We start from the raw sequence: 72,089 nt of genomic DNA, 5'->3' as shown, positions 1-72,089 counted from the left end.
CTACGCTCCAATACTTCAGTTATGCTCAAATTCCAGGGGGCAGGTGTGGGCTCATTTTCCTCGTGGCAAGTGCATTGCTGGAGCAGAAGAGGAGGAGATGGTAGGTCAGGGTGCACTTGAAGGCTGTGCCCATGATCTGGTCCATGACAGAGATTATGGGCTGCCTCTTGCACTGGCAACTCCTCCCTTTTTTCTTTCTAATAATATTCAACTTTGATCTGATATCAGGTAACTTGTGTGCTTCAGGGAAAGTTGGATTTTGATCACATTAAATCAATCATGGCCACTCCACTTTCCTTGTCAGAGATTAGTTTAGAAATCGGCATGTGTAGCAATTCTCAGCAATGAGACAGAGGAAGTCTAAGGGGTATTTTCCTTCTGATGAGAAAAGACTCAAGGCAGGAAATAGACCTTCTTTTGTCTACACCAAGCATGTCAAACTCACTGCCTGCAGGCCGCATGCGCCCTCAACGAATATTTTTGCGACCCAGTCAATTTAACGGTATGTAAGAAACAATTTAATAAAATGTTTGTAACTTAATTTTTACAATATCCTATTATACATAATTATTAATAACGAACTACAATGTTTGCTAATGACTGATTACTATAATCGTGTTGCATTTATTTCCCTTACCTGCTTTACGCACAGGCGCACCATTTTTCTCCACTAATACTAGCAGCGAATATTTTAGCAGCCGATTGCCATGGCATTAGTCTTGTACTGACTTGTTTGGTGTGCACAACAGGAAATATTTCGCTTTCAGAGAACAAGAAAAATAGGTTTATTTACATTACGCTTATTAATCTGTGCAGTTATTCAGTGTCTGGTAAGTTAATGTTCAAGAAAAAGTATTATTTTTTATTAAAATGTTATATTATTTTATGTTAATGATTACTCATTTATTTCAACCCTTTGTATTCAGCATGTGTCTATCGAAATAAACCTACGTTTCTATGAAAATTGAAGCTATTGTTTTTTTTGCGGCCCACATAAACTTAAACCTTGTTTATTTGGCCCGTTTATTTGGCCCGTGTTAGCCTTTGAGTTTGACATGCTTGGTCTACATTGTTGCATCTTTAAAGGGCATTCAAAACTTTGGCAACCCAGTTTGCAACCATAGAGGATAAATGTGTGGACAAAAAGTCAACCTGTAGAAGAAGGAAAAGTAGAAAATTTAAAAGAAAAAAAAAGCTCCCACAAAACCTCAAGATGTTTTAATGGTTCCATTGAACAGCGAGTTAACCAACCCTAAAAATATTCTGCCTTTGAACTTAACTGTTGCATGAGATACTACAACATTCTCCTTTTTGTTGATGATGTTCGAGGTTGGGTTTTCTGTTATTTTCAGCCTAAGGCATCCTAATGTATTATCAATTATTACTTCACTTATAATATTGAAATAGCATAGCTTTCTCCTTTAAATTAAATTATGCCATCAAAGGGTTTACTAGAAGCAGCCTATGAATTTTAATGTTGCCCGTTCTGCTCAAAGAAGAAGCCTCTGCCAGTTACAGCTGTCTCTGGGTGGAGGAACCTATTGAAAGCTTGCAGGTGTGATGGGAGGTCTCACTGGCAGCAGCCAGAGCTATCTTGGGCAACTGTGGTGGTTTGGCAGCTTGTGCCCAACACCAACACCATATCCTTAGGACACTGCCTAGAGAACCAGTCACAGTCTTAGTTGAATGCAAATGATCTAAATGATCTAAAGAGTTATGCCTAAGACTCTATGATCACTATTTGCAAGCCCATTGCAGATCCTTTGAGGCTCAGTCTACCAGATAGATCCCCAGCTCACAGTCCATCCTGCACTTATGTCTCGAGTCTTCCCAGCAGCATCTCCCAAGTCTCTCCTCTATTAAAATATTTGCTGCTATTGTGCTTTATATTTCACCCCCACCTTTGTTTTCTGCATCCTTCTCCCCTTCCCTACGGCCACAGAGGGAATAGCTGGCCGGATGGCTTTAGTGGATGTTGAAGCGGGTAGACTAGACACCAAGGTCTTATTCTTCCATTTCCTTGCTTGTGGGGCTTGGGAACACCATCATTTAGTGAGTGGATGAACTCTAATACATTCCATATTGTCTTTTTAAGAAATCTCTTCTTTTAGTTCTTGGAATTTTCGTTGCCTAATTTCTCTTTCCTCCCTGTTGACCCACAATGGGTATTTTCTCACCTTCTTAACTTTCACTTCCTCTTTGTCTCTCTTTCCCATTCTTGACTGCTCACAACTAACGCCTTTATCCCATAATATGGCTTTTCTTGTCTTTCCACCAAGGGCCTGTTATTTTTCTTCCACCCTCCCCAGAGCATCTATGTGTCCACCTGGCGTTTCCATGGTTTTCTGGCGCTCCTTTCCTGACTTAATTTTGGCAAATAGCCGTGTGTTAGTCTTTGGCATATTCTGCTTAACCACCCTGTCCCTCTGAATGGCGACCAGCTCCTCGGTTCTCACGTAGTATTATTAAATATATTAAAAGCATTTTGGTTAAAGTATTAGAGTGAAAACTTTTGTGTCCTTTTCTATGTTGAGAAATAACCTGTTTGAGAACAAGTCCCTTACCTATAGTCATGGTGTTTTGCCCATAGTTTTCCTTCATTGACCTGAATATAATAAACTAGAAGCCCGTTGCACCAAGTTTCGTGCAATAGACTTTCTTTCACCTGGCTGCCGGCACCAGTTTTCCGCCAGCACCAGTTTTCGTCTGGCCACCCGCCGATCGGAGCGCCTCCCGAAGGCTGAGGGCGGGACTCGGGAGGCGCTCGGATCTGGGGGTGGCCAGAGGAAAACTGGTGCTGGCGGAAAACTGGTGCCCTCAGCCACGCAATCGGCCACCCCGAGTTCTGCCACCGGTGTCTTCCGCCGGCCCCGTGGGTCCTCCCACAGCACCGGCCGTTTAGGTTGGCGGGAGGAGCAGGGGGCGGGGACTTGCCAGCCAATCGGCCACCCTGAGTCCTGCCCCCCCCCCACGCCTCCAGCTGGCCCAATCGTGGGTGTAGCGGAGTGATGCAATTTGCATATTACCTTTTTATTATGTAGGATGCTATCAATCACCACCAACTAAGGATGAAATAAAAGAAAAGATGAATGTAGGTAGGGAGAGAGTCCCAATAAAGGATACAGGGTGCCGTTGGTCATGACCTTCAGATTTCAATATGTCCATGAACTAAAATCTAAAATTGCTGTTTTCCAGATAGACATGCACATTTTTGGTAAAATAAGAACAGGAGGAAAACATTTAATCCATGCTGAAATTCCTAGGTATTTTTATTTTTAACATCTGTTATGGGCAATTTTGCTCTACTGAGCTAGGGCCAAAATACAGCTATTGAGGACAATATTTCTCCTTCAAGTTCCTTTTGGCATTGCATGTATTATTATCACTGCTGTGCATTGCTTTGTGCTGGGTTGGTCAAAAATCCAGTGCCCTTCAGGAGAGGACCGGTAAGATTAGGGCCTGAGAGGTGAGTGGTGGAGTACAGGCATAGCATCTATTTCCTGTCTATCCTGTTGGGAGCTGCTGGAGACCCCTGGTTAGAGGGGTGAGACCGAAAACAGAGGGATTGGCTTCATGAGACTTTGAGGTATGCCCAGCAGGAAGTGAGAGGAAGAAACTGTGAAGCCTCTATTAGGAGAGAGATTGGGAAGCTTTAGGCACAAGCAGACCCGCTCAGAACAAAGTGTGGCAGGGCTGATTGGAGGCTGATCTCACTGCCCCTGCATGGAATCTTCTCAGCTGTGGTGCCCAGTGGACCAGAGGCGCTGGGAGCGTCAGCAATCTGCACGCTTGGCATAGATCCTAGCTCTCTGCATGGGCACTGTCAGCACCAGCAGGGAGAAGGCTCTGTCCTCAAGAACTCTGAGGAAAGCAGATGCTGACGGGAGGGAGGTGTTGGAGGCGATGGCAAGGCTGAGTAGAGAAGTACACTGAACATGAATACTTGCTCAAGGAAAAACAAACCAACCAGCCTATAAATGATAGTGGGATGTTGTACTTCCTTCAGCTTTGTGGAAATGAAAGTACATAAAAGTTAAATATGTTTTCTTTTTCTTTTTTAAAAAAAATATATTTTATTGATTTTTTACAGAGAGGAAGGGAGAGGAGTAGAGAGTTAGAAACATCGATGAGAGAGAAACATCGACCAGCTGCCTCCTGCACACCCGCTACTGGGGATGTGCCCACAACCAAGGTACATGCCCTTGACCGGAATCGAACCTGGGACCCTTCAGTCCGCAGGCCGACGCTCTATCCACGGAGCCAAACCAGTCAGGGCCGTTTTCAAGGATTCTTATCCCAGAGTCGAAATTGCAATTTGAGCTCTTGCTGCTGCAGTTTCTGGGTTATCCATAGCAAGTGTGGATTCCTAAGGATGTGTTTTCATGGATTAAAATATGCCTTTAAGATGCCCCAGAGGCTTCTGGAATGGAGCGGAGAATGGGTATGAGCTGGAGGGCATGGCTGGCTGCTGCCGGCGTGGCCCAGTGTGGTATCCAGAGTAGTGATGGCTGATGTGTAGTGTTTCTCTAGCAACAGGTGGCCCTCCATCAAAGCAGTTTGGGCTCTGGATTCGAGATGCTGACTACACTTAACACACCAGGGCATCGATGACTTCATCTTCTGAGATTGGCCATTGATGGCACACGGTGACCAGAAGGGGACTTGTGGGGGTGAGGCGGGGGAGAGTCGGGCTAACTCCAAAGAGCTACTGGTATCATACACCTGTAGTTTCTCAAGCTGTTCCAGGAAAACAGAGCCTAGTTGTTCCAAGTGTGGATTGTCCAGTTCCACCTGTGGGTTCAAAGCCCAGTGTCCCTTTTTTATAACCTGGGTAGCCTTGGGCAAATTATTTAACTTCTCTTGGCTTCAGGCTGCTTGTAAATGGAGCTAGTAATAATATCTCTGTTTTAAAGTGATGGTGAAGCTTAACTGAAAAAAGTAATATTATCTATAATAATAAAAGTGTAATATGCTAATTAGACCAGATAGCCAAACGACCTTTGGACATCATTCCAGATGTCCTTCCGGACAAAGCTGTGGTGGTGGGGCCGAGGCAGAGATGGTTAGGGGCGATCAGGCAGGCAGGTGAGCAGTTGGGGCAATCAGGCAGGCAGAGTGGTTAGGGGCAATCAGGAAGGCCGGCAGGCAAGTGTCCCAATTGTGAGAGGGTGCAAGCAGGGCTGAAGGACTGCGCCCCCCCCCCCCCATGCACAAATTTTGTGCACCGGGCCTCTAGTATAAGTATATTATCTAGTATGGTAATATGAATGGCCAGGCACAAAAAAGTACCTGATAAATGTCTAATGTTCTTTTAAGTCTTAGTAGTGGTTCCAGGGATATTCCCCTGTGACTTGAAAACCTGATTCTAGTATCTTAGGCTCCACTGTTTATTACCTCCTAGAACAGCAGCTAAGGGAACAGGGTTGCAGACAAAGCAGAAAGCTTACACGGGTGACTGGCAGGGGGCTTGGGACACATAGCTGTATCCCAGGGCGCTTGTGTGGAGTCTGGCTGGGCTCCGTGGTGAGGTGCTCTGGCTAATCTGGTCCCCGGGCACCTTGCACTCATCTGTGGAGTTGGATCTGACTTGCCTGCGCTTTGCTCTTTGACATGTCTGGGACCCAGCACTTTTTTTTTTTTTTTTTTTTTTTTTTTTGCTAATTCAGGTCAACTGTCTGATTCTCACCCACGACCTCCATCGATTCCTGCCTTAGGCTGGACACTGTACTCATAATGATGACCTCTGGTTCCCAACTCAGCTACCTCCCTACTCCTCCATGGTGTGTGCAGTGACCTCCATGGAGCTCAGAAGGGATAAAAGACCCATGCCCACATAACCCCCACGCACCATTGCTTTTAGTTTGTTGTGACGATTTTTTGAAGGCACTAGGCCACTCAGTGGAGCAGTTCCCTCCCTGAATTCCAAACGGGGGAGAGGAGCACAAACCGCCCTCTACTTTCTGTTTCCCTTCAATCCATTGAGCACCAACTTCCCGAATTTAAGCCCTGAAGGCGCTGACCAGGATGCACTTTTGTCTCTTTATTCCTGTGTTCTCAGACTCAAAGGTGATAGGAACATATGGAAAATCAGAAGTAAAAGTGCCCTGCTGTCTTCAGACCAAGGGTGTGTATTGGGTGCCTGGAGGAAAAAGAATATTTGAAAAGTATGGAGATAGAAACTAGTCTCTGGAAAATTCTCCCCAATCATTAGGCGGATAAAACTGTAAAAAAAGGATTTTGTACTTCATCAGTGATGATTTAAAATATTAAGACTTCTACTGCAAAATGCAGCATATACAACTCTAAACACCCCATGCATTTTCAGGTCAAAAGGTATTTCAGATTAGCCACTGAAAAGAAAACGATGCAGCATTATTTACAATAGCCAAGATTTGAAAGCAGCTCAAGTGTCCAACGGTAGATGCGTGGATATAAAAGCTGTGGTTATAAAAGCTGTGGATATAAAAAAAAAATGGAATACTACTTGGCTGTAAAAAAAAAATAAAATAAATAAAAGGGGAAATCTTACCTTTTGTGACAGCATGGATGGACCTGAAGAGCATTATGCTAAGTGAAATAAGCCAGTCAGAGAAAGACAAGTATCACAAGATCTCACTCACATGTGGAATCTAATGAACAAAATAAACTGACAAACAGAAACAAACTAATCGATACAGAGAACAGACTGACAGCTGTTAGAAGGGAGGGAGGTTGGGAGTCTCGGTGAAACAAGTTGAAGGGACTAAGGCTTAAAAAAAAAACAAACCCCAAAATCTCAGGCACAGACAACAGTATGGTGATTGCCAGAGGGAGAGGTGGGTAGTGGAGGTAAAGAGGGTAAAGGGTGGATGAATGGAAGGATACACTTTGGGTGGTGAGCACACAATATAATATACAGATGTACACCTGAAACCTGTATAATTTTATTAACCAATGTCACCCCAATAAATTCAATTAAAAAATAACACCAACAACCAAGCAAGCAAAAAACAAAAAAAAGCAAACTTGATGTGTCCTGCAATCTGAAGTTCCTACATGAAAGAGACCTGCTGGAGATTTTCCCCAAATTTGACAGTAACCCTAAAAATTTACATGCTACGAAGCTGAAAGAGACTTTTTGAAGCTGTCAATAAATAAAAACTGTGTTAACTATGTTGGAGGGAAAAACTAAATCACCTGTCTATTTTCTCTTCAGAAAATGATATCCCCAAACGGAATAACATAGAGAGCCAAAGACGATGCAGCCAAAAAAGTCAGACACAAGGTATTAGAGAGGTATGCCATGAACTTAGTCAATAAAAATAAAATTTTTTTTCTGTATGTTTGTGGTATTAACTTTATAAAATTGTGTGACTTGGGATTTGTTTCCTCGTTCTAAATAAATATTTACTTGCACGTCCAATTTTGGTTCATAATTTGCTTGCTTAAGGAGGTTCCCCAAATTTGTACATGCGTTAGGCCCCACACCTCCTGGATCTGCTCCTGAAAGGGGCGGCGAGGCCCATGGTCTAATTTACAGTGGCCACCAGTGGACATTTGGGTGTGCCTATGGCAACACATCCTGCACCCAAATGCCATTTGCCATTTGTATGGCTTTTAAATTAAACAAAACCGCAACAACAACAAAAAGTAAGAACCCCTGCTCTTGACAGCAGAAGCGAACAAGTAACTTGGCCCGCGAGCGACAGTCACTCTCCTGAGTTCAGGGCTTGTTATTGCTCTGCGTTTGTTTACACTTTTACTCCGTGTGCATGTTTATGCATTGACATCACACCACGTGCACGCATTCTGGTTACCCATTGCTATCGTACAGCACATTACCTCAAACCAGAATGCCTTAAAACACAGTCATTTCATTATGTCTTATGACATCTCACTTTCTTGGATGGCGATCAAGACAAGCTGGAAATACAGTTCAAACAAAGGGAGAAGCTTGAAAGATAAATATTTGCCGGTCGGATCTGGTGGCAGTGGCATTACCCACCGATATCTCAGCCTTTGAGCAAAGAGCTGTTATGGGAAACAGAAAGAAGGGACTTCCATGCTAAACATTTATTTTTGAGGACAGACCCCAAGAATGTTGAGGGAGGGGAGAAGTGGCGAGGGGCTGGGGGAAGTGTTTGAGATGAGGTGCAGATTTAACTGTCAAAATATAATGATGAAACTACGCTCCTGGCAGTGAATCCAAGGATTACACAGGTTACCACAGGGACGGTTAATTCTAAGGGCATTGTCAAGGTGGAGTGTTTTGCCTGCCCACTAGCCACTCAGTTTTGGGGAGTTTGGAATTCAGCTTGGGTGTGAGAAAGAAAAGATTTGGCTGCTCTCCAGGTACAAATAAAATACCTTGATTGTAATTAGGCCAATGAGATGTTGTCTTAATCTTAAAAGAGATACACAGTTCCTCCTGTGAAACACGGATTTCCCACTGACTTCAAAGGCATTCCTGAGGGCAGGGCAGTGATGGGGGGACGTGGGGTGTGTCCAGATAGGCTGTCTGGGGTGGATATCATTCACGGCTGTTTCTCAGAGGAGATGAAAGCACACAGCAGTGTTTGCTGCAAGCGACAAGCACAGTTTCTGTTTCCTGGTGGCTACACTCACTTCTTCATGGTTATTTTTGAAACAGTGTTATAGACTATGATATAGTTCCCAAAGAGTTCCTGCCAGCATTCTTTTGTATTCTGACCTTAAGTTAAAACCCAGTCTCTACCTACATTTTGAAACACACCCAAGCAAGTCCAGTTCACAAATTTGGATTTCTGTTGCTCCCACTACAAAACTATTCTAAGTGACTGCAAGATAGATACCTGTGAATTCCATAGAAGTCGATCACTCAAGTAGGTGCTCCCATCGAGTCTTGTCACGGTGCTCATGGTGCCCTTGTCCTGGACTTCAGTGGTGTTCACCTCCACTCCAGCTCTCTGGAACAAACCCATGGACACCCAGAAGCTGTTTTTAGCTACTCAGTCATCTATGTTAATGGTTGTTATGATTATACTAGAGGCCTGGTGCACGATATTCGTGCATGGGAGGGGGTGACCCTCAGCCTGCATCCTCTCACAATCTAGGACCCCATGTGGGATGCAGGGATAGGGTCTAAACCGGCCGTCAGACATCCCTCTCGCAATCCGGAACCACTGGCTCCTAACCGCTCACCTGCCTGCCTGCCTGATCGCCCCTAACCACTTGCCTGCCTGCCTGATCGCCCCTAACCGCTCACCTGCCTGCCTGATTGCCCCTAACTGCCTCTGCTTCATCCAGAAGGACGTCCGGAATGACATCTGGAAGGTGGTTAGGCTGTCTGGTCTAATTAACACATTACGCTTTTATTATTATAGATGATTACAGAGTTTTTCAGTGCCTAGCCTCAAGACCAGCATGTTTCCCAGAGATACATGGTTGAAAACATGGACTCTGGCAGCAGATAGAATTGCATTTAAATCTCAGCTTCTTAATTTACTAATCATGTGGCCTTACCAAATTAACCTTTTAAAAATTATATATATATTTGTAGTGATTTTTTAGAGAGGAAGGGAGAGGGAGAGAGAAAGAGAAATATGGATGTGAGAATGGAACATTGATTGGCTGCCTCCAGCACAACCCCACCCCCTGGGGATTGAGCCCACAATCTGGGCTTGTGCCATGCCTGGGGATCAAACCAGCAACACAGTGTCCTCTCTTATTTGCAGTGTGCTTTCGACAGTTTCAGTTACCTGGAGTCAAAGATGGGCTGAAAATATTAAATAAAAAAATTCTGGAAATAAACAATTTATGTTTTAATTTGCATGCCCTTCTGAAGATTGTGATGGAATCTCATGACATCCTGCTAGTCACTTAGTAGTGGTTTAGGACTAGGTCATCAACTTGACTGTTGAGGTATCGCAGTACTTGTGTGCAAGTAACCCTTACTTTACTTAACAATGGCTCGAGTGCTATTTATATAACTTTTATTACAGTATATGGTTACAACTGTTCTATTTTATTATTGTTGTTGTTTATATCTTACTGTGCCTATTTTATAAGTTAAACTTTATCATAGGTATGGGTATATATACTATTAGGAAAAAAACATAGTAAATATTGGGTTCGTGACTGTCCACAGTTTCAGGCATCTGCTGGGGATCTTGGAATGTACCCCTCCTGTGGATCAGGGAGGGACTACTTACTGTAGTAGAAAGGACACCAGTGAGGACACCAATTGGCCAACACTCTGGGGAGGAGGTGTCCCTGATGGGGTGCAGTTAGTGCTAAATTGATTACTAATTCTAACTGGGAGTTAATTCTTTGTCAGTACAAATACTCATCTTTGCATCTTCCCTCATGCCCCAGATGATACCTTGCATAAAGCAGACTGTGGGCAATAAATAGATGCCGCGTGGGGAAATTATGAGAGGAAATCCATCATCAAGCAAGATTTATGGCTTGGGACTTAGGCTGTCCCAGAGGCATTGAACCAGGATGCAGGGAGTTAGAAAGTCCAGCAGGCGCTCCAAACCCCTTTCCATGAAAACAGAAAACAGGTGCATTTTGAAGCAGCCCTCCAAAATACCTGTAGAATGGCCCCCTGCAAGCTTCGAGACACCAATGCTTTTCTAGAGGTCATACCGGATGAAGGCTGTGAGTTTTAGATTTGTGAGAAAACCTGGACAAGACAGTGATTTGGACACCTGTCTACCTGTCCTTACCCGAGAAAAGGGATTTCTTTTTTAAAAATATATCTTTATTCATTTCAGAGAAGAAGGGAGAGGGAGAGAGAGATAGAAACATCAGTGATGAGAGAGAACCACTGATCAGCTGCCTCCTTCATGAGTGGGGATCGAGCCCTCAACCCGGGCCTATGCTCCGACCAGGATTCGAACCGTGACCTCCTGCTTCATAGGTCGATGCTCAACCACTGAGCTACCGCGGCTGGGCGAGAAAAGGAATTTCTTAATTTTTTTTCCTTTTATTTTATAGAGTTCTGTATTTGATTTTCCAAGTTTGTATGAAGGGCTTTTGCAGTAATTGACTGTCATAACATTGGTGTGATTGAGGGACAGAGCACATACCACATGCCCTAGCGACAGGTTGCTGTGTTTAGGTGAAAGGGTGAGGGGAAGGATGCAGATGGAGAGGTAGATGCCGATTTGAATAAGGTCAAGTCCCTTGGACAGCTTCTGAAACTGCCTTGGAGTAAGTATATTATATTCAGCTTCAAAGGCATCAGACCTCAGTCAGTATTCTCACCAACAGCAACAAGTTTCCAGGTTTCCTTTCTTCCTTAAAGTGCAGGAAGCCAGATGTTTGGAGAAATTAATGACTCATGGGAGCGGTCATTAGCTATACCTGTTATGAGTTGATGTGCAGAAATTCTAGCTTCTTCATCCCTTGGTTAGAAATAATCCTTAAAAAAAAGAAAAAGAAATAAACCTTAGGTGTACCAATTCCCAGAGTTTCCCAGCAAAATTACACTTCAGTTGACCACTAATGATGCACCCTTTATTCGTCAGCTCTGGCTTCCATAACAAAATACCACAGATGGAATGGCTTTAACAATAGACATTTTCTGTCCTGGCTGGGTTGCTCAGTTGGTTAGAGCGTAGTCCCCATACACCAAGGTTGCAGGCTTGATCCCCGGGCAGGCCACATACAAGAAGCAACCAATGAATGCACAAATGAGTGAAATGGTAGGTTGATGTTTCTCTCTCTCTCTCTCTCTCTCCCCACCAATATCTATACTAACGAAAGGGTAATATACTCATTAGATCGGACGTCTTCCAGACGACCTTCCAGACATCCTTCCTGACAAAGCAGTGCCTGGGAGAAGCCGCCTGTGGTCCCAGGAGCCTGCGGCTGGCCCGGGTGAAGCCGACCAGGGTCCCAGGTGCCTGCGGCCGGCCAGAGGGAGGGAAGCCTGGGTCCTGGGTGTGGGGGCCGAGGCAGAGGTGGTTGGAGGCGATTAGGCAGGCAGGCAGGCAGGCAGGCAGGCGAGTAGTTAGGAGCCAGTGGTCCTGGATTGCAAAGCAGATGTCCGGCAGTCGGACATCCCCTGAGGGGTCCCGGATTGGAGTGGGTACAGGCCAGGCTGAGGAACACCCCTCCCTGTGCATGAATTTTGTGCACGGGGCCTCTAGTATATATATATATATATATATATATATATATATACACACACACACACATTTTCTCACATTTCTGGAGGTAAGAAGTCCAAGATAAAAGTGCCTCAGAGTTGGTTTCTAGTGAGGCTATCTTCCTGGCTTACAAATGACCATCTCATTGTGTCTGCAAATGGCCTTTATTTGTGCATGGAGAGAGAGAGAGAGAGAGAGAGAGAGAGAGAGAGAGAGAGAGAGAGAGAGAACACTAATTTCATTTTCCATTTACTGTTTATATTCAATATTACTTTGTATTAGTTTCAGGTCTACAGCATAGTGGTTAGATAATAATATATTTTACGAAGTGTTCCCTCTGATATATCCAGTACCCATCTGGCACCATACATAGTTATTACAATATTATTGACTAGGTTCCCTATGCTGTACTTTATATCCCCATGACTATTTTGTAACTACCAATTTGTACTTCTTAATCCTTTTCATCCAGTCTCCCCCACCCCCATTCCCTCTAGCAACCATCAGAGAAAAGGAATTTCTAATGCAACTGCAGATATGGTAAAAACCCAAAAGAATAGGGACCATGTATCACAGAAGCCTCCACAGGCTATTTTAAAAATTGTTTATTTATTGATTGATGAGAGAGAGAGAGAGAGAGAGAGAAACATCTGTTTGTTGATCCGATTCATTGGTTGATTCTTGCATGTGTCCTGACCAGGGATCAAACCCACAACCTTGGCTTATTGGGGAGGATGCTCCAACCGACAGAGCTACCTGGCCAGGGTCCACAGGCTATTTTAAAAAGTGACCTGAACTTTTACAGGACGTCATTGGATCCCCTACAAGAAAGTTCATCACTAGGATCTGCTAAAATTCATTTTCTGGTTGGAGAGCTTTCTGGCTTGCCCCTGCAAGGTGCTGGTAGCTGGAGGGCCAGGGTATGCATACTTAGGAAGATAGGGGAGGGTCTTATAAGTAAATGGAGCTATTGCAAATGAACCATAGGATGGTGTGTGGAGGGGAAGCAACATCAGGGACGTGTGTGTGTGTGTGTGTGTGTGTGTGTGTGTGTGTGAATCAAAAGGGAAAGCAGGTCGCAAGCCGTAGCTGGGGGTGAGGGCGGGGTGGCGGGGAGGGAGGAAGGGAATAGCTGTGGAGGAGGAGGGGGTGATGAAAAGGGGAGAAGGAAAGGAGTTGGGGAAGCAACCTCACGTGCAGGGCTCCAGTCAAAGATTATGGAGAAAAGCTGTCAGGAGAATGGGTTTACGGAATTGGGGAGGAGGGACCTGGTCCTAAGGAGATTCCTCCTGGGTTTCTTCCAGCCCAGGGCTAAGGGTGTGTACACAGATCTCAGGGCTGTGGGGGTGTGAGACCGCGCGGTGGGGGCGCCGCCCAATTCCTCCCACGAGGGAAAGGCCAGGCAAACCCCCCGCCGGGCCAGCGGTGCCGGGGCGGAGCGAGGGCGCCGGTGGGCGTGGCGGGAGGGCGTGGGAAGGATAAGGAGGCCAGGCTGAGGGCGGCGCTAGGACCCGCCGGCGCCCGCCGGCTCCCGGGAGGTTGATAAAGCGGCGGCGCCGTTTGACGTCAGTGGGGAGTTAATTTTAAATCGGTACAAGATGGCGGAGGGGGACGAGGTGGCGCGGAGGCTGCAGCCGCCCCTGGGGCTGCGGTGCCGGCGGCGGACCAGCGACGCCGGCACCGAGGTTAACCACGTCTCGTCCACGACCTCGCTAGGTACGGGCGGCGGGAGGAGGCCGCGGGGTCCGGGTGGGGAGCGGGCGCGGGCCGCTCGGGCGCGCGGGCTCCGGCTGCAGGCGGCGGCGGGGTCGTGGCCGCGGCCGCTCGGCTCTCCTCCCGTCGCCGCGCCGGGCAGCCGGGCTGTCGGGCCTACCCCTCGCCGCGCCCCGCGCTCCCGCCGCGCGCGCGGGCCTGAAAGGGCGCCCGGCGGCCGCAGCTCCCGCAGCTGTCGGTGCTCGGGAGGCGCGCGTCTGCGCCCGGTCGGGCCCGGCCCCCTGCCCGCCCGCCGCGTGGCTGCCGCTGCGTCCGCCCCGACCCGAGGGGGCGGCCTTGAGCCGGGGCTGAGGACCCGGGCGCGGGGAGGGGGGCGGCGGCGGGGCTGGGTCCCGGAGAGGTCGGGACGCGCGGCAGGGCGACCTGTCACCCGCGGGCGCTCGCTCGCTGCTGTGTCCCTCGGGCGGCAGGGTGACCGGGCAGTGATGGGCCCCGCGGAGGAGGAGCGCGCGCGGGGAGCGGACACATCGCCGCCGGGTCGGGAAACTCTCCGGGCACCTTCCCGGAGGGAAGCGCCGCCCGCGGGGCCAGGCGGTGCCCGGCGCTCGCGTTCCCGGGCCCCTCGGCCCCTGGACCCCCTTGGCGCGGTTGCGCGTGGCCAGGGTGCGAGTCCAGACGGAGTTGTCAAACTGGGGTCCGAGTCAGTGGCTCAGACCCTCCGACTGAGCGTGTCTGGTGCGAAGTCCCCTGACCCCTCGCTCCCGGGTTTTTGCTGAATTGAGTCCCCACTCGGGGAGCACGAGGAGCGCCCCTGCGCCCTGGAGACGCGTGTGCGCTGGCCGCGGAGCGCGGTGCGGCCGTCTCGCCGATAGCACCCCTGTTTTTAGGAGTTTAGCATTGGATCTTTCCCGGTGGTGTGAATCGAACACATGGAATTCTGTCCGGGAATTTTGATGGTACTTAAAGGCATGAAGTTTGCAAAGGCTTACATAAATCATAAAAGCTCCCAGTTAGGTCAGCACGGCCATGGCATAGGTTAAGAGTTGGTTAACTACACCAACTAGGAACTTGCGATTTTTCAGAGTTCTCTCTTTCCAAAATCTGATCTAAGATTTTGTGAGATGAAATGGAAAACATTTTGATGAAATAGTGACCATGAAGGCCCACTTGAATAGAAAAGTTTATGGGAAATAATACTTCTTCATTCACGGTAGCCCTGGGACGTGTCAGAGGTGAGGTCAGATTGTAGAGATTTGGTAAGGGGAAAAGAACAGGAAATAAAGCTTGTTTTATTACTACCTGCCAACCAAAGCACATGGCAGAACTGTTTACGCAGGAAAAAAAAAGGGGGGGGGGATGTTTTGTCCTAGATCTCTTCTGGTTGGAATTCTCAAGTAATTGGCTTGGAATGCAGTTGGATTGGTTAATTTAGCTCTTTCGGACCCTAAGGGATGTGTGTGTGTGTGTGTGTGTGTGTGTGTGTGTGTGTGTCTGTCTGTCTATATATCTGTCTTTCTATGTACCCGTCTAATCAGGAGCATAAGTTTTTGACTCAGCTGTGGCCAAGAACATCGTTTTTATGCTGTGGCACACTGAGAAGAGACGGGATCCTTAAACCTGGACAGACACGGCTCACCATTTATTAAATGCTCAGTCTGCTACTCACAGATGTTAGTCTTTTTTTCTCTCCTTCTTCTAGAGTTAGCCTTCACTTGATAGTCATTCCTAGCAAATGAATGCCTAAAACAGTCCCTCTCCCTGCTAATTTGCTCTGAGTCACCTATTACTACATTAGAAACCAAATAACTTGTTAAGATTTGTGTTTAAAGGAAGAGCAAACAGGCTGTGAATGAAGAGGGACTCATCTGTTTTTGACGGTAGAAACTCTTTGTCTCCCTCTGCTTTCTGGATGAGTAAAGTTGAAGTGCTAAGTTGGGGTGAGTCAGGTGCAACTCCAGTAGTTTCGTCTTAGGTGCTTCGTGTCTCTTTTAAGAGAAATACTTCCTTTTTTAGGAAATGTAGGATCTTTATAAAGCATTAACACTCATGTTTTAATGACTTTGTAGGATGATAGGAATATGTAGATGTTTAGTCAAGTGTTGAAATCCTTTGAAATTATTTTTTGGGGGAAGGAAGAGCTGTCTTAGAGTAATTTATTATAAGGAATGAGTTTAAAATGAGATTATTCTGGCCTTAAGTAGAGTGCACCTATTTTGGAATTCCTTTTTCATTTGCTACTGTTTTATAACTTTAGGATAAAGTTTTGGAATATTCACAAGTAAAAATAATTTATTGAAATTGTTAGAATTTTTCCAAAATTGTGATTTTTCCATCTGTCTGATAGTAAGCAGCTGCCTGGAAGACTGTCATCTAGTTTGATCCTGTAGTTCAAGACATGGTTTTATTATTTTTATTATTTTAAAACATTTTTATTGATTTCAGAGAGGAAGGGAGAGGGAGAGAGAGATAGAAACATCAATGATGAGAGAGAATCATCGATTGGCTGCCTCCTGCACGCCCCACACTGGGAATCAAGCCAGAAAACTGGGCATGTGCCCTGACCGGGAATTGAACCGTGACCTCCTGGTTCATAGGTAGACACTCAATCACTGAGCCAGGCCGGCAGGGCAAAACATGTTTTAAAAATTGCAACACTTGGTAGCAATATACATCAAAAAAATTGTTTGTGCCCCCGTGGAAGACGTGCTTGACATACAATTGTAAGCAAAGCCATTTAGCAGGCAGGCTCTCAAATGTAAGAGCCAGAAATGTAAGGGATGGGAATAAAAGTTAAACTTTTGTAATGGTAATTTACAGCTTTACCAAAGGAGGTTTTCTCTGGGGTGGGTGCTGAGAAACAGCTTTTTTTCCCCTTTTCTTTTTAAACGTGTAATAGTACTGTAGTCTCTGTAGCCATTTTGGAATTTCAAAGTTCAGGTGTGTTGTTTACTTTCTTGGACATTATTTAACTTAAGGAAGATAGTTGGGAATATAGAGTAATTGAACTTGATTCCCCAGTGAATTCATTACTCATGTAAGTTTCTTCCTATCCCTTACTCTCAGCACCCATAATACAGAAGACGGTTGAGGGCTCTCTCTGATAGCTTTAAAAATGGCTAGCAGAAAAAAAACCCAACCTGAAAGTATGATGGCAATAGGATACCTGTTACTTTATAAAGTACTTTAAACATCTGGCTTTGATTGTATTTTCTTTGAAAATCTTTCTGTGAGGGAATTAAGTTTCCATATTAGAGGGAATGATTGTGACTTGTCACAGAAACTACTCAGAGGCACTCTTACTTAAAGTAGGAGGCCTTTCTTCATTGAAAATTGTCACATAATTAGAGATGAATGGGTAAAACTTTGAAGTCTGATATCATACTAATGAGAAGATAGGGTTGTTAAAAGTAATGGGTGGCTGGGTGGCTCAGTTGGTTGGAGTGTCAGCTGCTACACCAAAAGGTTGCAGATTCACTTTCCAGTCACGGCACATCCTAGGTTGCAGGTTCAAACTGATTGATGTTTCTCCTTTCTCACATCAATGTTTCTTTCTCAATATCAATAAAAACATATCCTTGGGTGGGGATTAGAAGAAAAAAAAAGTGAAGATGGGGCAAGTCACTAAGTGAAGTGGGAAATAATAAAATTTTTCTTTTTAATCCTAATCTGAGGATATGTTTATTGACTTTAGAGAGGTAGGAAGGGAGGGAGGGAGTGAGGAGGGAAGAAGGGAGAGAGAGAGAGAGAGAGAGAGAGAGAGAGAGAGAGAGAGAGAGAAAGAGAGAAAGAAACATCAATCGGACAGAATTTGCCACAACCGGGAATCAAACCCTCAACCTATGTATGTGCCCTGACTGGGAATTGAACCCACGACCTTTCGGTTTACAGGACAATGCTCCAACCAATGGAACCACACTGGCCAGGGCAGGAGTGGGAAATTTTAAAGTAGAAAGGGTAACGGTAGATATTGTAGAAAGAAGTAGAAGTAATTAAATAGAACAATTTTGCTTGTGCACATTGAGAAGCACAAAGTCTTCATAAGTGCAGAGCCAAGAGAACTATTGTATTTTAAAAATGATTTTTCCAGTTATTACTAATCACAACTCTGTGTTTGAGTACACATATTTGCTAAACTTGAGTAGAAATGTGTGTATATAGGTAGCCACCCTCAATACCCACTCTGGAGCAAATGGCTATAAAGTAGTTGATTTTATGGGCAGATGTCTATTTGAAACACTGTTACGTCATGAAAGACTAGTGTATACATCCTGTTTTTACACAGGGAGATAGTTTGTACTTCTCACTGACTTCTGGCCAGTACAAGGAGAATCTAGGGGATTCCCTTGCTAACATGCCAGCTTAACAAAATGTATTTATATAATTTGTATTTCTATGGTTGGCTTCAAAATCGCCAGTAACTCTGTTAACTTGGTGAAGAATGTAACTGATGAAAGTTGCTTATCTAGATCTCTAATACATTCATCTTTTTATTGCATAATACTCAGATTGTGGGGGTTATGTTTCTTTAACCATAAAGAAGAAAGATGGTGTATGGGAAAAGAAGGAGGAATCAAAACCTGAGTGACTTCACTTGAACTCTCTGATCCTTGAAGCCTATGAAATATGGTAGTGATAATAATCCCCTAACAGGGCTGCTATGGGAAACAAATAAGATGACAGTTTTGTAAATTGTAAAGTTGTCTGTGCTTAAGACACAGTAATAGATATGTAAGGAAATGCCAATTTGAATACTTGTGCTATTATTTATATGTGTTTATTTGAAATCAGAAAGTCTCTTGTAATTGTTTTTCTGTAATGTGGACAAAGGTTTAGTTTGGACAAGGGTAGTAGGTAAATTATTAACTTTATGTGTAAATTGGTGATAATGTGTTCAGGATGAGGGTATTGTGAGTGTTAAATATGATGAAAGTGCTTAACCCAATGGAAAACATTCTATTGATGGTAGTTATTACTATAATTTGTGGTTATCTAAGATGAGACTTTGAACGAAAAATTAATTTGTAAAATAGGTGACTTGAAAGGCCTTTGTTTAGTTTTTTATAAGATAAAGGTAAACATCCATACTTCTGTCATTTTAATAAACTTGCATTTTAGAGAATCACTTAATATGGCAAAATAGTCTTCTGAAATTGCTTTTTTCAATTACAAGATTCAATATGAATTCATTTTTTAGTTAAGGTCATGACAGTTTTCAAGTAGAGTGCATTTTAAACAGTAAACATGCAAAATCTAACTATGGTCTTTTGTGCACAAGAATGACTAAAAAATGATTGACTTAATACCACACTAATTATTATCATATATAAGAAATAGCCGATGAATGCATCAATAAGTGGAATAAACAAATCGATGTTTTTCTCCCCCCTTCCCTTCTCTCTCTTTCTCAAATCAATAAAAAAATTTTCCCCTTTATATAATAATTTATAGTAGAGTCACGAGTAGTGATTAGAACATAGTTATTTTAACCAATGACTTACTTTTGAGCTTTTGAGTTCTATAAACTTCCTGTGACCTTCAGAATGGAGGCTTGGATTACTCCGTAATAACATTTTCCTCCTCCTAGAGGTTAATATCAACTGATTGGTCTTTAAACATTTTTTTATTATTAAATAGATAATAACTTATGAAGGCACTTTGAAGCTTTAAAGCCTTCCTTAAATTCTAGTGTGAAATTGGCACACTAAGCAAGCTGTTTTTTTCTGTATTTGAATGAATGGATTTATGAGATATTAAAAGTTTGATTAAGTTCACTTGTATTAGAATGGAGGGTGATTTTTTTGAATAGGAGAGAAATTTTGGCTGGAAATAAACCTTGTTCTTAGATTTTTTAAAAAGACAGTTATTAATTAGATCTTCAGAAATTGCTGTTTTCTTTTCATCAGACTTTAATTTTAAAATAAGTTTGTCAATATGGACTGGCTACATGGAGTTTTTCTTTAGAATTTAGAGGCTTTTTACGTATTGCAAGAAAATGACAGGGCACTTGGATATTGTTTTCAAAAAATTCTAAATTTAGGCTAGAAGGTCAAGGGAAGGTCAACAATTATAGCTGATGCCAAATGTCTTACAACTGCATGTTAAGATGGAATTTTAAAAAATATTTTATTTTTTATTGTTGACATTATTACAGATGTCTCACCCTCTCCCATCTCCCCTCCTTTGCCCACCTCTATCCAGACCTTCTCCTTCCCCTCCCTCTGGCTTAAGATAGAAATTTACTGCCTTTAAGTTACAGCTAAACTTGTGATTGATGGAACAGGGTTTGTGACCACAGCTCTTTACCTAAAGGAGTGATATGATAATTCACACCTTGTTGTAAAAGTTTAATTTTCTTTTTAAATTTAAAAAGCAATAATCTTTGTAGACACTTGGAAAACACAAAATAAAAAGGAAGAAAGTAAAAATCATATCAACTAGTGGTAACCACTGCTGACATTTTAGTGTACATCTTTTAGTTTATATCCTTTTGTAATTTTTCCTAAATTGAGATCTTACTGTAATTTTGTAGTTTACTTTTTCATTGCATATTGTATTTCCCTATGTGATTAAAAAAATCTCTACAACTTGATTTCTTAAGTGGCATTGTAGTACTACTTAACTAATCTTTTTGGATGTGGGGTTATTTCTAAACATCTGTGTAGATAAATCTTGACATTTAGGATAGGTAATAAAAGTAGATTTGTGGGTCAAATGGCATGTATATTTTCAAGATTGAAGACATACATCAGTAAATCCATTCAGAAAGGTGTATCCATTCTGTCTCCCATTAGAGTTAGGTTTGTGCTTATTTACAGATACTTTTGTTTACAAGTGGGCGTAATTTAAAAATGCAACACAGATAAAAATGGAGATTTTACTGCTTTATTTACATATCTTTGGTTACAATTGATGTTGAAAATTTAATGGGGTAACTGAATGCAAATTATTAGTTGTATGTTTGTATTCTTTGACCATCTCTCAGTGTTTCTCTTATTCTTTCATAAATGACCTTTTGCATATAAGAAATTCCTTTTCATATTTGCTTTTTAATTAAAAATTTTTTTATTTATAATTTACAGTATTACAGATGTGCGCCACACTGTCTGTATCAGTTGACCATATTGGCGTGGGTCGATTTCTAAGGTCTCTGTTCTGTTCCATTGGTCTATATGCCTGTTCTTGTGCCAGCACCAGGCTGTTTTGATTACAGTGGGTTTGTAGTATAGTTTGATATCAGATACTGTGGTCCCTCCAACTTCGTTGTTAAGATTGCTGAGACTATTCAGGGCCTCTTTTGGTTCCATATAAATTTTGGGGATATTTGTTCTAGATCTATGAAATATGCTGTTGGTATTTTAATAGGGATTGTGTTGAGTCTGTGGGCATCTGCTTCAGTGTCCAGTAGTGTGGTAGAGACTCCAAAGTTTAGGAGCTGGGTTCAAATCACCACCACAACCAAGCTTCAGCTTCCTTAACTAACACACACACACACACACACACACACACACACACACACACCCCACTTTAAAAGTTTAAGATGAAAAGATAATGTCTTAAAAGCACTTGGCATGTATTGAGTGTACAAAGAAAGTTATCCCTTTTCAGGGAAAAGGAGAACCTTATGGGACTGGGATTAGTTTTCTTTTGGGAGTAAAGAGGTGGAGAAGGACAGGCCGATAGAAGACCATATTTAGACAAAGAGCTAGCTTTTTTCCCGTTGATGTTATAAGTTGACACCTACCTTATAAAAGGGCTTTGCAGTTTCTTATAATGTTGAAAAGTGCAGAACAGCCTCCAGTTCTAAGCTTTCACATAGATGGGAGATCAAATAGAACGTATGCATATTTGTGATTACAGTTTACATTAAGTTTATAATTTCAGAAGTAGAATTTACTGTGTGCTAGTGTTGTTGAGGAAGACTTCATGGAGGTGGGTGGACTTTGAAAAATGGGTTGGTCTTAGATAGCAGAGTGTAGGATATACTAGTTTGAAAGATAATAAAGATAGTAAGGAAGCTTTTGCAAAAAGTTTAAGCACTAGCCTCTCCTTTCTAATAATTTTTCTAAAAGGATTGCTTAAAAAAGTATTTAAAAACAATTAGGGAAAGGCAGTTGAAAGAACAAATGGTGTTAGAGCATCCTTCCTGCATAATATGCAAATCGATCAAATGGTGAAAGGACCGGTTGCTATGATGTGCACTGACCACCAGGGGGCAGATGCTCAATGCAGGAACTGCCCCCTGGTGGTTAGTGCACTTTCATGGGGAGCGCAGCTCAGCCAGAAGCTGGGCTCACAGCTGGCGAGCGCAGTGGCTGGCGGAGGTGGCGGCCTCTGCGGCAGCACTAAGGATGTCCTACTGAGGTCTTCCGCACTTCGAGAGGGCGCAGGCAGGGCTGAAGGACTCCCCACCCCCCTGAGTGCACAAATTTTGTGCACCGGACCTCTAGCGTTTAATAAAAGAGGAGTATGGGCTGTTTTTCTGTACCCCGGTAGAGCAAAGAATTGACTTAAATAACTGGATAATTCTTAGGAAAACTGCCTGAACAGTCTCAAATGTGACTTCTTAAAAACTATGGAGCCCTGACCGGTTTGGCTCAGTGGATGGAGCGTCGGCCTCCAGACTGAGGGGTCCCAGGTTCGATTCCGGTCAAGGGCATGTACCTTGGTTGCGGGCACATCCCCAGTGGGGAGTGTGCAGGAGGCAGCTGATCGATGTTTCTCTCTCATCGATGTTTCTAACTCTCTATCCCTCTCCCTTCCTCTCTGTAAAAAAAATCAATAAAATATATTAAAACAAAACAAAACTATGGAGATGTGTTCCTCCATCCTGTTTTTGAGCATGTATATTTTAGGAATATCTAGTTTAAAGGAATCCTGGTATGTACTTTAAAATTCCCATACTAGAGAAATGATAAAAGGAGAGTATGCTGAGAATTTTTGACTTTCTTATCCCTTTTGTTTTTTCAAGTTAGTTACATTAAATATATTATTGATTTTTTACAGAGAGGAAGGAAGAGGGGTAGAGAGTTAGAAACATCGATGAGAGAGAAATATCAATCAGCTGCCTCCTGCACACCCCCTACAGGGGATGTACCCGCAACCAAGGTACATGCCCTTGATCAGAATCGAACCTGGGACCCTTGAGTCCGCAGGCCAACGCTCTATCCACTGAGCCAAACCGACCAGGGCAAGTTAGTTACATTTTATCTAACTGGATGGACGTTTGTTTTGGGTACTTTTCCCTTCTTTTTACTGCTTACAAATTTTGCCCGTATTGAGCCAAGTTTGGGATTTGAGTGTATACTTTACCCCCACCCCACCCCCCTTTTTTTTAAACTGCTGCTTTAACAAGTCATCTGAGGTAGAGTTGTGGCAAAATGGAACTTAAGCGTCTTATTTCCAGAGTCTTGGCAGATAGATACCAATTTGAGATTTGTCATGAAAACCCTATTCTAAATTTAAGCTTGGGTCCTGTGTGCATTGTTATTATTAATTTTAGTGACTCCTTTCCTAACTGGTTATCCCAAATTTCAATAGCTCTTTTGTGGGTTTAATATCTTTTGACTTACTATGGAGTTAATTTTTGGGGGCCAAAAAGGGAATGTTTAAACTATTTGCCCGAGTCAGGGAAACCTACTCTGACTTTGGATTCCTGTTCCCTGTGTTACAAAACTTTGTAGTCACTGTATCAGAAATACTTTTGAAAAGAGAAATTTAATGCATTGTTGCTTTTTAAAGGCTTATAAGAAAGAGAATGTCTCTTATAAAAAATATGGAGTAATTTAGTGTTATTTGTTGCCTAGTCCAAAGAAGGATGTTGAACTAGCTAGGTCTTACATGCATCACTTTCTCTTTTTACTGTCACCTCCTCACTTTGTGCCTCTCACCTTATACTCAGTCTCTTCCAGTTGCCTTATATCTGTTTTCTCTGTTTTTAGACTCTCATTACACTTCTTCCTCACTCATCACTTTCACCTTATCTTTCTAACACAGCTTTGATCTTATCACTTTGCTTCAAAATTTTCCGTGGCTCTCCTCAGAATAATGCCAGCACTCTTAGCCTAAACTTTTAAGTTTAGCCTTAATCTGATTTTCAGGGTGCAGAGGGATGCAGAGGATGTCTTCATTAATAACCCCAATTTAAATAGTCCAGTATAGTATTTCCTTTATACTGTTCTTTTATGCTTGTTTGTGTTCAAACCTTGGGAGTTATTACTAGCAAATTGTACATCTCTAGTATCAAGTAGAGTGCCTTGCTCTTTAATTACTGGCTTGTGGTAAGTAGGGTGGGGACCTTTCTCACTTATTCATGACACATTGTATAGGTCATTGTGTCAGTGAATATGAACTAGTGAGTTGCACATTTATTTATATTACATATAAATATATATGCATGTCTTACCAAAGATGGGCAAATAAACTTTATTTATTTACTTACTTACTTACTTACTTACTTACTTATTTAGAGTTTATTTGAGCCAAAACTGATGACATATGCTAGAGAGCAAGATCCCAAATGCTTATGCATCTTATATTTTAAAAGTCTACAACTTAAAACTTGCCCTTTACTAAAGCTATGAATGAAAAAGAATTGTTTCCCAAATGGGTGACTGTATAAATGATGTGCTGACTATATACATGATTGTTTTGACAAGGAAATTTTTGGAGAAAGTAATGGGAAAAATAGCTGTATGCCAAAATTTGTTATAAAGGTAAGATATATACCCCTCTCCTTTTTGTTAAAAAGTTGTATTTTAAAAAAAATATTTTTAATGATTTGAGAGAGAAACATTGGTTTGTGGTTCGCTTATTTATGCACTCATTGGTTGATTCTTTTAAAAAATATATATTTTTATTGATTTTAGAGAGAGGCAGGGAGAGGGATAGAGAGATAGAAACATGGATGAGAAAGAAACATTGATTGGCTGCCTCCTGCACATCCCCTACTGGGGATCAAGCTGGCAACCTAGGCATGTGCCCTGACCGGGAATTGAACTGTGACCTCCAGGTTCATGGGCCTGGGCAACAGATTGTATTTTTGGTAACTTTTTTCAATTTTCTAGAAATTTTGAGCACATACGAATTCAGCTTTGAGTTTATTCAACAAACTTGCTTGGTTGGCACAGTTGGAAGATGATGGATTTGACTATTATAAAGACCTGGGTGTGTATCCCTATTTGATTACTTTAAAATGCTATGTCCTTGCAAATTGCTTAATCTGTGCCTCAGTATCCTTTATACAAACAAGGAAACTCATTGCTACCCCACAAAGTGATTTTATGTAGAGATACTATGCTATTACTAGAGGCCCAGTGCACGAAATTCATGCGCTCAGGAGGGTCCCTCAGCCTGGCCTGCGCCCACTTGCAGTCCAGGAGCCCTCAGGGGATGTCCAGCTGCTGGCTTAGGCCCGCTTCCCGTGGGGAGGGGGTCTAAGCCAGCAGTTGGACATCCTTAGCACTGCTGTGGAGGCGGGAGAGGCTGCCGCCACTGCCACCGCCACTGTGCTCGCCAGCCATGAGCCGGGCTTCTGGCTGAGCAGGGGGAGTGCACTGACCATGGGTCGTTCCGCCGTTTGGTCGATTTGCATATTAGTGGGTGTTCAGTGAATATTTATTGAGAGAATCAAGACTTATATACCCCCCCACTTGTATTCTTTTGTCCCCTGAATCAAAATTACCTTGGTGGTTTTCAGTGCGGTGTTGGTTATAAAGGTAGATTACTAGACCCCATATCTAATCAGCTGTCGCAACACTGGATGAGAAGTCCAAGAATTTGTATCCTAAACGAGCCACCCTGGTGGTTCTTAAGTTTAGTGTACATGGGACTCACAGTTTTATTGTGTGGCTGTACCTAATTAGATGCTGACAGTGTAACTCAGTTGTAGACCCATGTATAATTAAATTACAGATGAATTGACCGTTCTGTAGCAAAATATTTCCCTGTTGATCTGTAGGGTAGAGTTATGTGTATTTGTAGTTTTGATTATATTAGTTATTCTAGTTTTGTCCCAAAATCCAGTATGATTCAGAACTTTAAGGATCTAGACATCTGAAATACTAGATGTTTACCAATGCACTTTGCCCAAACAAAATAAAACCCTTTAAACCAGGAAAAAAAAAAAATATATTTTGTTTTTACTGACAAGAATGGATGATGCCCTGGCTGGCTTGTCTCAGTGGTTAGAGTGTTGGCCTGTGGATTGAAGGGACTCGTGTTTGTTTCCCAAACAAGGGCATGTTACTGGGTTCTTCCCCGCCCTGGGTCAGGGTGTGTTTGTTAGGCAACCAGTCAATTGATGTGTCTCAGATCTATGTTTTTCTTTCCCTCTTTCTCCCTCCCTTCCACTCTCTCTAAAAAATCAATAGAAAAAAAAAAATCCTGGTGAGGATTTAAAAAAAAAAGAATGGATGAGCTGATATCAGGGATTTAAGTGAAAAGCATAATTCAAAAGTAGGTCTGAGTTAGTCTTCTTTCTATGGCTATACCACCTGAGAACAGTGGTTGGTCCTATCACATTTAAAGGCAGTTTGGTATAGAGGAAACAGCTTGGGCTTAATGTAAAAACTTAGGAAGAAATCTTGATGCATATACTACTTTTAGCTGTGGAATCTTCAAGAAAAAGAAAATTTAAAGTTGTTTGAATATCCGCATTTCCCCCTCTCTGAAATGGGAATAATTGTTAAAACACAGGGTTGTTGAGAGGATTCCTGTCACAGTGCCTGGCATAAGTCAGAGTCATAAGAGTCTTAGTGAAAGTAAATTCTGAAGCAGTTTAAAATACTTCATTAAAACAATTGTAACATATTTCAAACTTATAAAAATGACAGGAAACTGTAATAGATGCCCAAATGCCCATTGCATAGATCTATTAATATTTGCCATGTTTGTTTAAAATCCTTTTTTTAAAAAGAAAAAGTGTTACTGTATAGTTGAAGGGTTCTCCCAACATCTCTCTCCTTCCTTTCCCCCACAGATATATGCCTCTCTTGAAGTGATATATATGTTTTCTGGTTTTAAAATAGTTGTGTAAAATGTCTATATATTTTCTCTAAATAATACATAGTATTGTGGCATGTTAAAATTTTTTTTTAGTAAGTGGCTTAAACTGTACTTGTGGCTTGACTTTTTCTCATTTTACATTGGTTTTGAGGTTTATCCATGTGTACACATTTAGATCTTATTCATAATTTTAATTATTTCATGGTTTATTCATGGATATTCAGGTTCCAATTTTTATTTTTACGGTTACAAACAATGCTTCAGGAAACAAGAGACCTTGTCTCTTTCTCCATGTGCATATGTGTAAGAATTTTTCTAGTATATGAACAAAGTTAATAAAAAATTAAATTTAAAAAGTTTCACTACTCTGTACTCTAAGTGTTTAAAAATGTGGACCAGGGAACAAAAGTATACCCCCGCTCCCCAAAGAAAGAGCAGATGTAAGAGTCTTGGGGTGACTTGGATGAGATTTTCTGCAAGACCTTCCTTTAGAAGAAAATAGAGAAGAACCTAAATGAGGACTCTTAAGTTGCAGAGCCTAAATAGAATTTTTCTGAATTTGTGTTGTTGCTCAGAGTTCCATGAGCCATTACTCATTTTAGCATCTCTTAACTAGCCAACAAAATTGCTTTATAAACTCCAGCCTCATTTAAAATACCTAATTTAAAATTCATTTCAGTTGAAAAATATTTTTTATCTCAAAGTACACTGATATCCAAATGTATTCTTTAAGAACTACTTAATATTTGATGATAAACTCTGGGAAAATACTTTTAGCTGATATGTTTGTAATCTATTTTACATTTTTCTTCATCTATTTAGATAAATGCATGAAGGAATTTTTATGATTCAGTATTCTTAAAATGGGAACAGCAGAAATTCTGTTGCATCAGTGCTGGTTACTATGGAAACAGATTTCAAGTGCAAAATAATATGTAAAATTTATAGGAAAACAACTTTTTGTTTATCTCTTGATTTGATAGTAATGAAAGGAGATGAACTATATTATATACTCTTTAAAAGCATTTTTAAAACTTGGTGATTTAGGATGGTCTTGTTGGTCAAAGGGATAAAGCTAATGGGGGACGTTATCTGAAGGGGTTCAGAACAGGCCTCCCCAAGATGTGCCAATTTGGGCTATGAATTATTTTACGCTGAATGCAGTTGAGACCCTATCCCTCCTTAACTACCTAGAACAGTGGTTCTCAACCTTTCTAATGCCGCGACCCTATAATATAGTTCCTCATGTTGTGGTGACCCCCAACCATAAAATTATTTTCGTTGCTACTTCATAACTGTAATTTTGCTAGTTATGAATCGTAATGTAAATATCTGTGTTTTCCGATGGTCTTAGGCTCTACAGCAGCGGTTCTGTTGCGACCCACAGTTTGAGAACTGCTAGCAGAGTTTCTTGGCTCAGGCTGCCATATATACTTCATTTTACTTTTCTGTCTCTGAACCTGTCAAGTTTGTGGGGGTTCCCATATCAATATATAATTAAATTTGGTTATTTTTTTTTTTTTTTTGGTCTCAAATCAGTTTAAATAGACCAGCTGTAAGACTCTAGAAAGAAGGGTAGTGTAAAATTTCTTTCTCCCCCATATAACTAATATCCGACATTGTAAAGTTTTTATTTTGGCAATTTGCATTGTAGTTACAGTTTCATATGAGAGAAGTTTAACTTTATAAGTTTTTTAATAACATTTTACAGGAGCAAATAGTTAAAACCTTCTTTCTTTCTTTTTTTTTTTTTGTAGTAACTGATTGGCTAATAGCTTCTTCTCTCTTTCAAAAACATAGTTTATTGAAGTCCATGTTTGTGTCTTTGTCATTCTTACTCCAGGCAGTACCTATTTGGGGCAGAGGGAGGGAAGTTGAGCACTACTAGAAAAGCTCACCCAGGTGACTGATGATGATTCCTTACTAGTAGTTTTCAACTCTAGCTATATATCATGTCAACATATTAAAATATTTTTTACATTCACATTTTTAAAGTAGTAGCCAGGATGGAGTGGTTAGTTGTGTCATAGCATTAGCGGTCTTCCAGGAAGAATGGATGATTATAGTTGAGCTTAAACTTTTTTCTTCTGTGGGAACTTTAACATCACTTGAAACTACATGAAATGAAATAAAATGATGTTTACATACTAAACACCTGTAAATATTGTGATCCTGGGTACTCTGTTATTTCCTGAGGACCAGCAGTGTTGGTATCATGTTGGAGTTTGAAGTGTACTGTTTCAGGCTCCACCCTGGATTTACTGAATCAGAACATGGATCCCCAGGTCATTCATGTGCATGTTAAAAGTTTGTGAAGCACTGTTATAGAGGAAATAATACTAAATTAATAAGACCTGGCCCTTTAGTGATCTAGGCATGTGTTTTCCTTATCTTTAAAATGGGTGAGTTTGGCTGCATAATGTCCAAAACCCCTGTGAGTGATATGTTAGACTTAATTTTAAGTACAGCAAGTTCTTACTTAATTTTGATGGGTTATTATAAGTTCAGTGAAATTACATATAGCATAACCAAGTTTACCATAAGCTAATTGATAAAAACAAGAGTTAAATTCCTGTAGCACATTTCTGGTCATAAAACATCACTAAACTTATAAAGAAAGACCCCAAACACTTCTAATATTATACATTGAAATAAATATGAGCTATATATACATTCAAAAAGAGTAGAAACAAGATTATTATTTTCCAACGCACTTATTTCAGTTCACGGTAGCAGGTACCTGAACCCTTCCCTATAGCTCAGGGCACAAGGCGTGAACCAGCCCTGGACAGGACACTCTTCCATTGCAGGGTGCATTCACATCCACACCCACATTCACTCAGACTGGGACAATGTAGACAAGCCAGTTCACATAATGTGCACACCTTTGGGATGTGGGAGGAAACCACAATACCTGGAGAAAATCCACGCAGACATGGGGAGGACATGCAAACTCCACACAGTGGCCTCGACCTGGAATTGCTATTTTTTTCTCTCATCAGTGTTACAATGAAACAATGTTAAATGAAATGATGTTGTTTGAGGACCTGCTATACTTGAAAGCCCTCATGTGTCTTGACATTTGTATTCTAGGGAGGATATGCATGTTCTGTTGATGCTTAGATTTAAAACACTGTGGGAGTAAACAAGTCCCTCCCATAATAAAAAGCTGTCTATTGAGTTCTTTAAGAAAAAAAGTGTTAATAACTTCATAATTCCTTTTCTATTTTTTAACCACAATATTTTGGCATGATGAAGTCCTGGATTCACAGGAATTCATTCATAAAGGAGTAAATTTGTCACCTTGGAGACCCTCATAATTATGTTTTACAGGTCCTGAATTCAGGTCAAGAGAAACATTTTAAATTGAATCTGCACAGTGTCAGAATTGATGGATAGCCCCAGTTTTTCATCACATTGGAGTGTAATATTCGTTGGCAGTTATCCTTGAAGGGGGCAATACTAATTAGAATGTTTTTTCTAGAAAATGATATTCTTTTTTTCTTTTCTTTAATCATCACCTGAGGATATTTTTCTATTGATTTTTAGAGAGAGTGAAAGACAGACAGAAATATCGATGTGAGAGAAACACATCGATTGGTTGCCTCCTGCACAAGCCTGACCAGGGCCGGGGCCAGGGAGGAACCTGCAACTGAGGTATGTGCCCTGACCAGAATTGAACCCTGGACTGTTCGGTCCACTGGCTGACACACTGTCCACTGAGCCAAACCGGCTAGGTCTATCCTTCTAATTTAATAAATGAAAGTGCTAAGGGGAATAAGTTGGATTTGATTTTTTCAAAATGCCTTACTGAAGTAACATATAAAATCCATTGATTTTTGAGTATAGTTTGAGGAGTTTTCTCAATTGTATAGTTTTGTAACCATCACACTCATGATGTAGAGCATTTCCATCTCAAAAAGTTTCCTTGTATTCTGTTTTAGTTGGCTTAGCTTGGGCTGCTATAACAAATTACCATAGACTGGGTGACTTTAAGGGACATTTACTGCTCACTTATGGAGACTGGGAAGTTCAGAATCAAAGTGCCAGCAGATTCTGGTGAGAGCCCTCTTTCTGGTTTTGGAGATGCCTATCTTCTTGCTGTATCCCCATATGGTGGAGAGAGAGATCATGTCTCCCAAGTCTCTTATTAATCTCATACATTAGCGTTTCACCCTCGTTATCCCCCAAAGGTACTACCTCCAAGTACCATCACATTGGAGATTAGGGCTTCAACATACGAATTTGGGGAGGAGGGTACACAAATGTTCAGTCCATAGTAATAGTCAGTTCTCTTCCTTTACCTTCTGTTCCTGGCAATCACTAATCTGCTTTGTTAACTTGTAGATTTGCTGTTTCTAAATTGAATCAGACACTACAATATTTTACACGTGACTTCTTTCATATAGTATATATAATGCTTTTTAGATTTATTTGTGTCATTGTTTATTTCAGTAATTCATTTCATTGCCAAGTAGTAATCAATTGTATGGCTTTAACACACAATTTATTCATTTTCCAATAAATGAACATTTGAGTTATTTCCAGTTTATGGACGTTATGAATAAAGCTGCTATGAACATTTGTGTTCAAGCCTTTTGTTGTCATATCTTTAATTTCTCTTTTAAGTACATAGGAGTGTGATTGCTGGTTGTATGGTGAGTCTTTGTTTAACTGTATATAGGGTATTGCCAGAAAGTTTTTCAAAGTGGTTGTATCATTTTATACCCTCACCAGAAATATATGTGAGTGCCAAATACTCACATAAACTCTTGTCAATCTTACTATACATTTAGCTATTTTAGTGAGGGTGTAGTGGTATCTCAATGTTTTATCGATTGACATTTTCTTAACATTTAATGGCTTTGAATATATTTTCATGAACTTACTGGCCATTCATGTATCTTCTTTGAAGTGTCTGTTAAAATCTCTTATCCATTTAAAAATGGAATTGTACTTATTGAGTTGTAGAAGTTCTTTATATATTCTGAATACTGGATTTTGATGACTGATTTTATGTCTTATGAGGGATATTTATCTATAGTTTTGCTTCCTTGTAATATCTTTGTCTGATTTTGGTATTAGGATAATAATAATACTGGTTTTATAAAATGAATTGGAAAATGGTCCCTTCTCTTATTTTTTTCTGTAAGAGTCTGTGTAGAATTGGTATACTTTCACTTGATCTTGTCTTATATATAGACAAGTTTGTCTTATATATATTGAAAAACTTTTTTTTAATTTTTATTCTCCATGCACCCTCCTGCCTCCTCTGCCCCCATCACCAAAATGCAATGCAGTGGAAGTAGAAGATAGGCTGAGAAAGTATTTTAGAGACTTTCTTTCGCTTCTAATAGCATTGGCTTGTATCTCTATCTTTCAAAAATATTTAGGTCTGCTTCATGTCCTAATAAAGTCTTTATTAGACTCCCTACTTAACAAAAACACCATTCTTTTAATAGAAATCTTCAAATACGTACAGAAATGAATAACATAAGGAAACTGTAGACACATCTCCCAGATTCAACTATTGTCAGTATAATGGCCACTTTATTTTATCTAGTCTCTCATAGCCATCCTCCCACTAGATTATTTTGAAGCAAATAGCATATTGTATGAATATTTTGTGTCTTTAAAAGATTAAAGATGTTAAAAAACATAGTATATATCACACTAGAAAAATAATTTCTTAATAGCAAATATTCCGAGTTCATATTTTCCTGTTTCAAATTTTTTATGTTTGCTTTGCTTAAACACTGCATTTGGTTGATAAGCCTCTTAAGTCTCTCTTCTGTAGGTCCTCTTCCCTCTTCTCCCCTCTTTGCTTTGCAATTTATTTGTTCAGGTTTGTTTGTTCATGGAATTTCCCATGTTCTTGAGTTTTCTGACTACATCTCTGGTTGTGGTGAATGTGTCTCCTATATTTTCTTCCCTGTAGTTAGATCTAGAGCAGTGATTTTCAACCTTTTCATCTTATGGCACACATATACTACTGCAATTCTGCAGCACACCAAAAAAATATTTTTTGCCAATCTGACAAAAAAATAGGCACACTTTTGATTGATTTACCAAAAAAAAAAAAGAGTAATAATTACCTACCCTTTTTGCTCCAAAGTGACTTTTTAAATAATTAGGTGCCTATAATTGTATATAAGGCAGTGATTTACAACTGGTGTGCCGCAGGAAATTGTAAAACATGTAATACCTGACTATGACCTCTTTTCTCTTAGATTGTCAAATAAAAGATGACAACAGCCAATAATAATAGCTATCTGGTGTGAATGAATCAAAAGTATACCCTTTTTTTGGTCAGATCAGGAAAAATATATTTTTGGTGTGCTGCACATATCTTGTAATTAGTTTATGTGTGCCATGAGATGAAAAAAGATGAAAATCGCTGATCTATCCCATCAGTTTTCCACCTAGTAGTCTTAAATCATGGTGCACTCCTGCCTTTTTGTAGTCCCCATTTCTAGAGTGAAGACTCCCTGGATTCTATTTATGTCGGACTTTAGACACTATTTAATTGGTTCCCAGTTAAACAGTCTAAGTCAGACAAATCTTTAGTTCCTGTGTGTGTTATTTCTCATTGGGAATTTGATATAGGAAATCTGTTTCATTCTGTATCATACTTGAACTTGAAAATACGTGAATATTGGACAATCTTTTAAGAACATTTATTAGGAATATAAACTAGATGTCCAATATAAACATATTATCTAGTAATGATTATATACATAATACTTATACGTTATTTTAATAAAGACCTTAGCATTATATCCAGAGTTACTATCTAGTTAATATTTTTCTTGTTGATGCTCTAAAACTGTGAATAACGAATGCTAGGGAAGAATTTTTCTTCAATGATTTCTTGCTTTTCCACTTGAAAGTGCTTTGTTGGTGAACTATTTTGAGTGAAATTCTAACAGATCAAGTTTGCTTTGAAATTCTGCATTGCTCTTTCTTTCTTGGCTTTACTAATGCATTCACTTTCTGAGAAATTCTGTTTTGTTGACAGTGATCTCAAATAGCAAGTTCTTCTCTTCCAGGTAACAGTGCATTTGTAATGGCACTTAATACTTTCCACCGAATTTCAGAGCCAGTCAGTTATCTTCTAAACTTCTCAAATAATATTTTCAGCTAAAAACTTACTCCTTTACTAGCTCACCTGTCCAGTTTTTAAGCATTTTGAAGACTGTAGATTGTGCCTTTATAAGAAAATGGCCTCTGATTCAGTTTTATGGATTTGCTGATATGCATTCTATCAAGTGGTCCCACATCGTTAGTCAGTTTGTCACATTTAACAAGATTACTGGTAATTGTACTGACCTAGAGGTCTGTGCTTCCTTCAGTTATAGTTCCTTGTCCTTCACAATTGTGCTTTGTTGGACATGATAGTTTGAACGTGGGAGATCATTTGTATTCTTCTATCCCTCACTTCTGTAGACTTTAAAGTGCCTTGCTTTATTTCTAGAGTGACAATATTTTTACTTAAAAAATTTTGACATTATGGTGATTTACTTTTTTTGAGATTATAGTGAAAGCAAAAGTGTCAAAATTTAAGAAAATTTACCCCAATAAAAGGAGAGCAGAGTGCATATATTTGTGCTAAGCACAACTCCAGGTTTTTAACTGGATGATTAGCATCAACTGATTGCCAACAATCCTTGGTTTTGAGTTGGTCATAGTGTTTATAGTTATAAATTTGAATTTTGATCCTTATTGTGGAATCCTAATTATAATAAAGGTTACAAAAGCAATTTCAGTTTGAGGCTTTGCCAGTTTATGCTTATAGAGTGGTAGCAATGGGGCTTTAACCAGTTTTGCTGTTTGTCATCTGTGTTTACAGCCTGTCTCGGCTTTTTACTCCCATTCAGTTGAGAGAGACATTGTTCAGAAAAGTTCTTCTGCAAGAGTTACATTCTTCAGGTGTGCTGGGTGAACAAGGAAGAGTTTATGTAGCTGTTTTTGGGAGCTATGTAATTTTAAAGGTGGTGGCTGTGGTATTTGGTGAAAAAGAACACCAGAGGTAGCTGAAACTAAGTTGTAACTGCACCTCACTGACCATTTTTCTTGTGTCTTCCACTAAACATTAATCCTGTGCACCATTGGGTTACTCTTATTAAATTAGGGACTCATTAGCTTTATCATAGTCTCATTTTTGGAGATTTCTGAGGACCTTAACATAGCCCTTTAAAGTTTCAGAATGAAAAGTATTTACATTTCATACATATTTTAATCTTTGTAACTTGGAGTAATTTTTAGGCAATACCTACAAGGAAAATTGAATTGTGAATTATTAGGCGAAATTGATCCTCCCACCCCCAACTAGTTTCTGTGTGCATACAGTAGCAAAAGTTGTTTATAGAATAATGTAGTGCTCAGCAACATCTACTGTTCACATTTAGCTGTTAAAGACTTAATTGAGATAGAGGCTATACTTAGTATTGTGGCTTATCTGTATACTAGAGGCCCAATGCATGAAATTCGTGCAAGGAGGTTGGCCCTCACAGTCCCGGCTTCATCCGGAAGGTCGTCCGGCTGTCCGGTCTAATTAGCATATTACGCTTTTATTATTATAGATATAGTGGGAAATCTTACTGGTATTCTTGGTCTTACTATAGAAGGAATGGGAAATCCAACCTCTACCTGACCATCACTTGTAAATATTTTCGGATGGTTGTAAGGTGTGTGTGTATGGTGGAGTGGGGTGGTATGAGAAGTTAATTGAAATTTTGCTTTAGTTGTGATCCTTTAGAAAAAGTTTGTAATGCAGGAATTCAAGTAATGTTTTTCTTTTTTTAAATTCTAGGTGAGGATTATGAAGATGAGAACCTAGTAAACTCTGATGAGGTTATGAAGAAACCATGTCCAGTACAGATTGTTCTTGCTCATGAAGATGACCATAACTTTGAGCTTGATGAAGAAGCTTTGGAGCAGATATTGCTACAGGAGCACATTCGTGATCTTAACATAGTGGTAGTATCCGTGGCAGGAGCTTTTCGTAAAGGGAAATCATTTCTACTGGACTTCATGCTTAGATATATGTATAACAAGGTGAATAGTGTCTTTTAAATTGAACCCAATTAAAAACAACAAACTCTGCCAACCAACCAATTTTATTTAAAAGCTAATAGACAAAAAATAAAAAGAGCTGTATTTTTAGTTTTACAAAAATCAGTTCTTAATAAGACTTTTCAGTTATGACAGTAATATATGATTGAGCTCTTGATTGCTCTTCATCTCTATAATTCCTTTTTGCTTATAATACATATTGATGTATAAAATCGAGCATCTATGTTCTAGGCATTGCAGCTCTAATCCAAGATGCCTGAATATACTCCAAAGTCTCTGAAGTACTCTTCATCTCTCCCTTTTTGTTATTTCCTCGTACCTTCCCCTTCTTGAACACCTTTCTAGTGGGTGAGGTAAGCTGATAGAGACTTTTGTAGAAGTACATCTGTGCTCCTCAAGTCACCTTCAGTGACTGTTACTTTTTGGATGAAGTTGAGTCCCTCATACTGTCTTCCATGTTCTCTTAGATTCATCTCTTGCCTTTGTTCATAAAAGGATCTTACAGTTTTTAGTTCCTTGAGTGTGTCATGTTTTTCTCAGATGTCGCTGTGCCCTTGGCCAATCTTCACAGGAGGCCTTCCCTGATGTCTAAGACTAAGTTATGTCCTCCTCCCAATGCTCAAGGCACAGGTCATGTGTTTTATTGATACTACTTTTTTTTTTAATACCATTTTTTTACTCGAGGCCCGGTGCACGAAATTCATGCACGGGGCGGGGGGGGGGGCGGGGAGGGGGCGGGTCCTCTCAGCCCAGCCTGCACCCTCTCCAATCCGGGACATCCCTCACAATCCAGGACCACTGGCTCCTAACTGCCTGCCTGATCGCCCCTAACTGCCCTCCCTGCTGGCCTGGTCACCTCCAACTGGCCCCCCCCCCCCCCCCCCCGCTGGCCTAGTTGCCCAACTGCCCCCCCCCCCCCCCCGGCCTGATCGCCCCCAACTGCTCCCCTCTCCCCTGCTGGTCTGGTCGCCCCTGACTGCCCCCACTGCTGGCCTGGTCACCCCAATTGCTGGCCTGGTCACCCCAATTGCTCCCCCTGCCGGCCTGGTCGCCCCATGCAGCCTGCTGTTTGGTCGTTTGGTCACCCCTCACCAACCCCCCTGCTGGCCTGGTCGCCCCACGCAGCCTGCTGCTCAGTCGTTTGGTCGCCCCTCACTAACCCCCCAGCTGGCCTGTTTGGTCGTCCGTTCGGTTGCGATGGTTGCTTAGGCTTTTATATATATAGATTTTTTCTGGCTAGTTTAACCTCTGTCAAGGGTGGGTATTATCTTGAATACCATATCTCCTGCACCTAGCACAATACTTGGCCTGTGTAAGCACTCATTTTATATTTTGGCTAATGATCTCCCTTTCCTTACACATTTTCACTTTTTGATGGTGCCAGACAATTGTTATTTTCCTCCTCCCCTCTGATTCTGACTTTTTCCCTGAAAAAAAAGCAAAAAAAAAAATAAAAAAAATTTTTTTTTCATTTGAATCAGAATGTTTTTATAACAGTTTCAAGTTGGGCTGAGGGAATGGGAGTTTGATAGAGACCAAGAAAGAACAGGAAATTTGGAATGGATCATTTAGTGGGAAGGGCTTTATTGGGGGCGTTTGACATTTTGACATTTAGAAGCCACATGAAGATGCTAGAAATAACACTTTGACAGAATTATGTAATTGTCTAAATCCGTGGTCGCCATCCAATGGTCTACGGACTACTGGTGGTCCGTGAGGTCTGAAAGGTTGGCGACTGCTGGTCTAAATATTGGTCAAGGTGCTCACCTTTATGAGTTCTATATAAATCTGTAACTGGGTATGCATCTGCTTTTCAGGAAATTCTTTTTATAGGGGTCTCTTCAGGAATATTCAAATATGCCTGAGTATCAGAATGTAGTTCATATTAAAGAATACTATTATATTGGAAATGGAGGAAGATGGTGTTTTAAAGTTTTTCCACTTAAACTTGTTTTTTTTTTCCTGAGTTTCACATCTGAGAGGAATGTATAAATAGTGGCGTATCCTTTTAAAAGTACACTGTACATTTAAAGATGATAAAGAATTTCTGTATTTTGAGGTTCCAACCCCATAAGTTAGTTTGAGTGTATTGTCTCTATCTGTGTCTGAGCTGTTCACTGCAAATGTATTTGATTTCAAGTAGGTCACAGACAGTAAAATGTTAGAAGGGGAAGGAAGCTTAGATGACTTGTCTGGCAATGACAGATAAGTTTCACCTCAGGTGCTATTTGTGATTCCATCTCTGATCAATTAGTAGGGGCTGTTCAGAGGAGGAATAGCAGCCCACACATGTATTTGCTGTCTCTAGCTAATAGGATTCCTACCCCCTCTCCTGGGGAAGACACTGAAGCCATAGCAAGTTATGAGGGCCTGAGTGCTGTTACATACCTAATTAGTAGCTTCTAAGTAGAAATATTTTTATTAATTTTTATTCAAAAGGTTTCCATGTAGAATTCCTGATATAAGTAATCTCTCTTAATTGAAAATTGCATTAAACAGTGTCTGATTTTTAGGATGACATCCTTGTACTGATTTAATGGTGGGTTATAGTTTTCCTAGGAGATGAAAGGAGGAACAATAACAATGGAATGGTTTTCGATTTATTTCATTAACCTATATGCCTTCAAAGGTGGTGTGCTAGCTATAGAAGGTAGGAAGTGATATAATATGTGGTCTTTTTTTTTTTAATAAGTTTGTTTTTAGTTGTTTTTTTTTAATTGATTTCAGAAGGAGGAAGGGAGAGGGAGAGAGAGAGAAGCATCAATGATGAGAGAGAATCATCAATCGGCTGCCTCCTGCACACCCCACACTGGGGATTGAGCCTGCAGTCTGGGCATGTGTCCTATCCAGGAATGGAACTGTGACCCCTGGTTCATGGGTTGATGCTCAACCACTTAGTCACACTGGCTGGGTAATATGTGGTCCTTTGTGACTGCCATCTTTCACTCAGTGTTATTTATTTATTTATTTATTTATTTAGAGAGGGAGGAAGGGAGAGATACACACACATGCCCCAACCAGGGATCAAACCTGCAACCTAGATATGTGCCCTGACCAAGAATTGAACCAACGATACAGACGACACTCCCAACCAACCGAGCCACACTGGCCAGGGCACTTTAAAGGTTCATTTATGTTGTAGCATTATCGGTACTTCATTCCTTTTTAGGATAATAATATTTTATTGTATAGATATAACAGATTTTATTTATCTACTAGAGGCCCAGTGCATGAATTCATGCATGGGTGTGGTCTGTCCGGCCCACCCCCAATCGGGGAGTATTGGGGCCGGGCCTGTCAGGAGGAGAAGACTGCAGGAGGTTGGCTGGCCAGACATATAGAAATAACACTGATTGGGGCCTGATCAGGGCCGGGCCAGCTGGGGGAAGGGGCCATGGGCAATTGTCTGGTGGGCCCCGTCCTCGATTGGGGTGTGGGGGGTGGTTGGGGGCGGGGCTGGCCATGGTGAGGGGCTATGGGTGGTGGGCCAGCGGGCCCTGCCCCTGATTGGTGTGGAGGGGGGGTGATCAGGGGCTGGCTGTGAGGAGGGGTCTGGCTGGGGGGAAGGGCCATGGGCCAATCGGGGTGGTGGGTGCCCATTGGGGGCAGGGCTGGCTGGTGGGAGGGGCTGAAGGAGGTTGGCCAGCCAGCCCCACCCCCTATTGGGGTAGGGGGGCAATCGGGGGAGGGGCCAGATGGGCGGGGGCTTCGGTCCAATCGGGGTGGGGCTGGGTATGGGGAAGGGCTGCGGGCAGATCAGGGTGGGGCTGGCGGAGGTGGGGGGGGGGAAGGGTTGCAGGAGGTTGGCTGGCTGGCTGGTTCGCTGGCTGCAGTGGGCGTCATAGCAATCGGTCATTCCGATCCTTATGGGGTTCCGTTCGCTGGCTTTTTATATATATAGTTAATAAACATTTGGGTTTCCATCTTTAGTCTTATAAATAATGCTATAATTGTATTAGCATAGTTTAACATATATTCACTAATTATATATAATACTTTTATATACCTATATATAAAAATGGTGTGAGGTAAGGGTACAGTTTCATTTTTTTGTATGTGTCTATCAGTTGTCCCAGTACCATTTGTTGGAAAGACTGTTCTTTCCCCATTGAATGGTCTTGGCAACCTTGTTGAAAATTAGCTGGTTATAGACATGTGAATTTATTTCTGGGCTCTCAGTTCTGTTTCAATGACCTATTTGTCTGTTCTTATACTAGTACCAGACTGTCTTGATTACTGTTGCTTTGTAGTAAGTTTTCAAATCAGGAAGTGAGAGTTCTCTTACTTTGTTCTTCCTTTTCAAGATTGTCTATTCTAGGTCTCTTGCAATTTTATATGAATTTTAGATTTGGCTTGCAGATTTCTATGGGAGATTAAATGGGATTCTGTTGATGATTGGTGTGAGGCTGAAAGTTTGAGTATTGCTCTCTTAATATTAAGTGTTCCAATCCATGAACATGGGATGTTTTCCCATTTATTTAGCTCTTCTTTAATTTCTCTCAAAAATGTTTTGTAATTTGCAGAGTAAATTTTATTAGTTTTTAAATTTATTTATTTTTGGATGTTATTAAAGGAAGTTTTCTTAATTTCATTTTCAGATTGTTCATTGCAAGTTTATAGAAATACAATTGATTTCTGTACATTGATCTTATATCTTGCAACTTTGCTCAACTCATTTATTAGTTCCAATAGTTTTTTAGTTGATTTTTTAGAGCAGTGGTTCTCAACCTTCCTAATGCCGCGACCCTTTAATACAGTTCCTCACATTGTAATGACCCCCAACCATAAAATTATTTTTGTTGCTACTGCATAACTGTAATTTTGCTACTGTTAATGAATCATAATGTAAACATCTGTGTTTTCCGATGGTCAGAACCCCTAGCAGGGTCGCCTAAGACCATCGGAAAACACAGATATTTATATTACTATTCATAACAGTAGCAAAATTACAGTTATGAAGTAGCAACGAAAATAATTTTATGGTTGGGGGTCACCACAATATGAGGAACTGTATTAATGGGTCGCGGCATTAGAAAATTTGAGAACCACTGCTTTAGAGTCTTCTGTATATAAGATCATTTCATCTGTACATATAGTTTTACTTTTTCTTTTCCAATCTGAATACCTTTTATCTATCTTTTTTGGCTAATTTTCCTGGCTAGAACCTCCAGTACAATGTTGAGAACAAAGTATAAGAGCGGACATCCTAATGAAAGCATCTAGGTTCTCAACACTATGTATGGCGTTAGCTGTAGATTTTTTTGGTAAATTTAAAAAAGTCACGTTCAAGGTATTCCTCTCTATTCCTAGTCTGCTGTGAGTTTTTGTTTTGTTTTAAATCATAAATGGATATTGGGTTTTGTCAAATGCTTTCTTTTGCATCTCTTGATATGATCACGTGATTTTTCTTTATTCAGTTGATGTGATGGATTATAATTTTTTGAATATTGAGTTAGTCTTACATCCCTGGAATAAATCTGACTTAGTTGTGGTATACAGTATAATTTTTTTTATACATTGTTGGATTCAATTTGCTAATATTTTGCTGAGTATTTTTGTATCTGTGTTCATGAGATATATTGATCTTTAGTTTTTCTTACTTGTAATGTCTAGCCAATTTTGGTATTAAGATAATGCTGGCCTCATAGAATTAGTTAGGAAGTATTTCCTCTGCTTCTATTTCCTGGAAGAGTTTATAGAGAAATGATGCTATTTCTTCTTCAGATGTTTAGTAGAATTCACCAGTGAAATTGGGCTTTAGTTCATTAATTTTTTAGAAAGCTATTAATTATTCATTAAATTTCTTTAGTAGATATAGGCCTATTCAGATAATCCTATTTTTGTATATGTAGTTTGGCAGTTTGTTTCTTTCAAAGAATTGGTCCATTCTAACTGAGCTATCAAAATTGTGGGCATAGAGTTGTTGTTACTATTACTTTATTATCTTTTTGATGTCCATCAATTAATAATTTTAACTCTTTGATTTCTGATATTATTAACTTGTCTTTTCTCTCAAATAAAGTTCATTGATCTTTTCAAAGGAACATATTTTGATTTCATTGATTTTTTTCCCCCTATTGATAGCCTGTTTTTTTTCTTTTCAGTTTTATTGGTTTCTGCTCTACCTGTATTCTGCTTGCTTTAGGTTATATTGCTTTTCTAATTTCTTAAGGTGGACATTTAGATGACTAGTTTTAGTTCTATCTTCCTTCCTAATGTGTGCACCCAATGCTATAAATTCTCCTGTAAGCACTGCTTTTTCTGCATTTCACACATTCTCATGAGTTGTATTTTTGTTTTCTTTTAGTTCAAATATTTAAAAAATTTCTATTGACCCCTATGTTATTTCACAGTGTGTTGTTTAGACGCCAATTATTTTGGGGTTTTCAGCCCTGATATTATTGGTTTCTAGTTTAATTCCATTGTAGTCTGAGAGCATACTTTGTATAATCTATTCCTTTTAATTTGTTTTTAGCCCCAGAATGTGGTCTATTTGGGTGAATGTTCTGTGTGAGTCTGAGAGGAATGTGCATTCTGTTGTTGGATGAAATGTTCTGTAATTCTAGTTAGATTCACTTGATTACTGGTGCTATTCAGTTCAACTATATCCTTACTGATTTTTGTCTGCTGCATTTGTCAGTTACTGATTGAGGGGTGTTGGTTCAGTATTGCCTCACATATTTTGATGCTTTGTTGTGAAGTACATACACTTTAAGGATTGTTAAGTTTTCTTAGAGAATTGACTTCTTTATTATATGTAATACTACGCTTTATGCTGATAATTTCCTTGTTCTGAAGTCAGCTCTGTCTGAAATTAGTACAGCTACTCTAGCTTTTGTTTCATTAGTGGTTGCATGATATATCTTCCTTAATTTTCTTACTTTGAACCTACCCGTGTCTTTATATTTAAACTATGTGTGTTTTTTGTAGACAACAAATAGTTGGGTCTTTTTTATCCACAGTGACAGTTTCTGTTTTTTAATTGCTTTATTTTAGATCATGCATATCTAAAATGATTATTGATATAGTTGGATTAATATATCTTATGTTTGCAACTGTTTTGTTTTTTACACTTGTTCTTTTTTTTTAAATGTGCCCTTACCAGGAATTGAACCATGACTTTCTGGTTCATAGGTCAACGCTCAACCATTGAGCCATGCCATGCCGGCTAGGCAATTCTTTTTTGTTTTTGCTGTAACATTTTTAAGCAAATGGCAGATATAGCCTTTCACCATAAATACATGCATGTTTAACAGAAAAGGACTCTGTTAATGTTATTATTAATAACATAACCATAATACTATTATCATAGCAAAGAATCAACTTTGTTCTGATTTAATACCATCTAATATAATATCCACTCTAGGTTCAGATTTCCTTTAGGATTTGAAAGAGACTTTTACAGTTGGATTGTTTGAATCAGGTTCCAAACAAGTCTTGTGGTTATTTTTAAAGTCGTTATTTTTTTAAAGAGAACATTAAGGTAGTGTGAAAACATTTTAGTGTAAGTTATTCTAAGAGAGATATACTGTTTTTTTTGTTTTTTTTTTTTAATAATATATTTTATTGATTTTTTACAGAGAGGAAGGGAGAGGGATAGAGAGCTAGAAACATCGATGAGAGAGAAACATCGACCAGCTGCCTCCTGCACACCCCCTACCAGGGATGTGCCCGCAACCAAGGTACATGCCCTTGACCGGAATCGAACCTGGGACCCTTCAGTCCGCAGGCCAACGCTCTATCCACTGAGCCAAACCGGTTTCGGCAGATATACTGTTTTTGACAGTCATTCTGTCTGGAACTTAGTTTTGCTTATCTGTATAAGAAATGTCAAAATAGATGGTAGCTATTTTTTATGATTATTAAACACTAGTGGCCCGGTGCACAGATTCGTGCACTGGTGGCTCCCTCAGCCTGGCCTGTGGGGATCAGACCGAAACCAGCTCTCTGACATTGCGAGTGGGTGCAGGCCATGCCAAGGGAACCACTGGTGCATAATCGGGGCAGGGGAAGGACTGAGGGAGGGCTCCAGGGCGTGTCTGGCCTGTCTTGCCCAGTCCTGATTGGCCGGACCCCAGCAGCAAGCTAACCTACCAGTTGGAGCATCTGCCCCCTGGTGGTCAGTGCATGTCATAGTGACTGGTTGAACGGTTGAACGGTTGGACACTTAGCATATTAGGCTTTTATTATATAGGATAAGAAAGCTTTCCAAAATGGGGAAAAGTGGTGTGACTCCACTTATCTAGAAGTATAGAGAGTGAAAATGTGAGCAGATTTGAGAGGGTTTAGGTGTGAGAGAGACCATATCTGATGGACCACCTCAGATGAGATTTGGGACTGCTTTTGTAACTGCTTGTGTAATATTCCAGTGTATTTTAATCTCACTGGATTTACCTTCCTCATCTGTAAAATAAAGAGTGGCTGATTTTATATTTCTTTCTAGTTCTTAATTTTTTGTTTTATTTTACATTTATGCTTGACTTTTATAGGATCCTCAAAGTTGGATGGGTGGACACAATGAACCATTGACTGGCTTTACATGGCGAGGTGGTTGTGAAAGAGAAACAACAGGCATACAAGTCTGGAATGAAGTGTTTGTGATTGACAGACCTGATGGAACAAAAGTAAAATATTATTTATACTTACTTACTGTGTTTTTTCTCCCGTATTCTTTCGTGAGCTATTTTCTGGTATTAAAGGTTAAAACAACACAGAATTATTAATGTCTGATAACTTTAACTTACAGTGTTGGGCAAAAATAGGTTTACAGCTGTTCATATGAAAGGTAACTCAAGAATTAATAAATAATAATAAAAGAATAAACTCTGTTTTATGTATTCTCAACTGCAAACCTACTTTTGCCCTACCCTATATATGGATTATTATGTCAAAATCTGTGAGATAGTTAACTTAGAGTACTTTTCTTGTCCTAATTACTGATTTTAGCATTTATCATTTTATGTTTGACTAGAGGCACAGATTCGTGCATGGGGGGGCGAGGTTGGGTGGAAGGGGGTCCCTCCGCTTGGCCTGCGCCCTCTTGCAATCTAGGACTCCTTGGGGGATGTAGCAGTGCACCAAGTGGCAGGCGGCTAGGGAAGAGCCTGAGCCGGGGCCAGGCACCACACTGCTCGCACTCATCCCGGCCCCTGTGCCTGCTGCCGCCACTTGGTAGTGCTGCCGCAGAGTTGGGAGAGGCTCCTACTGAGCCCAGCTTCATGCTGAGCGGCGCTCTCCTTGTGGGAGCGCACTGATTACCAGGGGGCAGCTCCTGTGCTGAGCATCTGCCCTCTGGTAGTCAGCGCCTGTCATAGTGACTGGTTGGCCTGTTATTCTGTTCATTAGGTTGGAACGGTTGCTTAGGCTTTTATATATATAGATTTTTTAATTCACTATTGGTGAATATTTTACTTAATATTTTAAACTTTTAAATTTCTAGGTGGCTGTGCTGCTAATGGATACTCAGGGTGCCTTTGATAGCCAGTCAACAATCAAAGACTGTGCAACAGTGTTTGCTCTGAGCACTATGACTAGCTCAGTCCAGGTGAGACACAAGATGCTGTGGTATGATTGGTTCAGATCAGCCTAATACCTTTCCTCTTCCTCAAAATGCCTTTTGATCGGAGAAAAAAGGGTTAAAGTTAGAGCTATTTACATTTCATGCTTGCTGTTCTGGCTCACAGTATAAAATTTCATACTTTGCGTGCTTGCCAAGAAAGTAATAAACCAATAGCCAATTCCTTTGGTTTTTCTTCATAGTATCTGATGCCTTTTTTTTTTTTAAAAGGAAAAGTTATTGCATGTTATCTTTAGTTGGATTTCAGTCATATGACTGCCAGATATGTACTCCTGACATAAGAAATGTTTCTTCTCAGTGGTAGGTTATAGGTGATGCTGTCACAGTCTTGGAATTTTTGTTTTGCTTTCCAGTAATATCTGGAACATATGACCAGTCTGGAAGTTCCTATTTCCATACTTCCTCAATTTGAAGTATCTAGCTGTCTGAGTGGAAAGAAGTTTTGTATATTATGAGATAAAAGAGGAGTATTTTTCAACCTGGCTTCTATTTATTATAGGGCTTGTGATATCTGTCACTGTCAACTTGGGGATCCTCAGTCTCCTTTGTCCATTTTGTTCAACCTCTTTTTCTCTAATCTTGCAAGGTGGCAGAACTGCTAATCCCTTTAGGAAAGCAGAAGCCACATCTTTGTGTTTATATTATCACAGGATAGCCCTTCAGATTAGCTGGCATTGTGGCTTGCCTTAAAATATAATGTGGAGCAGAGTTCTCTGTCCTAAAACTTGTACCATGGTTTTCTCTTGTTTGTTTATTCAATTTTATGGTAGTAGAAGGCCTGGTTTTGGACAATCATTTACAGTCACTCATCCACTCTTTTATCTATGAAATGAGTATTTTACCCATCTTGCCTATCTCACATGTGGTGGTTATGTGCAGTCAGATATGAGATCTAAATGAGATAATGCAATAAGAAAGTGCTTTGTAAACTATTAATAACCAAGAAGATTAAAGTTATTTTTTTTATTATTGCTTTCCTCCTGATCTTTGTGGCTAGATTTCTCACCTTCTTTATATAAGCTCTCTGGCTGATAGATCAATGACAAATTGATCCTCTTTTTATCTATTCTTTCAACAAATAATTATTGAGCCTCTATTAAGTGCAACACAGTATGTTAAGTACTAATGATGTAAATGAACAAATCCTCTCATTGCTATTTGCAACCTGGCTCAGACAATGAAAGGATCTGGACCTCTTATCTAAAAGTTAAGGCCCATGTGGTAAAAATAGGTTGGTCATGCTTTTGGTTTTAAGTTTCTTTCTTTATGTATTTATTTTCTTGGTTTTAAGTTTAAATCTAGAGTTTAATCACCTCAGTCATTAGTTACTTTTTTAAGTACTCTGTTTGGAGTTAGTCAGCTGAGAATATTATTTTAATTTTGCTGACCTATATTGGCTGTTTATATTCTTGACTTCCAAGTGATTCAGCTAGATTATCACTCATTTGCTGTTAGAACAAATTGTTCTATCTTTGGAGCAACCCTGTTTTCTTAGACAACATTATTTCTTAGCAGAGTGACATCTGTGGACATCCATTTTTCTCCTGTGGTGGCCTAGGTCACCTTATAAAGACCTGAGCCAGAAGGACTGGACCTAGTGAATCTTTTCTCCAGTTTTCCTTCCTTGAGAGTGCTTAGACCTTCCATTATCGGCTCTGGTCTATGGAAAGCTTCCTAAGAATTTCAGACAGGGCAAGAGTGCCACCTACTGCTATTTTTTTTTTTTTTTCAGTTAGCACAGGCTGTTGAAATTTTCATGTTAAATTATTTAGTCTGATGAGTTTACTTATATAAAAAGAGAGCTATGTTAGAATCGATGGTAGTTGAGACACCCACCGAGTAACTATCAGCTATATACTATGATTGTACTGGTATCAGGGAGGAATTTATCTTTGTAGAACTATGCCCCTCACATTCATTGACTTAGGAAAAATAATTTTGGAAACAATATTTACTTAAAAAAAACCTGTTTCATAATATTTTAAAGTAACCTTGAGAAGGAAAATAGAAACTTACTACTTAATATACCTTTTTAAAAGTCTGCCACTTTTTAGGCCCCATATGCATGTATTCATGATTTTTACAGTTTACTACCACTGTTTTCCTCTGAATGTTTTATCCTATTAGGAAAAGAGAGAATATCCTTTTCATGTGCCACAGATTAATATAGTGAGTGGCTAAGTGATTCATTTGTACTGAGGTATAAAATAGCCTTTATTTCCACAAGTAAAACTATACACAGCTGGGTATTCAAAAATAAAATACCAGTAAAAACAAATTTTGTTTTAACAGGTATATAATTTGTCTCAGAATATTCAAGAAGATGATCTTCAGCACTTGCAAGTACGTAAGACTTAATGTATGTCCAAGTATTGAAAATTTAATTCCTACTTTATTGTGACTTTACCCCTAAAAGCCTATAACATTGTAAGAAGATTGAATACTGCATGATTTTAAACGGATGTACGACTTCTTATTCATTAAACTTTTTATTAAATTTTAATATATACCCACCCAGTATATTAGAAAATTAAATGCTTGGCTTTCAAGTGATATCTGACATCTAGTGGTCTGATGTAAAACAGTTTTACAGATGTCTTCTTTCCATCTCTTTGGAGGCATTATTTTAAATAACTTGATTTAATAGTTATTTACAGAGTATGGCAGGCTTGCAATGGAAGAAATCTACCAGAAACCATTTCAGGTAAATAAATATTTTATCATTTTTTTAAAAGTTACCTATGGACAGCTATCAAGTCATCTCATTTGTAACTGAAAACATGAGGTCATTACAACAAACTTATTTTTAGCAATAGATTCAGCAGAATTGATATTAATTTATGGTAATGTTATCACCAACTTGTCAATAGTAGGCTAACCAAATACTAGTAGGAAATAGAAAAAATGACTGTAGATTCTTAATTAAATATTATTTAATTCTAAGACTTAAAGTCACTTAAATTTCTTTTAACATGATAAACTACTACAAAATAGCATAGGTTTCTTTGGTGTGGTGTATTATAAGTTGAGGTTAATCCTGTTCTTTATTTTGGTTTCATAGGGAATTATTTATATTTCTCCCCCCTTCTGCTCTTTTATGCCCTTGTTTTTTAAATGATAGGTACAGAATATTGTCAGAAATTAATCTGGGTGGAGTTATTTTAGAAGTATTTGCTTTGCTTGCTTCTGTGGAGCCTTTTCATGACAGAGATTAATTAAAAACAATTCTGCCTCAGTCTTGTCTTGCTCAAGTGATTACTTATATGAAATATTTGGGCTGGTTATAGCTTCATTTTGTGTATATGGATGAAATACACTCTATTGGGCCTGTTTCCTTTTTTTCTGAGTTGGGGTATTTTTACCACCATGGGGATATTTGCCAGTGTCTGGAGACATTTTTGGTTGTCACATTTTGGGTGGGGAGTTAATTTTTAAAAACCTGCATTATTGCTTGTGGTGGCTCTTCAAACATAGCGAAGTTCTCAAATGGAGGCAATTGCTTGGTGGTATATGATCTGGGAGTATTAGTTTAGGTAGGCCCTTGATATAACTATGAGCAGTATTAACCATTTAATACTACAAATTTTTATAAGGATTGTTTAGGGCCTTATTCGGCTTCAGTTGTTAAAGTAGTGGCTTTTTTGTAAGATTTTGTAAAATAAATTATTTCTTTTCCCCCCCTGTGTATAGACATTAATGTTTTTGATTCGAGATTGGAGTTACCCTTATGAACATTCATATGGTTTGGAAGGTGGAAAACAATTCCTTGAAAAGAGATTGCAGGTAAGCCCCACTTCTTAGGAGAGTGTAAATGCCAAGCCAGATGAAGGATTGGGCTTCTTGAACTGCTGCTTAGACTACCAATCTCTAGGTATCCTTGGAATAAATTGAGTATCCCAAATTAGCTCAGATGACTCCATACATAATTGGTGAAAAGAGGACAATGACTTACTTACCTACTTAGATTGCATGCATGTTCCTCTCTGGCCCAGCTGATCTTCTGAACATTTGGGACAGACTGGATAATGTAATGTGCATGCATTGAGCACAGACAGTGTGAGGCCATCTCTCCAAGGAATTATCTCATAGAATGATAGCATATGGAGCTAGAAAGGGATCTTAAATATCATCTAGTTCAGTCTTCTTTTTAAAAGAGATATATATATAGCAAAACTAGAACCCAGAAAAGTGACTTGCTTTTGATCACTTCAACTAATTATTGATAACTGGACTACAACCTGAATATCCCAGTCTCCTGGCTCATGGAGTATGCCACACCAAGGCATTCCTGGGAAATAACCTCACCAACATGATCCTTTATTCCTAAAGATACCCTCCATGGCATTATTTGGGAAACCCTTATGTCAGATATTACCCACCAACTCACCTACACAAAAGAGGGTTCTGTCTTGATTAATACAATTTTCTTTGCCTATGTGATGACACATTTAGTTTCTCAACTGCACTCATAAACTTTGGGTACGATATAGTTGTCTTATTTCTAAAATGAGATTAAAACCAGCTCCTCAATCTTGGATTATTTGAAAGGCATTTTTATTTTTAGACCCTACTGTTGGAGATCATTTTAGTCATCTAGAATTTTCTCTGGTTTGTTCAGAAGAAATTAACACACAGCACATTAGGCATACTGCCTAAACTCAGAATTATGTACTTCAAAGCCAAGAAGGATTTTTAGTGTCTTACTGAAGTGACATAGAAAAGTGCTTAAAATCATCAGTGTGTAGCTTGATGAATTTGTACAAATTAAACATAGCCACCATGTTACTGGCATCCTGAATCACCCACCTCCATCCACTGACACCCACCCTTCCCCCAGCCCCAAACCCTCTACCAGTATATTGACCTCTAACTGGCTTTGTTTTTATACTTTTTATGAAGGGAATCATATACAGTATGTATTTGTTTGTGAATAACTTCTTTTGTCTATTATTATGTTTCTGAGATTAATCCATACTGTTGCATGTAGCTTAGTTAATTTATTCTTATTGCTATGCAGTATTCCATTGTATGAATAAACAATGATTTTTCAGTTCTACTTTTGATAGTGATTTAGGTAATTTCCAGGTTTTGTTGATTATGAATGGGGTATTTTGGAATGTTTTTTAGAATGATTTTTGAGAAGTTATATTGGGATAAATAGTTATTAAAAATCTAAAGTTAAGGTTTTCTTCCAGAAAAGACAGAGCAATCTCTCTTCCCAACATTGATAACTAGCATTAATCGTAAATAATCATTGGGACTGAGAGCTGAAATCCTAACATATTTCTAATGTTCTTTGGACGGCACTGGAGTGATTAACTTTAGCTATTCTTTGACCCTTTTATTTGTAGGCAGAGTAATACTTTGTTTTTCTCTTTGCCATTGTAAGTACTTTAAAGGAAGATTCTTAATTTCTTACCTGGTTCATAAATCTCAACCAGGACTTATTATTCTGGTGTTAGATATTATGGTTAACTAGTAGCCCATTTGCAGGAAAATCCTGCAAGCGGCTGTTGCAGCCGCCTTTGCGGCCACTGCCGCCCGCCCCGCTCTGCCCCGTTCCACCCCGCTCTGCCCCGGCTTTCCCTCTAGCAGCCACCTTGCTTTCCGCTTTTCCTCCCTCTTCCTTCTAAGTTTTCTTCAGTCTTCACTCCTCCCTCTCTCCGTGTATGCAAATTAGCCACCATCTTTATTGGGTAATTTGCATACTCACCCTGATTGGCTGGTGGGTGTGGCTTTGGTTGGCGGGCATGGCTTGGGCGTAGCGAAGGTGCGGTCAATTTGCATATTACTATTTTATTAGGTAGGATTGTTAATTTTTTTCATGTCCTTGGCAGCTAACATAGGGGGAAAAAACAACTTTTCTGGTTTAAGACAAAGTGAGGTCTTACCAAAGTGTCAGAAATGGATCTTTAGTAAAATTTTATGTTGTCAAACACCTATCTGGAATAGCATCTGAGTTAAGTGTGCATGCATGTGAGTATGTGTGTGTTTTCTTTAAAAAGTTTTTTGCTCCTGTTTGCACCTTCATTCTGTCTCCTTCTGCCCTCAGGTAAAGCAAAATCAGCATGAAGAGCTACAGAATGTAAGGAAGCACATTCACAATTGTTTCTCAAATCTTGGTTGCTTCCTTTTACCACATCCTGGTCTTAAAGTTGCAACTAATCCTAGTTTTGATGGGAGATTGAAAGGTGGGAATTCCCATTCTTGCTAAAATCAGAACTTATTTTTTAGGGGCTAAAAGTTTTTAAAAAGTACATGATTCCTTAAATTTTGTGTTTTATACTGAAGGACATTTTGATGCATTGTTAATGATGTGATTATAATGCTCTGTGTGGTCTTTCTAGCTTTCCATTGGTTTTTTGCAAATAGCTATCATACTGATTAACATTTTATAATGTGGTCTGTTGCTCAGCACTGATGTCCTAAAAGTTCTGAAGGCTTGGAACATTTAAGTATTTCATCTGGTTGCTTTCTGCTAAAAAGCTTTACCAATGTACTGTATTGATGCAACCAGATTTAAGTTTCTCCTTTTCAGGGGTGATAGTATAACTTTATTATGTTTGTTTTTGGATTGTTTTGAGAATGATGGTAAAAGGCTTGAAGATTGATGAAGCTTTTACAGTATGATTGGGAAAAATCTTAAAATTTAATACAAATTTTTGAATTATTTGCCTTCTGAAAGGGATAGTTTAGTTAATACTTAATGTGGGACTTGTTTGTGTAGTCTACACTTTATTATTTGACTGAAAGAATTCTTGGGGTGTGAGGGGCAATGTCAGGGGTGCTGTATTTTTTCTAGGAGATGACATGTTTGGATGAGTTTAAAATGAATCTACTTAAGTAATAGATACTGTGAACTCTTATTCATGAAATAGAATTTTATGAGCTCTTAACAATGGGTAGTTCTTAGCTTTTTGAACTAATATGTTGACTAATTTCATGTTCACTAGATATTGATGAAGACTTTAAACGAGAGCTTCGAAATCTGGTTCCATTGCTGCTTGCCCCTGAAAATTTGGTAGAAAAAGAGATAAGTGGATCTAAAGTCACTTGTAGAGATCTTGTAGAATATTTTAAGGTAGGAAAACTCTGACATTAAATGACTTTGTTTCCTATTTTAAAGCAAAAGTATAATATTTATAATTTGTCTGCCTTGAATTTGGTATATCAACGTTTAAGGATATTTAACATTCTAGTAGACACCTTGTGTCTTCTGGACAGTGATTTATTTACAGAACTATCCTACTTGTTCTCCAGCTCTGATATGGAGAGAAGAACCATTCACTGTATTGTAATACCACTCTGTCATTTGTGAATGACAATAGGGATTGGGAGCATAATTCTCCATCTTGAGTGCTTACAAAGGCCTTCTCTCAGAGTTCTGAGGACTTGATAAGAGCAGCTGAAAGTATCAGAACTGGTTTCTGAGCGCAAGTTATTTGTAGCTAAAATTATTTGTAGGTTTTTTCCCCTCTGTTCTTTTCAAATTTTATAGCTTGATAGACAAAGTAAGACCTTGTAGAGGGTTGTATTTATTCATAGTAGTTGTGGATAAGTGGAAGGGAAAACACAGTTAACTAAGAGTGTGTTTTTGGTCCTTTTATACATACTGTCTTTGTTTAATTATGACTTAATTTAATCAATAGAAACTAGAGATGAAAGATTCCTATATGGACTTACTAAAAACTCTCATCTTGCCTTCTTACTCTTAAACCACAATTACATAATTTTTTTTTAAAACTGAGAGATAATTTAAGCTGGTTAAAGTAAAGTACTGAATTATAATGTTTTCTAACATATTTAGTTGAAACATTGGTAGTAGGGGAGAATTATGTGTTTCTTTTCATAAAGTGGATGGCATTTTATATATAACTTTGAAATATGAGAAATAACTTTTATGCACGTTGAAATTATATTTAGAAACATTTCTCTAGGATATCATTTAGCAACATAAGCATTTAATAATGTTGAGCCCTAGCCGGTATGGCTTAGTGGATAGAGCATTGGTCTGCAGACTGCAGGGTCCTAGGTTCGATTCTGGCCAAGAGCACATCCCCAGGAGGGGGTATGCAGGAGGCAGCCAATCAGTAATTCTCTCTCATCATTGATGTTTCTATTTTTCTAACCCTCTCCCTTTCTCTCTGAAATCAATTAAAAATATATTTAATAATATTGAGCATAGGGTTAATTTTGTTGGAATGAGACTGGATTTTTAAAGTCTAGATTTTCCTTTTAATAGTGTGGATTGTTTTTATATTTAATGATTATGTCTTTCTTTTGGATTGTAGAGCTAAATTGCATAACCTATCAATATAACAAGTCTTCTATATTTTTAGGCTTACATTAAAATTTATCAAGGAGAGGAACTTCCACATCCAAAGTCCATGCTTCAGGTAGTGTGTGTGTTATACATGTGTTTATTTGTGAAAGAGAAAGAAAATCTTTGCTTTAGAGATAAATGCTGGAAATGGGGTGGTACTTCTTTGCATGCATGTACATATCAGATATTTAAAGCAGTACTTGTCATGGGTCCTGAGGTTTTTGGTAACTACAGATTGCAGACCTTGCACACAGGCCACCAGAAATAAGAATCCTCAGTACCTTCCCTTTAGTTGCTCAGAAAGTGTAGGAAATATTCTGTTGCAGAAGCTAGCTTAAAATGGGCCTCTGGACCGTGCTTCTCCTTTCCTCTGCATCTTTGACAGTGAATGTTGTTTGAAATAAGGCTTATTTTCTTTTTGTATTAATGATTTAGAGCTACTTCTAATGCTACCTCAGGCAATTTCTCCATTTTATGGTGGACTAAGTAGTATTTTCTTATAAAACTCACCCAATAAGCAATTTTGTGCATTTAAAAATATCCCTTGTGCAATATTGATTATGAGAGAGAACCATATTGGGTAATACTTGATTCTTTACATCTGAAGACTTGATGCATTTTAGGTTTGTGTTTATTTAATTGCCTATAATTTCCTGAGTATATGTGGTATTTTTTATAAACCCATTTTAACAAACCTAAGAAAAATAAAATTAGGCAGATAGTTCTATTAGAAGCTAGATAGAGTTTTACTATATCCTTTAAACTAGTGTTCCATTGAAAAGGAAAACTGGAAGTTGGTAATATTTTCTTTGGTTCATTTTCAGACTTCTTTATTGTATATAACTTACTGTGTTGATCAGAATTTATAGAGTCATCCTTTTTTGCATAAAATTGGCACATATTTTATTCTTTTAGGCAACAGCTGAAGCTAATAATCTTGCTGCAGTAGCAGGAGCAAGAGAGATTTATTGCAGAAATATGGAACAGGTTTGTAACTAAAATTTAAATTTGATGCTATAGTGAGATTTTTATTATGTAAAATAATTGAAGTAAATTGTACTCCTTATGCATTGTTATGTTACATCATTTCCTAATTCTCTGTTATCTAATTCTGCTGGAAATTAACTAACAAAATAATTCACATAGAGTGCAGGAGATGGGCAGTAAGTTATTACATAAGCCGTACTGGAATATTTCCCGACACATGATTCATAGTGCTGTTAATTAATAGCTTCTAATGTAATTAACACTAGCTTAAGGCCACTAGCAATTTCTATGCTAAGCTTGCTAACTTGAACATTAAAGTACCTTTTTAATTTATTATCTTTTACCCACTCCCTTGACAGTAATCTTTTGTACTCTTAGGGTGTATTAGTGGGTCAAATGAAGTCAGGTTCAAATTTTGGTGTAATTATTTTTGTCTTTACTTGTATTAGTTATATTTGGAAAATTTATTTAGCCTGAGTCAGTTAAACATATAGGCTGTAAATAAATAGGTTATGGTTATGTGTGAGGTATTATGAAGAAGTTTAAAATTGAACCATGTAGGTGGTTTGACTTTTTGAGACTGAACACTAAGAGTAGGGAACTTGCAAGTGTGAATCATTTCTAGCATGTAACCTTCGTACTGTAATCGTGTCTGTACAGGTATGTGGTGGAGACAAGCCTTACATTGCACCTTCAGATCTGGAACGAAAACACCTGGATCTCAAGGAAGTGGCGATTAAACAGTTTCGTTCAATTAAAAAAATGGGTGGAGATGAATTCTGCCGTCGTTATCAGGACCAGCTTGAAGCTGAAATTGAAGAAACCTATGCAAATTTCATAAAGCACAACGATGGCAAAAATATCTTCTATGCTGCTCGTACTCCTGCCACACTGTTTGCAGTCATGTTTGCTATGTATATAATCTCAGGACTGACTGGCTTCATCGGTCTAAACTCTATAGCCGTCTTGTGTAACCTGGTCATGGGTTTGGCCCTGACATCTCTTTGTACTTGGGCATATGTTAAATACTCTGGGGAGTTCAGAGAAATTGGAACAATGATTGATCAGCTTGCTGAAACACTGTGGGAACAGGTTGGTATCTGTGTTTTGGTTTTCAGTGACTAATCTCATCCCTGTGACTCTCCCTCCTCCCCACACAATATTTGCACACCTACTTTTCTTTTATATGCGAAATGTCAAAAGGATTTTTCTGTTTTGTTTGGATGTATAATCTGAATATAAAGTGTGAACGGGAGAGTGTTTTTTTCTTTAAAGTCGTAATTTCAGAGTGCTTTGGTTGGCTTAAATCTGTAATATCCTTTGGACAGATTCTTAATCATAGACCTAACTCTGCCAAACAATGGGCAGGGAAAGTCTTTAAGGATTTCTTTCTTTGAGAAGAGGAAATATAATCAGTGAAAGTTATGAAGGTAAGGAAAAGAAGTTTGGAAGTTCAGTACCTTTAGGAAAGCAAAAGAAGCTTCTTACTAATATTGGCAAGAAGCAATGCATGCTTATATTCCAGGGAAAATATTAGGTGGCATCCAGGTCTTTGTTGCCTTTCATGAAGATAGTGATGATTTGCTGATATACTACAAGGAACAATCCAATAGTGATTTCTTACACCAAAAAAACCTTTGACCTCTACCAAGGAAATACTGATGAACAAAGCAAAGCACTACAGAGAACCAACTATTAATCATAATCTTTACTTCACCCAGAAATCAAAGTCGGGCCTGACATGTATCTACTAAGGAAAGCCATGTTGTATATTGGCCAACTGTATGTTAGAATTTCCTATGTACAGAAAATTCCATTTAAGGATGTTGTCATTAAAGTGATCATCATGAAATACTTGAGCATCATGTCGAGGACCAGAATGAAAGCTGATGGACAGTAAAATAGGCATTTTCAGATACCATTTTTGGGCCTATGAAGTATTGGGCTTAATTGAAGATCTAGAATATCCAGGTCCATGTTGGTTTTGACTTTAAATGTAAAACTGAAGAAGTAAACCTTTTTTTTTTTTTTTTTTTTTTTTTTTAGAAAGTTGATTGGGTGGTGACTTTCCTTGTAATGTTATTTTATAAAGTGACCCACTATATTAATTTGGATTTTGAATTTATTCTTTAGAGAAATGCTCATTTTTATTCAGGTCCGATTTGGAAGCTTATGTTTGGATATTTGTTAAGTTTAAATTTTTGTCTTAAAAGTCTGGTTCTTCACATTCCTTTGATACCTTCTAATAGAAGATGGATTAAAAGCTATTACAACTTCACTTTTTAAAAAAGTGTTACCCACTTTAAAATTTTGGACTATTACTAATGTTCTGCAACAAGAATTACAATAATTGTACAATGTCTTCTTTTGAAAACCAGTCATCTCCTATATAGCATTGATTCTTAAGATTTTAGAGGTGCCATTATTACAAAACAAATCAGTGGTTCTCAACCTTTCTAATGCCGCGACCCTTTAATACAGTTCCTCGTATTGTGGTGACCCCCAACCATAAAATTATTTTCGTTGCTACTTCATAACTGTAATTTTGCTACTGTTATGAATCGTAATGTAAATATCTGTGTTTTCCGATGGTCTTAGGCGACTCTGCTAGCAGTTCTCAACCTGTGGTTCAATAATTACGGAAATAATTTTATGGTTGCGGGTCACCACAATAGAGGAACTGTATTAAAGGGTCGCGGCATTAGAAAGGTTGAGAACCACTGAATTAAATGGGAAGAATCTCAAGTGGGTGAAATTATTTTCAGTGTAGTTAAGGTAAGGGGATCACTAGTCAGAGAAGGTCTGTGCTGCGTCAACGAAACTTATCTAAATTTTTTTTTGCATTTCTCTTTTTTGTTGCTTCAGAGGAGTCCCAGGAAGGTGAGAAACCTACAAAGTCTCAAATTCCTGTAGTCTTAAACTCTAACTTCCAGGCACTCTCAGTGATTCTCCTAACAAATCACTCCATGTTTTAGGTGTTTTCCAAACTGTTTGAAGTTACTAGACGCCGAATGGTTCATCGTGCTCTTTCATCAGCACAGCGACAGAGACTGCCATCCAACAATAACAAGAAGAAAAATTAGACAGTATTTTAAACTTTTTTCTCTATCTGAAGTGTTCACACTTATACATGTAGGACAATAAGCAGGACCGTCTGGGCCGGTCTGCATAAATGCTGTGTACATACCAGATTTGATGCTGCAAATAGGGTATGGAATTGCACATCCATCTCATAGGAATTGTAAATGGTTTGAATAAGAGGAAAGTGATTTTTGTTGCATTAAAAAATGTCTAACTGCATTATTTATAGCATCATAACTTTTTTTTTGGGAGAAGCATCTTTTTATTTTCCACATTCCTGGTTATTTTCTTCATTGCTTTGAATTGAATTTTTATATCTATTTTTATGTGTAACTCTTTTTTTACCTCATGTTTTTATTTGTTTTGCACATTTCTCATACCACAGGTATTGAAGCCCCTGGGTGATAATTTGATGGAGGAAAACATGAGGCAGTCTGTAACAAACTCTATCAAAGCAGGCCTGACTGACCAGGTGTCTCATCATGCCCGGTTAAAGACAGACTGACAGTTCATCTCCTCATGGACTCCACTCTCCCTCTTGTTCATGCTTGCTGTACAATGAGAACTCAAATACAAATAAACCAAAGTTTACAATCAACTGTAGAAGTAGTTTAGTACAACTGGCTTCACAGATGGCTGCCACAGAGTGTGAAAATTGTTGGTTGGTTTTAAGCATTCTGTTCATGGCTCCTAAGGCATGGAAATTGGCTGAGGAGCATTAGTTTATCATGCACATTTGTGCCATGTTTTTAAATCTTTCTTTTCCTTTTTACTTACGCTAATGTTAGTGAAATTTGTTTTATGTAAAAGGATATTTCAGGGAAATATTTTAAGAAATCTATTTAGAGTCTTTCTAACACAGTGTCCCATTGAATCTTAATTTTTAGAGAAGCTATGAATCACTGTATAAAGAATCAGATTGGAATGACAATGAAGCCTTTATTGAGCCACTACATTAAAAGTATATATTGCTTTACTGCCTTCAATACCAGTATTACATAAATGCATGTGTCAGAAACCACAGAAATTACATGACAACTCTTGTAGCTAAGAAAGTGATTCTGAGGTGTACATTTGTCTTGCCTTTTGGAATTTATAAACCTGACCTAAAAGGAGATGCATATCTGGGAATCTGAACTGTCATTATGCAGTTTAGCCTTCATGTACATAAAATATGCCATTAATTTCATTGGAGAAATTCCATCCAAAAATGTTGCCTACAGCTATGAGTTAAGAGTGTCTGTACAGTGTGTAGCTTTTATTTTCTAAACTCACAGATAGGGCATGTATATGAATTATAAATATATAAATAACAATTTTGTATTAAAAGTTTTGTAGTTTATGGCAAAATCTGGTTCTGTGGTAGGCTAATAAGTACAGTCCCTGTGAAGGAATGTTTGTGGCTCACGTCGGTGTGTGAATGCATAAACTATTTGAAGTTTTTGATATATTTGTGATATTTATCTTCCTTGAGCACTGCAATCTCACCCCCCAAGGGAATCCAATGGGAATGTTTATTGTGACTTTGTTCTCTGTTGCATTTTAAAGTTATTTCCTGTAATTTATTTTCAGTACATAATTAAAAATTTGTTGTATATATAAGATGAAACTTGTGATTCTTTTTTTAAGGAATTCTTCAAGTATGTATTCCATTACATAAATCACATTTGTTTATATTGAAAAGAGCATGAGCAGGAAACACCCAAGTGAGAGCTCTAAGGTATTGTACCTTTAAGCAAAGCTTGTAAAAAGTTATTTTTCTGTGTCTGTCTTGGATAGGGAGAACTTGTTGTGATTAGCCTTGGTGTAGCACAGAATTTTTTTTTTTTTTTTTTGGTGATATATGTAAGGTTAACATTTTTGCAATATTTTTGTAGCCTTCTTTAAGGACACCTATTAAAGCACCTACTTTGGTTTTTAAGTGAAAATTCAGATATTGAATTGCATGCCTGAACACTCTAAGTTTATCTTGGTTGATATTATCTCCTCCCCCTTTCAACTCCTGTTTTTCTATGGATTGTATTTGTTTCCATCTGTATTAAATTGATACCAACTCATCTGTTCTTAAACATAAAGAATCCACCTGAAAAGTGTCTCTCTCTATTTCTTCGACCACCCTGTTTTATGAATGCTGTGGACTGTTTTTATGAATGAAAGAATAAAAAGTTTGTTGTATAATAGCAGCAATTCTTCTGAAATTAAAGACACATAGCTTACTTTTTCTTAAACTAAAGAGTTGTGAAATCTAGACCATTGGATTTTTTAGTAATGTTGGAAAGAGTGTGTTTTCTCCAAAGAAGATTACTTCTATAAAGGATTCTAAGAACACACTTTGGTTTCAGCTGGAAGATTCTGAACATTTTTAGGCAAGAAGCAATAAAAGGGGTTAAAGATAAACTGTTGACTGAAATAACTTACTGAAGTAGTACATTTTCTGTGGTACAATTTTTTTTTTTAGTAATCTATATTACAAGGTGGGTTTTTACAAAGAAATAGTTTAGGCCCTAGTCGATTTGGCTCAGTGGATAGAGCAGGGTCCCAGGTTCAATTCCAATCAAGGGCACATACTACAGGGTCCCAGGTTCAATTCCATTCAAGGGCACATACCTTGGTTGTGGGCTTGGTCCTTGGCCCTGGTTCAGGGTGGGTGTGGGAGGCAACCAAACGATGCGTCTCACATTGATGTTTCTCTCTCTCTCTCTACCTCTCCCTTCTATCCTCTCTAAAAATCAATGGAAAAATATTCTTGGGTGAGGATTAAAAATAAAATAATTTAGGACAAATGATTTATCTTCTTAGTTAAGGCAAATAACTTGGCCCAGCCAGAGTGGTTACATGTCGACCTATGAACTAGGAGGTCACAGTTCGATTCCCGGTTGGTCAGTGATTCTCATCATTGATGTTTCTCCTCTCCCTTCCTCTCTGAAATCAATAAAAAATATATTTAAAAAAAAGACAAATAATTTACTTTTGTGGAAGAGGCAGTTCATTTGTCACCCTGTTACAAGCATGCCTTACACATTTCTCATGAAGATCGCTAGTTGCTTCAGTGAACATTGTAGAATCAAAAACCAGTATTTCATTTCAAGGGTTACATTTTCAGAGAACCCTGAGCTGGGCTTACTTCACTTATTTTACTTCCAGAATTGGACAGGCAAGGGACTTTACCCTTGTAGTGTGAGTGCTGTTGGTGTTAATTACATTATTTCATTATTATGGGATTCAAAATAAGCTTAGGTCTTGGTTAAGAACCTATTAAAAATATACCGGCAAACACTGTGATGTTGCTGTTAGTGGTCACTATGTAAGTATTCAAAATGGCCTTTCAGAAAGTCACTTGAAGCAGTTTAGTCTTTTAACGAGGGAATTGTCTTTCTGACTAGCTGCTTATCTGCTAGCATGGGTAGCTGGTGTCAGTTGGAGACACTTTTAGGTTTCAGCAGTTTCATTCATGGCCCAAATCCCCACACTGACCAGAATTGGCCTGTGCGCCTGCGTGTTTTTCTGTGTGTCCTAGATGTGGGGTGGTGATGAAAACCCGTGTGGAGAGCTGGCAGCCGTGCTCCTGGCCACCACCTTCCCACGAGGCCAGGCTTGCTGCTCAGGTGACTGTCTCGCTTAGAGTGCATCTGGAGCCTGCAGTTGGCCCCTGGACAAACCAAGCTAAAGTAGGGCTTTCCCAAGCAGGACCGAGTTGCCACTGCCTTTGTACGACCGAAGTCGTACCAGATCTAGGAGTGTCTGCGTTAGATGTGCTGTTTGCTGGAGTTTAGACAGGAATTGATCTACCCTTGACACATTTCAGTGTAATACAACTACTGTGCTCTTGTAGTTTCATGACTTAGGGCTCATCAGAGCTCAAGCTAGCAGTTGACCAGATCAAAATTACCCAAAGGCATGTATAAAAAGGGTTAGGAGTGGGGATCACAGCCTTTGCCTGGCTCAGTAAAGCACCTCCACATACATTAGCACTTTTATACTCACCACAGTACTGTGAGATGGCCGGGAAACCACTTGATCAAAAAAAGGTGTCTCAGGACTCCACACCTCCGAGGGTGTGAGAATCGATACGAAGTTTCAGATACAGATGAGTGATGTCCCTAACTCAAGATGAAAGCCGTCTTGGGTGTGTGAGGAAAAGCACTAATAGATGGAGAAAACAAGATTCTGTTAATACGGAAGGTGAAAATCGCCCATCATAATACATTTAAAAACAGATATTAAGTAAGAAGTGAATTTTTTCCTGTCCACCACCTTGCAGGTAACGATTTGGTGTGTTCCTGTGCTTACTGCCATGTCTGTGTAAATGGTCAGGATCTTACCTCTAGGCCAGTGGTCGGCAAACTCATTAGTTAACAGAGCTGCAGCCACTGCTCTAGGCTGTTTTTGGTGTCACTGTGTGCGCACCTACGGATTGTTTCTCTTGATTAAGGAAGTTTAGTGCTGGCACAGATTAAATCAGGACTTAATGAAAATGTCCTTAATAAGATAAAGACATGATTATGACGATTTTTCAAATATGAAAGGAGAGAGAACCGCATAATGACCTGCCATATACTTATCACTCAATTATCCGCACATAGCCAATCTGGTTTCATTTATATACCCCCCACCCCCTTATGACTTTGCTCATATGACTTGTTTGCACTTTTGCCTACTGTGAACAAGGCCATCTCCTGGTTTGGTGGATTCCCAGCCTGTCAGAGCCAGCCAGTCTCCAAGGAGCTGAAGGCCAGTAGTGGCCAAGCAGGGGGCTTCTCAGGCCATTGCTTCTTAGCGCCTAATTATTTTTAGGGAAGTCTCAGATACATCATTTCAATTATAAATTCCTCAGTATGTATCTGTAAACCATCAGGACTTGTTTTTAGCAACTACAATACTCATCACTTCTAAAAGAATAAAATATTAATATCAAATGTCCAATAAGCCTTCAACTTTCCCCAGTTGTCTTTATATCTTCATACTGTAGCCAAAGTCCCTGACCATCCACTATAAATAAGAATGTGTACTTACCTGTATGTCCACGCATTTGGCACTTAGACACCTGCTATATTCCAGCTATGTATGCTATATGCTGAGATACAATGGTGAGTCACAGACATAGTCTTTGTATTCTAGAAAAGGATGCTAGTAGTGTGGGCCAATTTTGACTTTCTCCTGAGGCTAAATTGGGAAGTCTTGTCATTTACCTAGAATACAGCAGGGGGCAGATGAAGTCCATTTTTCCAAATCATTTGTGGCTGCTTAGCATTTCAGATGTAGCCGATTAAAACTGTTCCTTAGTACCGCTTTTGAAGGAAACTAGAATCTGGTTTTGCATCATGCTCATTGCTTATGGAACATTTGGTACCCGTGCTATCAAATCTGTGAAAAAAACACACACATTTTCTGGAATAGTTGTGAGAGAAGCTTGTTAAGTAAAGGACTTCTACACTGAATGCTTTAAAAAAGGGACTATTGAATGGATTTAACATTAATATTTTCTATACGGTAAATCTGAATTTGCATTTAGGTGTTTGCTTAAATTGAACTGTAGCTGCGTTTTTATTGTTGCTGAGAGAATGGGTCAGAGACCATCATGCTCATTAGCGAATCTTGTTTCCTACTTCAGCAGTAGTAGCCCCTCCTACTTTCTTAGCCTTTCAAACGAGTAAGAGGAAGTTTTCAGAAATGTTGAGATAGCAAATGCTGTGTGTGTGTGTGTGTGTGTGTGTGTGTGTGTGTGTGGTGTGTGTGTGTGTGTGTGGTGTGTGTGTGTGTGGTGTTTGTGTGCGACATGTTGCTATGGGCACAAGAATGGTATCAGAGCAGGAGAGAGGAAAGGACCAGGAATGGGATGTTGTGTTTTGGGCAAAGACCTCAAGAGAATATTCTAATTTTGGACTTTTTAATGCTATGTTGGATTTTTCTGGTGCTTTAAAAAAGCGGTAAGTATGCCTTTGAGTTATGAAGCTAGATATTGCAGTTTCCTCTGAAAAGGAAAATCTGAGCTAAAGCAAAGAGAGTTACTTGAGCAGCCAGTATTTTGTTGGCTTCTTTCATTAATCAATGCTTTCCCCCGCCTTCCTGTTCAACTACTCTTTATGGGACAAACAGGAAAATTGTACCAACTCTCTCTGGCTATGGCTCCAGGGAGAGCTAGTGGTCAAGTAGATGTGGAAGGGGAGGGACTAAGTCAACTTCTCATGAATCTGTGATAGCACTCTTTGTTGTTAAGAATAAAACCAATATAGAGATGCCTATTTCAGTTCTTTCAGTCCAAGCTTCTTCCAGAAACCTGAGAACTTTCAATACTGGCAAACCAAAGTGATGATTCTGCCTCTAGCAGAAGAAAATCAATAAACACCAGCTCCTCTGAGGCAGACAAATTACAGGAACCACAGGCTCCACAGTGTTTCATAATCTTATGACAAACACCATCCGGTTACTTACGGTCCCTGGGGATCTCTCTTACCAGGGTCCCACTGGCCAGGCCCAAAGTTGGCTGCGTCTCTCCGCCTGGTTTTGCCGCTTTGCTCATATGACTTGTTTGCACTCTTGCCTGCTGCGAACAAGGCCATCTCCTGGTTTGGTGGATTCCCAGCCTGTCAGAGCCAGCCAGTCTCCATGGAGCTGAGGGCCAACAGTCAGTGGCCGAGCAGGGGGTTCTCAGGCCGTTGCTTCTTAGCGCCTGCCCGTGACCGCCGGGCAAGCATGCAGTCACCAGCTCTTTCTGTTTCTGAAGGGAAGCCGGAAGTCTGAATTGAAATAAGTCAGCCCCAAATTTCTTAAAAATACAGACCGAACCAACAAAACACAATTTGGTTTGCAGGCAGGTCAGTTTGAAGGCAGCTACCTGTTCTTTAAAATAATTCCTCCCAGGCACTTCACCTCTGGGTATTCCTCAACCCCCATAACTGCAGTCTGTTCTGAGACATAAGACAACCCCCAAATCAAGGGACATTCTCTGAAATGCCTGTCCAGTACCCTTCAACATTATCAAGGTCATGATAGGCAAGGAAAGACTGAAAAACTGTCCCAGGTCAGAGGAGGCTAGAGAGACACGATGACTAAATTCCATGCAGGGTCTTGGAACATTAGTGGAAAAACTGGTGAAATCCGAGTAATGTCTGGAGTTTAGTTGATGGTACTGTACCAATGTTAATTTCCTGATTTTGACAAATGTAGCATGATAATGAAAGAGGCTAATGTTAGTGGAAACTGGGTGAAGGGGATATGGGAGCTATGTACTCTATGTGTAACTTTTCTATAAATCTATAATTATTCCCAAATCAAAAGTTTATTAAAAAGAAAGTCCTTTCTAAGCCTGAGATAACCTTTGTTAGGGTTCGGAGAATGAGACCAGGTTTCCAGTGTCAAAACCAAAGCCGTCCCCCTGGTCTTCTTTCTCCCAACCTGTGTGCCGCATGCCTAGCACCGTGTCAAGCTCTACTGTTGTTCTCTTTTAGGTCAGATGGTACCAAACACCTCCCCCCCCCCCCCCCAATGGCCCGTGGATTAGTCCAGAAGCATGCAGGTGGCCATATATCTTTGCAGTACAAAATGGTGTCTCTCTTCCTATTAGTAAGAGAGAGTCAGTTCAGTGGCCTCACACACTGCTGCCCTCCAGCTGCCATTGCTCTGGGGCCCCTGGACTCAGAGTTTGAAATTCATAGACAGGGTTGCAGGGACGCTCCGAGGACTGGCATTTTGCCTAAGGATATGGTGGTTTGCCCTGTTCGCCTGGCTGTGCGGCTGGATCATTTTCTAAATGGCTCTGGCTCTGTGGCCCAGGACCGGAGAAGGCCCCCCCCCCCCCCCTTTTCTCCAAGACAGCATTCCCAGCGTCAGGAAAATTGGAGAAGCAGAGGGGGCCAACGTGAGCTGTCAGAGTGAGGACCGGGCCAGCCTAGGAATGAGAAGCCTTTACAAATATGTTCCTCTCTCCAGAGAAATTAAGTTTCTCCAGATTTGTGGTCCCTCCGGATCCACAGGAATTGTATCACCCTGCAGTGTTCGCAGGCGATCATTCCTCCTCGCTAAGCTCAGCCTCCCCTGTCAGGACCCAATCAAGTGACCACAAATCAAAGATAGCTTGGACTCAGTCCACTAATAGCAGGGAAAGCCATTAGCTAGAGTTGTTTGAAAAGGAAGTGGCTCAGATATCTCTGGTCTCACCAGAAAAGCTTCTGTAATGTCAGATTATTGTTACCAAATGGCTTAGTGGACTGACGCATCACATTTCTCATAATGAGAGGTTATTTATTGCACCACTGAACGCACACACTCTCCCTTGCTCCCTTGCACAAGATAAGATGAAGAGGCCTTTCAAGTTGAATTAAGTTTAAAAGGAAAACAACACACACATGCTCCCAGCGAACCGTGGGTTTAGCTCTGGCTGTGTAGAGGGCAGTGTCCATGGCTCCCTCTGTGGGTGGTCCGGCGGCTCTGCAAGGTTCTCCTAGCCCACTCTCTAAGTCTTGAAGGGGAACTCGTGGGGGTCATTCTTTAGGGTCAGGGCATTGTTTCAGGGATGTGTTCATCTCAAGGGCTACAGTGATTGGTTCAGGGATAGGCACGTGACAGAATGCGGGCCAATCAGAGGCCTTTCCAATGATTGTTCTAAGAAGAGTGGTGAAGGCTTCCCAACTCAGGGAGGGAGGGAGGGAGGATGGATGGGACTCTAGGGTTCCAGAGGCTATGTTTTCAATCACCCCTGGAAAACCTGTCTCTATGAGGGAGAATAAAGCCAAGTAGAGGTAAGGAGTGGGGAGAGACAGAGAGAGAAGGTCTTCCCCGCACCGAGAGCCCAGACACATGTGTGAGAGCTCCAGCGTCCTCCCAGTGAAGCCCCGTTTTAATGAAGCTTGTGTGCACTGGGCTTCTACCAATTGCAAGAAAGAATAGTCTGACGAACACCTGTCTTCTACAACTTTCCAGAAACACCATTTCTAGATGGCACACCCCAGCTGGGCCCCGGTGTCAGGGCCTCTGGAATGGGAGGCAGCCAAGGCAGGGGAGTGGGATGAAAACACCTTGGCCCAGTAGAAAGAGCAAAACCGGAGAGCACACGTGTGGGCTGTTCTCTCTGGGGTTTTACTGGCTTTGGTCATTGCGTTTTCTGGGAAGGTCCTTTTGAAGAAAGGGCCCTGCAAGTAGAAGAGTTTTCCATTCCCTCATGGAGAAGGCCTTTTCCAGCCTCTCCAGCTCCAATGTTCTTGGTTATTTCTCTTTCTTGGTCACCTGGCCGCCGTGTGTGCCTGGTAGAGGCCTAGGAGCATGCTGTGCTGGAGGGAGGGTTAGGCTCAGGCCAGGAGAGTGGAGGAGGCAGGGTGGGAGGGGGCCCCGAGGGTTGGAAACAGGACTGAGCTCCCACCAAGGCACAGGGGCCTCCATTCCTTCGCCCAGGACTCCACGGGCCCCTGCTGAGAGGAGCCTGGAGTGAGTGAGTTAGTAGTTGGGTGGAGCTTCCGCCTCAGCTGGCCATTCTCACCCTTTGATGCTCCATCCCAGTCATAGGGCAGGTGTGGCGTGCGGGTGGTCTGGGATTCTGGACTCCTGGAAGGCGGCCTCTTGCCAAGCACAGGTGCTCTGAGGTCGGAGAGAGCCGGAGAGCCTGCTGGGAGTGTGGCAGGCGGTCAGGGCAGAGGGCGAGGGGAGGGGACGGCGAAAGGATGTGGGGGTGGAGAATAATAAACTCCTCCGTGGATCTGAAGGCTTTTGGAGTCTGATTTTCAATTATAAATAATCCCAGGATTTGTTCAAAGCTCAACAACAGCCCCCAGTGGCCTCCAGCTGGGCAGAGCAGCCACGTGGGGTTTCAGACCTCCGGAGTGTGTCCACCTGCCTGTGGCCTTCGCAGTGGTGGAGGGAGGGTTCTGAGAACACGCCGGAAGACACTTATCCAAAGTCCGAGTCACCACCACACGTATTTACTGAGTTTCTGTGCCGCATGTTAACAAACAAGGCTGTGTTCACCGTGGGAAACTTTAAATTTGTACAGCCAGCCGTTACTGGATGCCTACTGTGAGCCTCCATCCCAGCCCTGCACGAGGCCTTGGTGTGGAAGGGGGAAGCATTGAAAACCAAGTCGCTGTCCCCGAGTTCCAGTCCAGAGATCATGTGCTGGCGTCCAGAACTTGCTTCAACGCCCCAGGATGGTCTGCGAGGGACCAGGAGGCCCTGGGTGGCCAGGTGCCTTGAACTGGTTCATGCAAGAGCAGGAGGAGAGCTGGGCAGGAGGACCCAAGTCTGAGTCCTTGCAAGAAATCTCGGGAAACAAGTGAGAGACCACAGGTCCAGCACCAGGAGCCGGTGGAGAGAGAGACTCCAACTCCAAGCATCTGTTGGGAGGGCTGACTGTGAGGAGTGGGGTCCATGCAGGGCCAGAGGTGGAGCGCCTGATACGAAAGCATACTGTGTGTGTGTGTGTTTCTGTGTGTGTGTGTGTGTGTGTGTGTGTGTGTGTGTGTGTGTGTGTGTGTGTGTGTGTAAAGCTTGTGGCTGGAAAGTCCTTGGAAAAGACTTTCTCCAAGAAAGCTCGAGCAGCCTGAAAGCTGGGGGAGGGTGTGGTGGTGTCCAGGGTGCGACCACAGTCCCAGTTCCCTTCGCCACTCCCCAGCCACTATGGCCTGTGCCCAAACGGTTTCATTCAAAAAGAAGTACTTTTCAGGCAGCACAAAGAAGTCCCAGAAAACATATTATTCAAAGAAAATGTTTTTCTAGGGCAGCGATTTTCAACCAGTGTGCCACAAGAATTCTTAAAACATGCAACACCTGACTATTCAGTCGGGGACATTGACCTCCCCCCCCCCCCTTAGATTGTCAAATAAAAAAATGACAACAGCCAACATAATAAATACATGTCCACCAATAATTGAATCTAAAAATCAAAATAAATGAACAAGGAATCTAATGAACAAAATAAACTGATGAATAAACTAGAACCAGGGGCATGGGAACATCAGACCTGAGGAATCTCAGAGGGAAGGGGAGGGAGGGCAGGAAGAGATTAACCAAAGAACTTACATGCATATATGCATAACCTATGGACACAGACAATAGATAGGGGGGTGAAGGCCTGGGGTGGGGTGGGAACTGGGTGGAGGGGGTCAATGGGGGAAAATAAAGGGGATATCTGTAATACTCTCTACAATACAGATTAAAAAAATAAAAGAGCATAGGTGTCTGCTGTGAATGAATCAAAATTATATGTATTTTTCAGTCAGATGGGCAAAAATTGTATTTTTTGGTGTGCCCCAGAATTTTAGCAACTAGTTTATGTATGCCTTGAGATGAAAAAGGTTGACAGTCGCTGCTCTAGGATTTTAATGCAGTTGGAGGGAAGGCAGGGTGGAGTTCAGAATCCTGCAGTGGTACATGGTGTCCTTTCTCTCACTGCCGGCTGTGTCTGTGGAGTCCTTCGGGCTCTAGGACTGCAGGGGAGGGTAACATGATCTCACTGCAATTCGGAAAAAGTGTCCATTTTCTTCTTATTCCCCCAAGAAGTGGGGAAAAAAACAACTCTCTCTCTATGTGTGTGTGAGTGAGTGTGTGTGTGAGTGTGAGTGTGTGTGAGTGTGTGTGTGTGAGTGAGTGTGTGTGTGAGTGTGTGTGAGTGTGTGTGTAAGTGTGTGTGTGTAAGTGTGTGTGTGAGTGTGTGTGTGTGAGTGTGTGTGTGTGTGAGTGTGTGAGTGTGTGTGTGTGTGTTGGGGTGGGGGTAAGGTGCTGGCTAGAATACTAGATGACACGACAGCTGATAAAAAGACTTGTTATCTCTGTTATTCAATCACTTGCCTTAGTAAAAAAAAAAAAAGGTTAAATCTTTCTTTTTGTGTTTTTTTCTTTTGTTAATCCCCACCAGGAGGATATTTTTTCCATTGGTTTTATTATTTTTTTTAAAGGGAGAATGGAAGGGAAGGAGGAAGCGGGGAGAGAAAGAAACATCGATGTGAGGAAGACACATCGATTGGTTGCCTCCTGCACACGCCCCGACTAGGGCCAGGGATCAAACCTGCAACCCAGATACGTGCCCTTGACTGGGAATCAAACCCATGAGCATTCAGTGGGCAATACCACTGAGCAACACTGGCCAGGGCAAAAAGGTAAATCTTTTCAAATCAACATTTCTAAGCTTCACAGCAAGGATTTTAACAGAGTAGTCGGAAAAGACCTCACAGCTTTCCTAGTTCAGTTCTAGCATCTTCTTCTTTCCCCTTTCTATATTGTCATAGGAAGGAAGAAATTTGTCCCAAGGAGGCAAATCCTCTCTGTTCCCCCCTAAACCCCACCTTGAACAATTCATGTCCCAGACATTTGAAGGCTTTGTGGACTTACTAGAAGCCAAATGCTCTCAAGAATAGAACACACATCTGCTGAAAGTCCCCCGACACCCAGTGGTGATGTAGGACCTTGTCTGGCTGTTGAGTGTGTGGGAGTGATGCCTAGTGGGGGAATCTAGGATGGTGGGAATGGGGCCAAAATACGCAGCAGCTGCATATAATGCTGGGATTTTGGCTCTACTGCCCCGAACCCTGGAGACAAGGCTGGCTCTAGGAACCCTGGGAGGGTGTGAATGCTAGAGAACTGGGCAGGGACAGGTTGGACAGGTGCGAATCCCTGTGGATTTAGCGTGTTTCAGTGAGACCCCAGTTCACTGATCATGGTGCGAAGATGGAGGAAGTTCCTTCCATCCTGTTCTTCCTTCTTAATTTTCTAAATAAGTTGCCAGTTCACCTCTCTGGGCCTCATCTTCCTCGTCTGATGAAGGAATTGAGATAGATCATCCTTAAGGTCTTTGCAGTGTTAACCTCCTGGGTAGGGCTGGCTACCTAATTTATCAGGCCCAGTGCAAAAGGGAAATGCAAGGCCCTTGTTCAAAAATCAGGGGCAAAGTGCTATTAAAAGTCTTACAGTTAGAAGGCTTTCCTCTTTCTACTATGGTCTCTCTCTCTCTCGACTTGTCATGATGTTTCTCTTTCATTTACTTTTTAATGTTCTAAGTAAAGTTAAAATTTAATATTAACATGACTTCTGCCATTCATCTTTGCTTACCATCGACTTTCCTTATACTTTTCATATGACATTTTTCATGTATGAATGCTTTCAGAGTGTAAACAACAGTCGTCTGGCTAATCCAGAAAGTGCTTGCTTAGTTTCCTTTGGGTTGTCATCATACCAGGAACAAAATGTAAGCATTTTCTGCAGAATTTGAGATCAATCTGTAGCTCTCCTATTTGAGAAATTCAGGTGTAAGCAGCCAACATTTGGAGGCATGTGGTCTATTAACTAAAGATTGTCTTTCATAAACCTTGCCTTATAAATATACTCTCAGGGTATTATTCAATGTGTGCCGTATATTAAATATTTCTACCACACACACTTATTTATCATGGGTCTGTGCTGAGGGAGGAAAAATTTAAAAGACGAGCAAAAATGTGTCGTTCTCAAATTGCACCTAAATCAAATAAGTGAAAAGTCAGAATACTACTACTTGAATATGAATGCCTATTAATTTACAAGGTACTTGCATTTCTGAATAATTCAGTAAAAATTTTAATCCATGCTAAAAATTATAATCCATGATATACCTTCTATTACTTTATTTGTAAGATTGTGAATTGGATTTATTTTTTTTCTGTGACTATGTCTGGTTTGTAAATGTGTTTTATTCTTCATGATAGTCTGGAAGCTTCTTGGGAGCAAGGCTCAAGTCTTTTGTACTTTGCGTTTGGATCCCAGCTCTGCCACTTAGAAGCTATTTGACCTTGGCAAAGGTCACTAAAACTTGGTAACAATGGATGAATAATATTACCTGCCTGAAGATTAAATGAGAAACTTTACATGAAGGCCTCAGCACAGTGCCTGGCATGAAGTATATGATTAATAAACATGAAGTATTATTATTATTATTTTTGTTGTCACCATTTTCTGGTGCTGTCAGAATCTCTCATATTCTACCTGCAGGTAAGCACTATATAATTAATTGTCATCTTGAAATAAGGCATTGATGGAACACTTATTATTAATATTTTAAATCTTTATTGTTGAGATGTCCCTCTTTTTTCCCTCATTGCCCCCCTCCACCCAGTTCCCGCCTTACCCCAGGCCTTCATCACCCTATTGTCTGTGTCCATAGGTAATGCATATATGCATATAAGATCTTTGTTTAATCTCTTCCTGTCCCCTTCCTTCTTCCCTCTGAGAATCATCAGTCTGTTCCATTTCCATGCCTCTG

The 72,089-nt window shown here is 40.2% G+C and overlaps 1 protein-coding gene across 2 annotated transcripts; it reads left to right on the top strand.

Moving 5' to 3' along the window:
* Window positions 1–13,694: 13,694 nt before the first annotated feature.
* On the top strand, window positions 13,695–60,024 carry ATL2 (atlastin GTPase 2). 2 transcript variants are annotated; one of them, XM_079792157.1, is made up of 14 exons: window positions 13,695–13,832; window positions 35,644–35,888; window positions 44,396–44,530; window positions 45,346–45,450; window positions 47,776–47,826; window positions 48,131–48,187; window positions 49,174–49,266; window positions 51,536–51,674; window positions 52,437–52,564; window positions 53,823–53,879; window positions 54,722–54,793; window positions 55,454–55,885; window positions 57,659–57,673; window positions 57,769–58,197. In XM_079792157.1, the coding sequence occupies exons 1-14, from the start codon at window positions 13,715–13,717 to the stop codon at window positions 57,874–57,876; spliced, it is 1,755 nt and encodes a 584-aa protein (XP_079648283.1). In that variant the 5' UTR covers window positions 13,695–13,714; the 3' UTR covers window positions 57,877–58,197. The 2 variants fall into 2 exon arrangements, with proteins under 2 accessions (XP_079648283.1, XP_079648282.1); XM_079792156.1 differs by lacking the exons at window positions 57,659–57,673; window positions 57,769–58,197 and adding an exon at window positions 58,260–60,024.
* The last annotated feature ends 12,065 nt before the right edge of the window (window positions 60,025–72,089 follow it).

Source organism: Cnephaeus nilssonii, assembly GCF_951640355.1.
Source record: "Cnephaeus nilssonii genome assembly, chromosome: 15".
Lineage (NCBI taxonomy): Eukaryota > Metazoa > Chordata > Mammalia > Chiroptera > Vespertilionidae > Cnephaeus > Cnephaeus nilssonii.
Note: the sequence above shows the minus strand (reverse complement) of the source record. Positions and strands in the feature narration are given on the sequence as shown.

What these genes read in the sequence shown, in the direction of transcription:
- ATL2 (XM_079792157.1), top strand. Translation starts at nt 13,715, where the DNA reads ATGGCGGAGGGGGACGAGGTGGCGCGGAGGCTGCAGCCGCCCCTGGGG. An exon ending in ACAGACCTGATGGAACAAAA is followed by an intron (nt 44,531 to 45,345) that starts GTAAAATATTAT and finishes TTAAATTTCTAG; the next exon opens with GTGGCTGTGCTGCTAATGGA. An exon ending in ATTGCAGAAATATGGAACAG is followed by an intron (nt 54,794 to 55,453) that starts GTTTGTAACTAA and finishes GTGTCTGTACAG; the next exon opens with GTATGTGGTGGAGACAAGCC.